We start from the raw sequence: 72,089 nt of genomic DNA, 5'->3' as shown, positions 1-72,089 counted from the left end.
TCTTGTACCTGCTACATAGGCCCTCGCGTTGAGTTGACGTGACTAGCAATGATGGGGTCAACATTTCTAGCAATAGGCTTCCGGAATACGCCTATAAACCTAATCGATGTTTTGGAGGGAGATATTTTATCTAGTTGACCTAATCGATGTTTTGGAGGGAGATATTTTATCTGGTTGACCTGCCTAAAACTAGATAGGGCCATCAATTGAGAGGTAGATTTGTGTATCTAGGCATGTTTTGGAAAGAATAGACATCAATGGTATTGGTGGTTGCACAAAGTCTCTCAACTTTTCTGAATAATGCATTGGAAACCATTGCATTAGAACTTGGATGTGAAACCAAGACAGATGGCACTCTTTTCTCATTGATCAAGGTGATATAGTGGAGGGAAGAAAGAGTGAGAACTTGTTTGAGAAGCCACCTCATTGGGTGTGAAACTAAGAGAGATGGCGCTCTCATTCATTAAGAGTGATTTAGTGGAGAGATGAAAGAGTGAGATCTTATTCAAGAAGCCACCTCATTTGAACCCTCTTGGAGACACTTCCACAAAGCTAAAATTTATAGTACATCATGAGAGGGAAGAGGTGTCAGTAACCCCCCCCATGTCTCTACTCCATGTGGTACCCCATCTCACAGGCATGCTCACAAGCATGCCTCTTCACTTTGAGGTATACATCATAGGGGATGGCCAGAAAGCGAGCACAATTGAGCGAGCAGATTCCCTTTTTTTAATGGTTTAGGTTTGTGAGCATAATTGAGCAAGCATATTTGAGTTTTGTGATTGATAACACTCTTTTATGAAGTGCCTAGAAGAGACAATGCCAATAGAAGTATTGAGCAACATTCCAAAGTTAATAGTGAATTCAACAAATTAATTCACAAACCATGTACCACTTTTTGCTCATCAATGTGAACAATGTATGTCATAACATAAAATTAAATGAAGTTATAATATAACATGTAATAATATTGACAATACCTTCACAAATAAGCAATGTTTAAGATCATAAATCTACTTAAATCATAGAAAATGTCCACAATAGAAAAACTAAGATAATTCCATAATGTTTGAAGCTGTAATAGTAAAAGGAGCTTCTTAGTCATAAATAAACAAAGGCAAGAAACCTAGATTGATCATAACAAATATCTACAATAGTGAAACTAAGATAATGTCCATAATGTTCAAAACTCTAAGTGTAAGAGGAGCTTTTGAGTCTAAATAAACAAACACAAGAATCAAAACATGGAATGATGTTCCAAACAAGAAGGCATCAATGGTATTCTAGGTTGTTTAGCTTTGTTCTAAACTTGCAATTAGCTTCAAAATTCTCTTAAGAGCCTTCATGAATATATATGTGTAGATACATAACCTATGCTAAACTCTTCTACAATGATGTAGCCATATTTGGTAGTGATGTATGTGAACACATAAGGACCAGCTGGGACACTTTTTTCTGTTTTTTCTCCCATGTTAGTATACACCTATCTTAGGGTATACTTATCATCTTTTGTACAACACACATTCATTATCTATATACTATCATCTCATTGTGTGCTCACTTGAGCTTCCACTACATTCCTGCAAACCTATTTCCAACATTTGGTATCAAAACAGATGCTCCTCGCCCTTGTGTTGCCACCCCGGAGTCACCTATCTTCTTGAATCTGATTAAGGAGCCCTTTTAGGAGAAGAAAGAGGACCCTGAATTGAATCTGATTAAGGAGCCCTTTTAGGAGAAGAAAGAGGACCCTGAATTGTGCAGTACTTTGTACTATAGTTTTTCAATCGAATTTTCATTTCGGGTGCATTTTGGGGATCATTCATGTGCAATCTTCCATTTTCTCCAGATAGCTTCAGGATTTGCACTGTCCTTCATCAGATTCTAGAGTATTTTTGTCAGATCTACAACAAACGGTTGTGTAGATACATAAGAAAGCATCAACAGACACTTTCCACACCGAATCTCGTTTCAAAGCGACATCAATCTCTACATCTTATTACTTCTGCTCACTTTACTCCACATTTATTTCATACACCTTGTAGGTATCCATTGTCCAGAAACCTTATTAGCCACCTTGGTTGCATCAAAAAAGAGTACTCAGCACTTTTCACTTTACGTGATTACTTGCTTGGGTATTATTAAAAATGGCAAACAGTGATGTATTTTGGATGTTATCCACCCCCGCCACCTGAGGATAAGCTTGATGGGACCAACTACCCATTATGGTCCTATATGATGCGGCATGTATTGGTATTCAAAGGGCTATGGAATGTTGTTGTTGATATTGAGAAACGTCATGGTTCCTCTGCATGAACATGATGCAGAAGGCACATCTACAGACATGGACTAAGTTTCACATGGTACATTACCACAACATAATGTACCTCCTATACAGGAACAAAGAAAGTGGGATGGAAGAGATGTGCAAGCACATGCATTGCTTGCTTTGTCAGGTAAGAGGAGTATCATTCCGCACATTCGGTCATGTAGGACTACTAAACATGCTTGGGATGCACTTACATCATTGTACCAGGTACATCATTGTACCAGGTACATAATAAAGTATGTGTTGCCTATATACGCAAGTAATTAGAGTAAAAGTATATGGGTGAGGGAAACTCCATGGCAGTTTACTTACAAAAATCAAGGATTTTAAGGAGCAGTTGACCACAGTTCATTAGTGCCTACTATCTTGAATGTGTTGCCGTACTCGTATCAAGGTTTTGCTTCTACCATCATACTCATAAAATGAAAGGCAATCCAAATGCCTTGAAGTTTGAGGAGTTCGTTTCTATGCTCTAGCAAGAAGAGCAATCCAGGCAAAACAAATCTATCATGAGTACAAGAGATCAGGCTTTTGCTACCACCAGTCAACAAAGAGGGAAAGGTAAATCCTTTCCTTAGGGTAGTTATAAGCCAAAATTAGAGTCATCGGGCAAGCCTATAGATAAGGAAGGCCACAAGCCAAAGAAAAAAAACAAATGCAACTATTGCAAAAAAACTTGGTCACTACATTAATGAGTGCAGGAAATGGCTAGAGAAGGAGAAAAAGAAACACTCGAGTATGGCTACAGTTGATGCATCAGCATCCAAGCATCCAATGTAGAAAACAAAGAATCTATAAATTATGCACATGATGATTGGGATTTCATATGCAATGCAGTTATGATCCTTCGCATAAGGATGTATGCATGGCTATTACGGATGTACATGTCCGGTATTTTGACAGTGGTGCTAATAAGAACATTACTTCTCATCTCACATTTTGTTCTCATCACTTGAATCTGCTCCACAAAGAGCACCATAACATGTGCAAACAACTCCTCATATCTTGTAAAACAAGTTGGTAAAATTGTTCTCACTACTACAAATGGTGGAATAATCATGCTTTCAAATGTATTATATGTACTAGGGATCAAGAAGAACTTGTTATTTGTCTCTGCCATTACGAAGGCTCACTTAGTGGTTCAGTTTGAGGATGACATATGAATTGTTCATGATCATAGTAATGGCAATTATCGCTTTTGGTACTTTGTCTCATGGCCTTTATAGGCTAGATACATATGAAAGACAAAGGCATGCTATATGTACATTTTCTATCAACAAAGACACTAGGTGATGCTAAGGTGTGGCATGTACGCTTTGGTCACTTAAACTTTGGTAGTTTGCTATGTTTACATAAACATGACATGGTGTCTGAGATGCCACATCTTAAAGTCCCTATCAAACATGTTTGTGAGGGCTATATTCTTGGAAAAATGCAATGGACATCACTTCCCAAAGATGATTCAGTTAGAGCTGTCCAAAAATTACAGCTTATACGCAGTGATGCATGTGGTCCTATGAAGACACCATCTATTGGGGACTACCTCTATTTTTCACATTTAATGATGATTATTCCACGCATACTTGGGTGTATCCATTGAAATACAAATTATAGCTTATACACAGTGATGTATGTGGTTCTATGAAGACACCATTTATTGAGGACTACCTCTATTTTTTCACATTCAATGATGATTATTCCAGACATACCTGGGTGTATCCATTGAAACACAAATAAGAGGTTTTTATGTGCTTTAGGCACTTTGCTGGTATGGTTCAAAATGCTTCTGCATGTAAGATTGGTACCCTGCGTACTGATCAAGGGGGGGAATATATGTCTAAGGAGTTACATGCATACATGGATAATCATGGGATAAACCACCAATGTAATGTGCCCTATACACCTCAGAAAAATTGTGTAGCTGAACATAAAAATAGATCTCTCATGGAAATGACATGTTGTATGGTCAAAATCTAGGAGGTACCTCATGGTTTCTAGCTAGAAGCAGTCATGGGTGCAACATATGTTTTGAACAAGTGTCCTACAAAGGCTTTGTGTACAATTATGCCTTTTGAAGCTTGGAATGGAAAAAAGCCCTTTGTGGCTCACTTACACATTTTTGGTTGTCTTGCTTATACACTTCTACCTGAGGAAGCTAGACAATAAGGTTGTTAAATGTATTTTTGTGGGATACATCTTGGAGAGGAAGGGTTATCATCTCTATCATCCTGATACCAAGCGGATTCTTGTGAGAGTAGAGATGTTATATTTGTGGAAGATGCAATTTAGCCCTTGCTTTCATGTCAAAAATAGTAAAATTTATATTCGCAGGACATATTCAACACTCTACTTACATTGTTCAATGTAGGACACATTGATGTAAAGCATTTGGGTAATCAAAGAAATGTTGAAAATCAACCCACACGTTTTACACATCAGCATATTTTTCAACCCATAGATAAGCCTATTAATGAGGCAAATGTGGATGATGTAGTTGATGAGCAAAGAAGGGAAATTGAGGAGTCTAAAAGTATGCCGAAATGGCTGGTGTGTGTAAACACTATGTGACAGTAAATTGGCCACATCAAAACATGTGCAAGCTCTCATCATGCATGTCTTGTTGATGCAGGTTATGCTCTTACCATTTTATGTGATGAAGAGGAACCTGTCTCCTTTGATGAAGCAAAGGAATCCGAAAATTGGATGAGTGCTATGCAATTTGAGTATGACTCGATACTCAAAAATGATACATGGGATTTGGTAAACTTGTCTCTTGGCAAGAAGGCCATTAGTACGAAATGGGTCTAGAAGCTCAAACATAGAGCGGATGGTAGTGTTAAATGATACAAAGCTAGGCTTGCAAAGGGTTATGCACAAGAGAAAGGCTTTGACTATGGTGAAACCTTTGCCCCCACATGTCGTATTATGGCCACCATGCAGATCTTAGACCGTTGCATTATTATTTGGGCATTGAGTTTTGGTAGCATAATGATGGCATTGTTATGCTTAAGAGGAAATACATAAATGCATTATTGAAGAGGTTCAATCTTCAAGACTGTAAACTTGTGGCTACACCTATGGAGTCAGGTTTATGATGACTAAGTCTTGAAGATGTAGGTGACTCTTTTTATGTTGGCTTGTATCAAGATGCTAATGGATGCCTTATCTTTTTATGTAACACCAAGCTTGACATTCAGTATGTGGTTTGAATATTGATGAGCAGATTTATGCATAGCCCAGGCATAAAGCATTCATAGTTTATTAATGTTCCGTTACTACCTAAAGGGCACCAAGAATTTTGGTTTGTTTTATCCAAAGGGGGTAAATCATAGCTGCATTCATTTATAGACTCAGATTGGGTTGGATGTTATGATACAAGAGTGTCCATGAGTGGTTTTTTCTTTTGCCTTGGTGATTCATGTATATCATGGCTTAGGAAGAAGCAAGCCACTATGGCTACTTGAAGCCGAGTAAAGGGCAATGTTTACATCCCTGCACCCATTCCATCTCAATTGTTTCCAAAAAGCAAGACTGGCTTGGCACTATCTGGGGGCTGACATTGGCACTGAGAGTTTTGGTTGTGGTGGCTACATCCCCAGTTGTAGGATTACGGTGGAGATGGCCTCCCACTTGCTACTCCAACCTCTAGGACAACACCGATTTGCATAGCTCGACCAGGTCCTCCTTCATTTACGGGCCGCTTGGCACTTCCATTCCTCCGCTGGCACTCTTCTTAGAAGTTTTTCCCTTCTTACTGCTGACCTTTTTATCCCCAAACTCAAACACCCTCTTCTTTCCTTGTCCTGAGGTGGCTTGCTCCTGAGACTTTCTAGAGGGCTTTGAGCTTTCCTGCTTCCTTATTGGAGCACTCTCCTTTGGGACCTCCTCCTTTCCCTATCTACTCCTGTGGTTAATCCTTTCCTTTGAATAGTACATCCAGATATGGCCCAATTTTTATCTTTGTGTTGGGCCTAGTGAGCTTTCCGATCTATACCGTAAGGTTGTGGTAGAGAACCTTTGCCCATGCCACTCTTGTGCCAACTTCAGCAGCCTTCACCATTTCGAATGTCTTTCTAGACATGCATTAAGGCTTGTGGGTGAGGTTTATCATCTCCACCAAAAACCTCATTTGCTTCTAACTGTCCTCATCTGTAGTTTTGGTTATCTTGTATTCCTTGGCCTTCCCCTCTAGTAGGCCAAATTCTACTTTGAGGCCCTCATTGGGAAGCCCTTGCACCATAGAAAGAGTGCAAGAACTAGCCAATGTTGTGGGGCTTTGCCTCGCTGCACTCGGGAGCATAAACAACTCAAACCAAGAGGTTAATCAAATGCATTTTAATTATTTAATTATGAGAATTAATATCAATTTTATTTTAATTATTTTATTGTTTATTCAATTTTATTTTAATTATTTTATTTTCTATTCAATTACTTACACATACATTAAATTTTACATTTTTTGCATTTTAAAGGTGCCAAAAATCTTTAATGTAATTTAATTAGCTCAATTTTGGTTGAGTTTTCATGAGATGGGTACTTAATTTAAAGCCTAACCAAGTCTTTTTTATTTAAAATACAAGTTCAAAACAAATGCCTATTAAAAGGCCTTAGAAAGGACTCACTTAAAGCTTAAAAAAGCCTTAGTCAAAGTCTTTTAAAGCCGTGTGATAAAGACTTATGAGGCTAAGACTCCAACCATGCCACATGAAAGCACCAACTAAAACTCCTACACATCGATCTCACATGTAAGCATGTCAATTAGCCCTCTTGCGTTTTGCAAAAGCACCCACCAATTTGCCCCACTAGGCAGCAATAGCTCAACAAAGAGCTTAAGACATAAATAACATAGTGTAAAGATTATCACTTTAATGCTTTTGTTGTTGTTAAGCCCCACATAGAGTTAGTGAATGTCCCCACAAACCACCCATTCAAAACTTTCAGCATTGTTGACATTCTCTTCATTCAGGAGAACCACTTTTCAAAGAGACGTACCTGCTGCTCTACGGGAATTGTAGGGCAGGAGTCACACCTTTTAGTCCCATTCTTTTGGCCCCTCCTAGGACATAAGTTGGAGTATGAATTTCCTTCAGTGAGCTATGGTAGTGGTTGACTCAAGTATCATCATCACAAGATGAGACCAGTGGGTGACCTTCAAGATTGGAGAGGACTTTGTGGGCTTCTTGAATGTATATGCATCAAACGCGACAACAAGTAGGGCCACCTTCTCGAGCTCAGTTCGTCGATCCCGACCGTAGGCAGATTTCTAGTGGATGGGGATTTTAACATGCTAGAGTCAGTAGAGGAAAAACTTGGAGGTGGCAAGATTATAGTACATAGTACAAAGTACTCAGCTTGGGAGGAGTTGATTTTGACTCTCAGGGGATAGGGGAAAAACTCAGGGGTGGCAAGGTTATAGTACCTAGTACAGAGTACTCAGCTTGGGAGGAGTTGATTTTGACTCTCAGGGGATAGGGCCCTTGGCACCTTCCAAAGTTTGGATGTAGCCCTAGGAGTCTGTGCTTCTCTAGATCCAACAGGAGGTGTACTAGCCCTAACCTCTCCAAAGTTTAGATGTATCCCCAAGAGTCTGTGCTTCTTTAGATCCAACAGGATGTGTACTAGCCCTAACCTCTCCAAATTAGATCAGTTCTATGTAGATAAGTGGGCTTGTGGTCATGTGGCATGATTAGTATTTTGACAGACACTACTTTCTTCGATCACGCGCACCAGTTATTCTCTCTGTAAAAGGACCCTTGGCCTCAAAACACAAGATGGATTTTCATAGAGATACAAGCATGTGGCTTTAGCCTAGCATTTGAGGACTAATTTGTAGCTAGTCTCTAGTACGTGCTTGGAATCATCTCAGGCTGGCCCTTCAGTAGTAGTTAGCTCTAGTAGCCTCTAAGAAGCATCTCTGACAACCTCTAATATAAAACTCCATGGTCTACCAACCTGGAGGTCACATGCTCAGGTCTCGCTTGCATGTATCATGGGAAGCTTTGAGTAGGGGCCCTGCTAGGTCACTTGGAGATTGGATTGCATTCAGACTACCCCATGAGGCCCAAGAGAGGGGCCTTACTATGATCAGAGGTAGGGATAGACTTAGGTGAGGGTGATTGGTTTTGATAGCCACAGATTTTTACAGGGATCTGCTCTCTGCTAAGCTAGCAGATGACAGGGTGAGAGAGGCTCGGGAGGCAGTCTAGTGGCACATCGACCCTGCTAGGTCACTTGGAGATTGGATTGCATTCAGACTACCCCATGAGGCCCAAGAGAGGGGCCTTACTATGATCAGAGGTAGGGATAGACTTAGCCGAGGGTGATTGGTTTTCATGCACATGAGTGGCACATCGACCCTTCACTAGCCAAGGTGGCCAAAGAGAGACTCTAGTGATTATGGAATTGGAAGGGCTGGCCTCTCACAAGTTTCTAGTGGGACCTCGGAGAGTGGACCTACTACTGGCTTGATCCAAATGAAAATGAGGAGTGGCCTAACACCCCCTTTTTGCATATATTGCACGGTTGGGCGCTATAGGATTCAGATGCCAGTAGAGGTTAAGGGCAGAGCAGGACATTGGCAATCCCAAGGCTTCCTACCGCACTCTCTCTCAAATTTCTAGAAGTGGCTATGGGATAGTTTTCAACCAAAGAGCGAAAGATCTCTTTCTTCATGTGTTAGCTAACACATAGGAGCTTGGCAATTGGCACTTGGTTGGTGGTGGCCATTGGAGGTAGACTAGCATTATGTCCAAGGTGTGGCCCTTCCCAAGAGTCTGAGTGTCATTGTCTTTGGGATTGCCTGAAGGGTTAGTAGGTTTGCCAGTCAGATCGTATGCATTTTTACTGGCCCCGCCCGCATTGTTACATGGGGCACAGTCACTTCGGCCACACTGAGGCTGAGGTATTCAAACCATATGAGGAGGAGGGTGGCGAATAGCCCTTTAGGTCTCTTAGCTTTGTATTTCCCCAGTTCCAGATCCACCTATAGGTCACTAGACTACAAGTTCTAGCCAAAGATAGGAGATTTATAATAGTATTATTATGTGGCACATCTAGAGATCTCGATGCAGTGAAGCCATCAAAGGCACCCTCACCTCACCATCAACAATGGAGTCCATCTAGAGCATCTAGCTCGACATCATTCATACCCTCCATGGTCAATGGAGGAAGCTTTAGGGTGGCGCAGAGACCACATGTGAAAGCACCAAGAGACCTTATTGAGGATATGGCATCATGGCCCCTTTCTTACTGATAGTGGTGTTGGGGTGAGTCCACCTATCACTATAGGCATGGTGTGTGGTTGTTTCCCCCTCCACCCATTGTATTGAGATAGCTTTCTCCTCCCAAAGTGGTCAACTAGAGGAGAAGAGCATCCTCCCCATTTATGCACCTTGATGTCTGCTTCTTCCCATTTGGGGACAAGTTTATATTTAGCCATTATGGTTGTTTTATCTCGATAACTAATAGAAGGATATTTTTCTCCAAAAAAAGAACCTTCTATTTATGTGAATATATAAGTGATACACAATTCATGTTTTCTAACATGGTATCAACATAGCACAAGCTCTAGATATGTCTTATTTATAAGTGGCTATGTGGTAGAAGATTTCAAGAAATGGCTCAACCTAAACTCAAAAAATTATGTGATAAATCTAGCTCTTACTTTGGCATAGAGCAGAGGGGATACACATAAACTATGTGCCATTGGTAATTAGCATCAATGATTTTGTTATGACTTTGATTCAACATATACACTTAAACTATGTGCCATTGAAGCCCACCAAGAAGGATTTAAGCAACAATGCTAAAATAAAATTGGAGCTCTTTATAGCAATCAAAGAGATTTATGTAAAGGGAATCCATTCTTCAATCCCTAATGGTTCGTGGTTTGCATGGCACATGACCAATCAGAATGATTGGTATTCATCTCTATAACCAATTGGAGTTCCATCTTGGATGATCAAAGAAATATTGATATTAATATCCTCTATATACTAGATCTTAAAAGATGAATTTTATTTCCATCATTGGCCATTGCGATCACTATAGGCTCTTACATAAGGGTTCACTTTGATCAGACTGGTGTAGTCATCTCTTGGATGCTAGCAGTAATGTCATTTGAAGAGGAACTAGGTGGAATAACTTGTGTAATTGTCACCCTTTACTACTTGAGCTAGTATGTGCTTTAGTAGGCTCTGGCATGAGAAATTCAGACACCTAATCTATGTGATCTTGAAAGATGAGATTTCTATCCTAGGTGCTCGACACCTGAATGATGTGCAATCATGCAAGTGCACTGCTAAAATAGTTAAAGCGTGCCTGTTCCACGGGAACACTCACGGGAACACGGATTATGGAAGGAGGCCGGAAGTAATTAACGCGAGAGAGCGGGATTGTAGCCATGGGAACATAAAGATGCACATAATTTTTCATATTTTTGTGCCGAAGTGCAATGTAAATCGTTTTAGGCCAATGTGGGTTCTAAATGAGAGTTCTAAGTGTATTAAGCAAGGCTCACTTATGGGGTTGTCCGCCCATGTGTGAAAGAGGCCTAGGGTTAGGGTTAGTGACATCTCTACAAAAGAGATTTTAGCTAAAGAAAGTGGACGTTTTTTGCCATTCTCATAAGCTATTGAGTGAAGCTCTTGAGCTCTCAAGCTATGGCAGCTCTCTCTCTATTGTACTCTAATGAGCATCAAGCTCCAATGAGTATAGCTCCACTTCTTTCTCTTAATCTATTTTAGCATCATTGAAGTAGATTAATCTATGATTAGTTGAATGCTTCTTTCTTTCTCTTGTGTATGCTACATGCTTGTAGTGTGTGTGTGTAGTCTCCATTGATGCAAGCTCTTGCCCACTTCATTGGCAATGAGTTATTCATGGATAGACTCTCTCTATGAGCTTGTGGGTTTGTGAATGTTACATTCTCTGCTTGCTTAAGCTTGTGGGTTAGTAGATGCACGCTTATGGGTTTGCAGGCATTAGGGAAAGCTAAGATTTAATCAATGTTTGAATGGGATTAAGAGATTGCTATGCATTGCTTGTTCTCTTGATTAGTGTAGTGGATTTAAGGGATTGAGAGATTGATTGAGGTGTTGAATGGTTGAATCGTTAAGTGGTGGTTTGTGTATGTGAACGCTCCCTCATGGGATAAGCCTTCATGCACTAATCGGGTCGAGCCCTCGGATTGACATTGTGTTTCTTAACACATTTGTTGATCGGTAGTACTCTATGAGCACTATATTGCACGGTAGAGAGAACCGCTCTACAATGGCGCCGCTGCCGGGGAGCGAGTGCCTACATTAGAGTTGAGCACCATACACACACTACCACTCTTTGTTAAGCTCCAATCGGTTGCAAAACTGTTGGATAGGAGAGCAGGCTTTGGGACTAATTTTGGTACTTATTTAAGACTAATCTGTTGTTAAATTCTCTTTATTTGTCTTGCAATTTGAGGGCGATTGGCTGGCTACACTTCTCCTTTGAGGTCAGGACAAGGATTCAACACACGGGAAGGATTGGAGGTAGGTGCTAAACTTGCAAAAGAGAGAGGCCTGTTTTTGCATTTCTGTCATTCTGTTTGAGGAAAATTTTCACAGTTTCAATTTTCTGCATGTTCGTTTTATTTTCTGTTCTTAGCTAAGTTTAGTTTTCTACATCTTTAATTTTGTGCATTTTAGTTCTCTGTTAAACCTGCATTTTAGTTCTCTATTAAACCTGCACCTGTAAAGAAACTGAAATCCGTACATACACATGAAGATTAAACATTTCGAATTTGCTGCAAATCTCATAGCTGCACATGCATCATTAGGAACTCAATGGAGTCTTTTTGGGTCCTTTAATTTGCCATGAGGTTATGGAAACATTTAACTTTTTGACAAATAGGAGCCCGCCATGTAAGTAAAAACCATTGGTGATTAAGAGAGGTGTAAGAGTGGTCAAAGGGTGCACTTTTCTCCCCAAAAAGGGGGAGGGGCAATTTTACAATTTTCAGACCTCCATAACTTCTACATACAAGCTCCGATTTGAGCGAAGATTACAGATCCGTGATCTACGCATCAAGAGCTTTCCATAGATATGTTACATGATATGGTTTTATCCGCTAGATTTTAAATTCCATTTTTCCCCCAAATTTCAAATTCGAATAAAGTAGCCGTTTTGAAGCTTCAAATTAGAAAACGTTTCTTATTAAGAGAAAAGGTTTGACTCCCTTAAACTGCCAAATAAAAGGGCCCAAGAAGACTCCATTGAGTTCCTAATGTGAGTTTCCTGCACATGTATTGAATTCGCTGTAAATCTCACAGCTGCACATGCATTGAGTAGAGACCCACACACCGCACCATAAAGACCGCCACCACCACCGCACTGGGGATAAGAGGGTGCAAAAAAAAAAAGAGTGAAAAATTTTTCATTTTCTGCCGCAAAAATTTGGGAGGTTATTTAACTTTTCAAGAGGAGTTAGAAAACACCCATCGTCGAAATTTCGGTCCCGGAACCATTTTCTCATATTGAGTCAGTATGGAAAATTGGTAAATTTTAGGCGATTTTTGATCCAAAAAAATACGCTATTTTTGGCCTTATGTGTTCGAGGGGGTTCAAAATGGGTTCTGGCAAAGTTTGAGCCAACTTGAAAATTTTTGGATTTTTTGAAAAAAAAATAAAAAACCTTAAAATTTGACCTTATGCACTTGCGGTCGGGATGTCATATAGACACTGCCATAGGGTCTAGGGCACCTTCTAGAGTACCTACACAGGAAAGTAGGACCCAATCGGTAGGTAATTTGGCAGATATTGTTGAAACCTCTTCCGAATCCCAATCTGATACCCTTTCCAGAACAACTAGCTCATTGTCTATGGACAATCTAGGGCCGTCAAATAGTCATCCCTTAGCCCCAAATAGGACACCCACAAGATCTTTTAATCCATTTGAAGCCAACACCATGGGGTTACCACTCAATGTGAGACTTCAATATGTCTACACGAATGCTCAAGGAGCTGAGATCTTTAGGGATCCACAACAACGATATCTCGTTAAGATCGCAGACTTTTTCTCAGAGCTTGATAGAGCACCTCTAGTCAATGACCAGGGTAACATGTACGTGGGTGGAGATGGTGTTCGCTACTACGAAGTCACCTATCATCCAGAGAATGTAGACAAATTAGGAGAGCTCTCTAAGAGTGAGTTCCTAGATTTATTAAAGCCTTCTGGAGCAAGGGAGTCTAGAAATGATTGGCTCATTGAGCCGGACATGCCTGGACCATCCAATGCCCAGTCCTCTCAAAGCCATCCATAGATGATTTACTTTGTGTAGATCTAAATTTGGAAAGGGACAAGAAAGGCAAGAGCAAAATGGATCAAGGGGCTGAGAACCAATGGACGACAAATTCCAGTGACAAAGGTCTTTCAGGATGACCCACTTCAAGAGGTCTATAAGGACTCTTTAGAAGGATATTATGCCACAACTAGATTGCCAGAGCTAGATCTTCCTTTAGCACTTGTGATGGTAGTCGAGAAGCTTGCAGGACACAAGAACCGAATCATTGATAAATGGGCCAATGAATACCGAACCTTAGATTGGAAGGAAATTCGTGAGCTCACGTGGAGAGGACAACCATTATTCATGGAAGTGTTCTCAACTAATACAGCTAAACCAGGAGAGGCAGCCTTTCTTGGAGAAACTGTTGCTCCTCCCCTAAGAGAGTTCACTAGAGAGGGACCCTCAACATCAAAGTGGACCACTGCAAGTAGCCCAACTCTAGCACCAAGATATTATCCTACACCAAAAGTGCGACCCCACAGATCACACCACAACGTTTCTCTCACTATGACAATCGGAGGGTAGGGGAGCCAACTCGGCCTCCCATAAATGCACCTCCTGAAATGCGGGTAACAAGATCTTTGGAGGGGGTTGGTGAGGTAGGTAATAGGGGACCCACACCAATTTGGGATGCATGTGGACCATCTTACCAAAGAGAGGAATAATTCCCACTGAGAGTGAGAGGCCGTAGGCCCTATGATGAGTATTCAAGACAAGTAAGGCCATCAACTCTTCAGAAATTGGTAAAGAAGTACGAAGGGTAAGGAGATCCATATGACCATGTAGCAGCATTTAGGCAAGCAGTTCGAGCTGAGCAAGTGACTGACAAGCATACGCAAATTGAAGGATTTGGGCTCACTCTTGAGGGAAAGGCCCTTGCTTGGTTTTAGGCACTAGAGGCTTCAGACAAATCTTCTTTACGAGTTTTGGAAGAGAGATTCATTGCTGCTTTTTCCTTGATGGGGATTCAGCATGACACAGTAGCAAACATCTACTCTTTCAAGCAAGGTGAGACTGAGAGTGTTAGAGACTGTGTAAATAGGATGAAGCAGTACATTAATCGTTGCCCAGAAGATGAGAAGCCCACCTAGAGTTCACCTAGAGTTCGATTAATTTCTCTCTTCTTAAAAGGACTTAAAAATTCAACACTGCACACACATCTCTATGCAAAGAAGCATACAAAATTCAATGAGTGTTGCCATGATGCTATGGATTTCACAGATAACTTCAAATTCCAAGATGGTTCTGGCCTTGAGGTGCAACCTAGGGATGAGTGGAGTGATGACCAAAGTTCAGGGTCTATCGCACTAGTAAATCTAGACCAGATAGCTAACCTAGTACTAAGAAGATTGGGACAAACCTATCGCCCACCCATGCAGAATTCCAACAGAATGACCACATGGGCTAAGGAAACATCAAAACCTTAAAACAAACCAAAAGAATCAACGACTGTGCCTCTCAACATGAGGAAAAAAGCGTTGGTCTCTATAATCCAACTGCAATCTTTTCCCTAATCTGACTATGGGATTTATGGGATCGGTCAGATCAGTTCAGTGAGTTAAGGCTTTTGACTACATTAGAGAAAAATTATCTTGGAGGAATCGCCCGTGCTTTTCAGGCAAGGGAAGTTTTTTCGGGTTCGAAACCAAATCTTACTTTTGTATTGATAATTTCTCCAAATACGATCATTTGTACAAGTACTTTTTATGAAATTAATGAAGTGACTTCTTCCTCTATGTCAGTATCTTGCTCCAAAATTCTTTCACCGTTTACTCTCTCGTCTGCTAAATTAAGCTCATCTAAGTCAATGTCTAAATTGTCTTCTATCTCAAGGGTGGTGCACAATGTGCGTCCAACATCTTACACCATGCCAATTGATATCTGTAGAACATGCAACACAAAAGCTCACACCATGCCAATTGATATCTGCAGAGCTTGCAACAAGATGTTGAAGATGAGGACCAAGAATAAGAGCCTCTCCCAAAGCCCTCTAGCTGCAAGGATTATATTCACATTTTGGCAACCATGGACACTCCCATAGAAGCTTGGGACAAGGTTTACATGATTGGATAGTACCTAAATCACATCCATGTCCATGCTTGGATGATTGGATAGTACCTAAATCACATCCATGTCCATGCTAGATGCATTTAGAACAAAATAAGTAGTGGAACCTTCTCACCTTGCGCTTGAGTTCTCCCAAAAAAGACCACCTGGTTGAATGGCTGGCCTTGGTAGATATCAAGGCTAGTCATAACGTTAGTCTTAGGAGATGTGGACCTCATTAGGTCACCTACCCCTCGCACCATCCACAACTACTATCACCGTGGTGAATAATTCCCAATCCATGACTATCATTTATTTTAAACCTATATTTTATATTAGAACCACCATTATTATGATGTGAATAACTCCTAATCCATGACCGTTGGGTTTTTTTGAAGCTGAACTTTATATTGGAACTAAACCTATATCTTGCAAGTTTTATGTGACCCCCATAGGTATAATGAAAAAGAGTATCATTCTCAGGAGGGGATGGATTGCAACCAACTAATTGTGTAGTTAATTGATGAAAATGAACCGCAGTACTTGAGCTTATCAAGATTTCCCATGGAATGGTTATCATATCTCTGGATGAGGGCACCTTGAACCTATCAACATGCCAAACCTTATCTCCTCCATTTATAGGCCATCACGCAACCTAAGTACTTCTTGAAGAAATAATTAAAAACTCACAAATACATCAAGATTAAAGCATAGACTTGCATCAAATTGATATGAAAGAGCATAACATAGCATAAACAAGAGAGATAAAACATCACCATCAAGACAAGATGGGTGCAATCTCCCCCCTCATGCGTGTAGCTCCACTTCCACGACATGAGTATTTTGAGAATTGTATTCAATAAATAGCCCAAGGAGCTATTAATAGTTGTGCATACAAAATTGGGCTTTGCTTTTACACTTTTTACAAAAATGGCTCAAGCACTAGAGCTTGTTTACACACTAATGTAAATAATCAAAACTCTTCTAGCATATGTGCTAGGAATATAGAACTGCCATGCACAAGCATGCATAAATAATTTGTACAAAAATTTGCACGTGGCCAACAAAAATAACTCATACTCTTAGACCCCCTAGTAATTGTACATATGTATCATAGCACCCCTAACAATTGTACAGCCATATGTACCTGAGAATGATTAAAAATCTAAAAACAAAAACAAATCTAAAAACAACAAAAAACTAAAACAAACTCACATACACAAAAGACAAAAACTAAAACAAACGTAAATACACAAAACACAAACACTAAAATAAATGCACATTCACAACACATCAAAACATAACCACTCGCACGTGCACACACTTTGAATTACATGCACATGCACATATTGTTACTTACACACACACACATGCCTTCATGTATGCATTCTCTCTACACAAATGTGTACACACAATGATCCGCACATGCACCCACACTTGCACGTAGTCACATGCACACAAAACACATGTGCACCATGAACATGCACATGTACATACATGCACCCATACGCACACACACATATGGGGTAACATATACGCACAATGTCCTAGGATTTTTTAATTCAACCCCCCAACCCCCCCAAAAAAATAAATTTTCTCCCTCGAAAAAAATCTCCCAAAAAAACTTTGGAAAAAAAATTAAACAAAAAAATCCGTTGTTTGCATCGTCACGTGACACCCTAGAAAAGTTATATAAAAAAAATTATTAGTTACGTGACCACGTAGCAACATAGGCCACATAGCACACAACACACACACACACACACACACACACACACACACACACACACACACACAACAACAACAACAACAACAACAACAACAACAACAACAACAACAACAAAATAATAAATATAATATGAAAAATAACTTTTTAAAAAATATATTTTTTATTTAAAAATTAGGGGGAGAGAGAGAGAGAGAGAGAGAGAGAGAGAGAGAGAGAGAGAGAGAGAGAGAGAGAGAGAGAGAGAGAGGAAAGTAAACACCCCCCGCTCGAGTACACACAAGGGAGAAACTAGGCTAGGTGAGACATCAAAAAACCACAAGTAAATGGCAAGGCAACATAAGGTAAAAGACTGGGGAGAAGAGCCGGTAACACAACCAAAGTTAACAAAAGCCCAAGAATCAACCAAGCTCTGCACCTCCCTCTAGAGTGCAAAGCATGCCTATAACCATGCTAAGCAAGGTAGAGATACTTAAGAGGTTCAATGCAAAGCAGCATGCCAAGGTTAGTATTCTAAAATTTCACCCCAAGTTTTATGAAATAGGTCTATGACAAGGTTGATTTGTCATTATTGGGAAATAATTATAATTTAATGCCCTAATAATTACAAAGGATAAGAATCTTCCTTGGAATTTATAACTAGTACAGATTGTATGTCAGGAAAATCCTTAAAGGACATAAGTAGATATGCCAAGTCTTCAAGGTTATTATAATTAGTTGGTATAATATTAGGTATACCTACCTCTAGACTGATGTGTTGTCTCATACCTCTGTTATGTAAGTAATTAAGATTTATTTTGTTTGTTTTTAATTATTTTTTATTGATTTTATATGTTACCAATTCCCACAATGCATGAATAAAAACACACTCTAATCCACACCTAATGGAGCTCAATGCTTATGTTTTCGAAGTGAATTCCACTCCTAATCACAATTGCTAAGCTTTTCCTTATGTGTTGTATTAGATTACACCAAAAATGAAAGAGTAGAGACAATGCTTATATTTTCAGAGTGAATTCCACTCCTAATAATCATAATTACTAAGCTATTCCTTAGCTTAATGCAACAAGATTAAAGCCTTATGTGTTGTATTAAATTGTACAAAAAATAAAAGAGTAGAGATAAGAACACAAGATTAGATCCAATTTAACTCCACACAAGATTGGATCCAATTTAACTCCACACAAGAGTGAGCCCACACGTCTTGTTGGTGTATTTTAATCGATTATAGCTTTTTGGAGCTCATAATATATCTTCAAGCAAAAATAGCTTGCTTTACTTTACGTACAAGCTCTTCTTCTAAAATTGGGCAATACCCTTATGACCAAGTATTATTTACAATCTTTGTACTAAAAATCAAATGTTTATAAAAGAGCTTTTACATGTCCAATGCAATTAATTATCCACTACCATAGATTGAATAAATGATGGGCATCCCACATGATGAAATAATAACCTACTGATGCCTAAAGTTAAGCATCTCAAATCTACATGACCCTGCCAGCTTGTCTCCATTCCATGAATTACTCCTCATAACATTATGGGCTTCAAAATTATGCAAATCACGAATAAACCATGGTTTTTAAGGTATGAACTTAGAATGTCCTAATGCAAATAAAGTTTAAAACAAATTAAAAAATAACAAGCACATCCAAAGCTCTAAGATTATATGCTTTTCAAAGTGTGACCTCCTAATTTACGTCCTACATGCTACATGAAAACTCAAGTTAGTTATGCTATTTAACATAGTTGAAACCCTTTGATCACATTTATTTCGTCCTTGCCTTAGAGCCACAATGTAACTCCCCATGTAGGTGTGTTGACTTGTCCATCGTGTCATCACTCCGTTGTCACACTGGAATGCTCCTCTACTAATGGAATGAAGGAAGAGGTCCCTATTCCTAGATGGAGACAAAAAGAGATAGCCTTCACGATGGGTCTGCCACAAAAGAGGCGGGGGAAGAAGAAGAAGCTAATGCAAGAGGGAAACCTACAAACAACCTATCTAGCATGCATCCATCAGGCAAGCAAGATTCCATAGCACACATGCAAGCAAGAATAGAGAAGAGAAGAGCTCACAAATATTCTTTTGCAAGGGAATACTTAAATGTCTTATATAGAAGTGACTAGTTTTCACACTAAGTTGGCCAAACTTAAAAATGGTATGACTTCTATTACTAGTCTTAAGCAAGTATGTACACAAAGTTCTTTGATTTTTCCTATTGACGTTAAGCTTAAGGTAAGGCCGCTTTATATGTTTTAGTGCCGTCTCTACAAAAGATAAGTGTTTGTTCGAGTGGGTAAGATGGCAAACCGCCTTATGGTAGGTCAGGCGAGTGAAGCCATTCTAACCTATGAAGTGGTTAACACGCACATTTTGTCAAGTAAAACAAAATCCCACTTCACTTAAACCATTAGCAACGACCTGTAAACAAGACACACTTTTTCAGTTGGCCTGAGGTACTTTTATTAATGATCCAAAAATGGTTGGGGAACATAATCTTCAAATTTGTGTGTATCATATGATATTAAAGTTTTTGAGGTGTGAGACCCATGTGGTTAGATCAATACTTAGGGTACGCAAAAGGGCAAAAGGTTTATGTTGGGTGCTATTCGAAAAGGGCTGAATTGCCATGTGGCACGTCCTTGTTTTTTCCAAAAAGCAAGAGAATACGCTTAATTCCAACTAAAGTTAAGTAACGATCATTAATTTTGGAGAGAGGTTCATCTTTATTAAACCGAAAACATTGAACTAAGGGTAATTTCTTTCAACGGTGCATTTGCGGATCCATGTGAGGGTAAACAGCCGACACCTAAAAACTATTTCTTAAAATGGCTGTTAAATCTAGATAACTAGCAGGCTTTTGGATTCGATTCTTAACGAATTTGTGCAGGTGTGATATGCCATCAAATTTTTGCAATAAAAAAGATTGATCTGGCTAAGGTACGAGACTACTATCTTAGTTTGATTGATTTTTGGGGGTCTAGGACAGAATCAAGATGGACAAGAAAAGCATCAAAAGATCTCCACTCAAATCATGGCATCCACAGTGGAAAGACAAGGTATATCTCATATATAATACACATGGCTTGGGATGGTCAATTTGTTTGTGTACACACACACACACACACACACACACACACACACACACACACACAAATAGATACATATACACAAGTGTTATATATGTTTCTATATGTGTAGATACATACATACATACTTGTATATGTGTATCTATATGTATGTGTGTGTGTGCATGTGCGCATATACGTATATGTATCTATACCCAAGTATAAAAGCGCGCGCGCACACACAAACACACACACATAGATAGATACATACATATTTGTGCGTGCTTATCTCTCTGTGCGCGCGCATTATGCATGCATGTGTGTGTGTGTGAGAGAGAGAGAGAAAGAAAGAAAGAAAGAAAGAAAGCTTTATTAACGTCTACTAGAGGCCAGAAAAGAGAGAGAGAGAGAGAGAGGTGATATGATATAGATGTGTGTGTTTCTGCATGCATGTGCACGTGTATGCATGCATGTATGTGTGTGTGTGGGGGCTTGTGCACACGTGTGTATGATATAGATGGCATGACTGATGTTGACGATGAACTTGGATTTTATTTCAGCTCAGAGAAAATTGCCTGCAAAGGGTGAAAAAGGATAGAAACCAATTATTGTGGAAAATCAGGTTGGCCAGAAAAATGGTGCCAGCATCTCAGGTGAGTGAATGACATTTGAATAATCATCACATAGTAAGTGCATTTATAAGCTGTGGAATAGGCAGCCACATTCAAGGTGGTTTGGACTTGAAGAGCCAATTTTTATGCTTGTCTATCTACGTTTGAAATATTATATTAGAGCTTCTATGGTTCACCATTTGCTGCATACTACAGCCCAAAGGAGAGTTCTTGATGTTTTTCATGAAGCAAGCCTAGCTTTAGCCTTTTACCAATCCTGTCACCATTCGACTTTCTCTTTTGGGGTCTGCTCTCTGGGAGTCCAAAAAGAGAATCCCTCCATAGCTCGCTTGAAGCAAGGAGCAAACCTAACAAAGTTTGGTACGAGTCTGACGAACTATTGTTTTTAGAAGAAGAGTCTAGGTAGATGGGATTGGTCATCGCCTCCAATGCAGCAGAATCCTTGATTGGGGGCCTCCAATACAGCAGAAGCCTTGATTGGGAGGATCTTTGGCTTCTATCCCTCTCGTCGTCGTGAGATCAGGGATTGGGTGCTGGTTAGTTTCTCTCTTGAAAGTTTGAAACTGCCCTGCACTTCAAAGATTGAGGTTTCTTTCAATATAATTTTGATTCTGTGGAGTGTATGACACAAGTGCTTTCTTGTAGCGCTCTGGCACACGGGGATGAAGATGGCTTTTGATATTGTCATGACTTCGATTCTCCATCCAAGATGAGCTTAGCTTTTTTCTTAACCTCTGTTTTCCAGACCTTCTGAGGCATTATTTTCGGTTTTTCCACCATTGAGAGGGGTGCAAAGAGCGGTAATAGAGACCTCATATGTTCAGGATGCACCTCAATGAGCTGTGGAGGCAGCGATGGCTGATGGTGATAGGATACTTTATGTTTCAGGACCTTTCTCAGCTCAGGGATCATATGAGCCATATTGCTACCACCAGAGCATGGAGGTAAGAGGTTTTCCAAGGCAATGCATGGTTTGCCATTGGAATGTGCAAGGCAGACCAGATGCACATGCAAACGGATGAAGGACTAGCCAGGGAGCATCTCACATTCCATCATCTCTTGGTACCGCTTTTGTCTTCTTTCAAATTGATGAGGTGGATGACGATCGAGACCTCTGCTTTGCCATTAAAAGCTATATAAATGTCCATTAAGCTTGTTTTATCAATCTAGGAACCCTATCCAAGTAACTGCCTGTAATCTCTAATCCTGGGGCCCCCATAACCCTGCTGGATTAGGTCCCTAATTCTTAGAGATGTGTCCAGGGACACTTACTCAAACTAGCTGCCGACTCCTAAAATGAGTCCTCTTGTGCCGTGCCCTATTGCCCTCTCGGGCTCATGTGGAATATAGGACAAGTCCTCAACCTCGACAAGTTCGTGAGGGATATCAAGGTTATCCTCAGTTCCCCGCATCTTTTTCAATCGACTGACATGAAAGATTGCGTGAACTTTCATATTCTGAGGCAACTCTAGTCAATAATCACTAATTTTTCTCAAGATCTTGGAAGGTCCACAGCACCTAGGGGATAACTTCCCAACCTTCCCTGTACGTAAAGTCTCAGAACTCTTGGGCACTCTCAAATAAATTAGCATTCCCTCGGTGAACGCTATCTATCAGCAGAAAATTGTGCACGATCTTGTGCACTCTTGATAGCCTCTCGTGCATCGACTAGCATTTCGTGCATATCTGCTAAGAAATCGCGAGTTGCATCAATTTGAATACCTTGAAGTCCAACTGTTACTAGAGATCTAGGTTGGTATCCATACATCAGCATAAACGGACTTTAATCAGTAGCTGCATGCTTAGCACTATTATAGGCAAACTTGACTATCGGGATGTACTTCTCCCAATCTGATGGTGTCTTAGAGACGTATGCACGAAGCATATTCTCCAAAACTTGATTCACCCTCTCTGTTTGTCCGTCAGACTGAGGATGATCACAAGAACTTAAACTCAGCGTAGCCTCCAGTCTCTGGAAAACTAGCTACCAGAAATGTCAAGAAAACGGTGAGTCCCTATCATTGACTATATCAAAAGGTAGTCCATACATATTACAACCTGAAAAGCGGCTCAACAAATTTCACGTGCAAGACATGCACTAGCTGATCTCAGAGCTAGTCCTGAAGAGGGCAACCAGATAAAGACAGATTAGAACCTGGCTTTGGAGCATAGGTTGCTGCCTTGGCAAAGGATTTAACTGAAGGTGGACATGGAGGGCTGTCGACCAGCGCTTGAAGGGAGGAAGACATGTCGGCTGTAGCATTATCTTGATTTATTGTCCAAGACTTGGCCGACCAGCAGTCGGCCAGTCCATGTGGTTATTCCCAAGCCTATAAAAGGCAATATTGCTCAACGATTTGGAGTATTCAGTCCTTGCTTGGCTGGATCATTAGGTTAGATTAGGTATTTTACTACCTTTTTAGGCATGCCTAGGGCTGCCATGACTTGTACCTTTTTGTACATTATGAATATATTGAATACTTAGCTATCTCTCTCTCTCTCTCTCTCTCTCTCTCTTCTCTCTCTTTTGTATTCGTTTTGCATCAAGCATGTTCAAGGATGGTGTTTAGGGCTGAAAGAAGACTCCTAGAGCTTCCGCATGTGACATTGGTATCAGAGCATTAGGCTCAGCAAGGCTAAAGACTGATTCAGTTCCAGATGAAGGTGCATCGGTCCAAGGCATAGGAAAGTGCACAAGTACGAGGCCCAAGGCAAGGAACACAAGACAAGGAAAGAATTCCGAGGAGGTTGGTTGGTGGTGTTCCACAAAACCCAAGGGGATGGCAGTCCTGTGAGTCGGGTGCCACTTGGGGCACACCAGGAAAGGCTTTCAGGCAATGGTTTGAGGGGAGGTTGATCCTCCAAGGGGTGGAGTGAGAGTGCCAGACTCATTTCGTAGGAAGACTAGAGACAATGTTCAGGGATAGGGCAGGAACGGGATGGGGACTGGATGGAATAGATGCATAGATCTTCATCAGAGTTAGAGTGGATTTGGAGACCGGGCCGGGTGTTCAGTGAAAAGGTTGCCAGAGTAGGAAGGATGACAGAGGGACTCCGGGAATAGAGAATGGGATGATGACAGTCATCCAAGAATAATGATTGGAATCCCGTCATCAAGTTTAGCAGAGGGGGATGTCACGTGCAAGACATGCACTGGCTGATCTCAGAGCTAGTCCTAAGAGGGCAACCAGATAAAGACAGATCAGAATCCGACTTTGGAGCATAGGTTTCTGCCTTGGCAAAGGATTTAACTGAAGGTGGGCATGGAGGGCTGTCGGCCAGCGCTTGAAGGGAGGAAGACATGTTGGCTGCAGCATTATCTTGATTTATTGTCCAGGACTTGGCTGACCAGCAGTTGGCCAGTCCATGTGGTTATTCCCAAGCCTATACAAGGCAATATTGCTCAACGATTTGGAGTATTCAGTCCTTGCTTGGCTGGATCATTAGTCTAGGCTTAGACTTAGGTTAGATTAGGTATTTTACTACCTTTTTAGGCATGCCTAGGGCTGCCATGACTTGTACCTTTTTGTACATTATGAATATACTGAATACTCAGCTATCTCTTTCTCGCTTCTCTCTCTTCTGTATTTGTTTTGCATCAAGCATGTTCAAGGATGGTATTTAGGGCTGAAAGAAGACTTCCAGAGCTTCCGCATGTGACAACAAACTGTTGTGCCAGTTCAGTTGCCTTCATTGTCACTTTTGTACGTAAAAATTGTGCCATCTTCGTCAATCTGTCTACCACCACTCAGATAGCATCATGCCCTCTGCTTGTGTAGGCAGTCTATGATTTGATGATCTCAAGAGTCTTGAGAGGGTGGAAGAGAATGGTCCCTTTCCTTAAGAATGACATTGCATAATGCCCTTTGCTTGTGCAGCCAGTCTACGATTTGATGATTCCAAGAGAATCCTGAGAGGGTGGAAGAGAATGGTCCCTTTCCTTAAGAATGACATTGCGCCTACTTCGTACAGATTTTGGAGGATCCTGGTATGCAAGTGGCCATAAAAGTATGTATGATATCCGCCCAAAAAGATTGACCACAAAAACACTTCTGATTAATCTCCTCAATTGACCAATGTAGGCATGTGGAGAACACCCACCGAAAGAAGCTGGGCTCCAGCGTACACAAGTAGAAGCATTCCATCCACATCCTAATGCTAGTTAACAATAGCATGAGGGTGATTAAGTAGCATACACAAGGATGGTGAAATATGCAACTATTCAGACAGTTATCAAGAATGATAGAGAGAAGTACACCAAACAGACTGCTTAATTGTGATTACATGGAGATGCCAACAATGGAACCACTTTCAGCAATACAAGGCGCATAAGCAACCTCCATGCCCCCTTTACCCCTTTCACGCTGTCTGTTTCCCCTCCCTGTCCTCCTGAACAGCTTCACCACACTCTACCCAATCCCCTGCGCCCTTCCGCTTCTAGCTCCTCTGCTACCCGCAGCCTGCTGGTTGCCCTGTGTGTTTTCTGGACAGGACAAGTTAGCAAACTAGAGTGCAACTTTCGATGTAGGGACTCATGTATAAGATGCGATAATCTTGTTCATTCATTTTCTTAGATTGACTCATACTTTGGTGTTAGTTTATACAAATAAATTTATGAAGGAACATGCAGAATGTTTGTAAATGATGTTGGTGGTTACTTTTGCTGATTTGATAATTTCCTTGTTTTTATTTACCAGGACAGTGCTGAGTTAGCTTTTGGTGACATCTTAACTGATGAGATTGATAGATTGAAGCAAAGAAAGGATGGTGAGAGTTCTCATGTCAGATTGGATCACGACACAATGCTCTGGGAATATGAACCTTCTGAAGCATTTTCTGAGTTGGACCATGAAGACTATGAAGAACTTATGATAGCTATGCAAAACATTCTGTATGAAGAGATGCATAATGAGAACCAAGAGAAAGGTATAGCATCAAGCAAACCCCCTCATCCCCCACCCCCCCAACCAAACCCACCCTTCTACCAAAAACAAAGAAAAAAATAAAAAGAAAAAGAAATCATTATTCTCCAATTTACTTAAGTCCACACTGGATAAACTCAGAGTTCATAGACGATAAATCATTCTACCTTGCCCGTACAGAGGGGACCTTCAGTGCTTTGCGGATGCGATTGAGATTTTTCCCTCATTTTGTGAAGGGAAGATCAATTGGCACAAATTGTGGGGTCTCTGGGTGGGCCCCTCCCCCTCCCCCTCCCCGACTTAGCATCTAGTGGAGGCATTTCATAGGATTCCAAGAGGCACCTCAGTGTGTCAAGTTGTCATTGATATCACCCTAGAGCAGAAAATTGCCCCCCTCCTCTTGAGCCTTTGCCGGAAGCTCTTGCATGAGAGCACAACTCAGCTATCCTTCTTGGCAAGATGGGTTGTGGTGGCCAAATAGGTCCTTCCCGCCATGTGGTGGATCACGTTTGCTGATCCTCCTTGCACTTGTGCACAAGACAGGTACATCGGCATTTCTTCTGCAACTTTCTATGGGCAGGAAAAGCAGCCAGCCACCACATTGCCCGAGCCAAGGTGGCATGGAATGCCATCATTCAGACCAAGAGTGGGCTAAGCATTATTGATTATCCTGGTGATTTAGAGCAAGGCACTCTTGGGCAAATTGATTGTCCGCAGCCTCCAGCCGCCTTTGGGGGTGGGTGGGGGTATGTTGCACAGCTTGGAAGGATTTTCTCCTCTCGTGCATCATTGATTGCACTCACCATTCATTGCAGCCCCAGGTTCCCTAGCCTCCAATGTACGTTCACCAAGGCTCCTTTTCCCACGCTCGATGAATAAAGTTGTAGGCAGATTTCTTTGAGCTTGGGCCACCTTGTAGACGACTCTTTTCCAATATCCCAACTATGGATGAAGAGCGCCTACAACCACCATTGATCTAGAATGCTCTAGTTCACCTCCCCACCCGACATGTACTTGGCTTGAGATTGGATTTGATGCAATCCCTTGGTTCTTCGCTCCAGTTCTTGTAAACGCCCCCTCCCGTATAGTCAGAGTGTCTTGCTGGTCTAAGGGGCAGGAAAAACCTCATTCTCATTATTGACTTGGACATCATCCCCTTCGAGTGGCGGACTGTGATTGACTTGTTTCCGAAACCGGCCTTCAGAAATCTGACGGGCGATGGAACAAACACTCGTACACAAAACACTTCATCACCGATGGGAACCTGAAAAAGGAAAACAAACAGGGGAGCTAGAATGCTCCCGCAAATAGTACAAGGACACCGATTGGCCCCAAAACGCAGTGGCGCCCCTTGCGGTATTTCTTTATTTGAACAAATATGAGTACAAAGTACAACTTGTCGAATCCTTTACCAATAGGATCCCTTTTAGCTTTTCACCCAGGACTTCCAAATAAGAACTCTTGCTACTACAGCAAAGCATTCCATAGAGAAGGCACACCTGTACGACACCTCCCTGCTTGTTGAAAAGGTCTTCTCCATCGCTATCATGGGTCCCACAACCCTTTCCCAAACAGCAGTAGGGCTGTACCAAACCACATGTCCTTCCTATAGTCACAGCTTACATGTATCCTCGAGAAAACTAGAACATGTTCACATGAATCCAAAGACATGCTTTCCGCACGAAACCAAAGACCTGTATTTGATAAACCATAGACCTGTATCCATAAACCATAGGCTTGTATCCTCGATACCAAAGACCTGTATTTGATAAACCATAGACCTGTATCCATAAACCATAGGCTTGTATCCTCGATACCAAAGTCCTGTTTTCTTCTCGAAAAACCAATGTCTTGTTTCCATGACAGATAAATCCACATATGCACCATCCAATCACGATGCCAAAAACCTAGAGAGAGAAAGATAGAGGATGTGTCAAGCAAACCTTGAATACACATAAGTCCAAGATGAAGAGCAACACACATCTCTTCCAAGAACATAATCCTGTGCTTCTTAACTTGATCCTCTGTATCCAAATCTCGTAAACAAAGCCTGTGTGGGAAGAAAGAGAGAGAGAGACCCCTTGGCTGTTAGCCCCTCGGTGCCTCCTTCAGCTCACCTTCTTCAAGAGAGATAGAGAGAGATCCACGCTGACTGCTTCCACACATGCAGCCACCTGGTGTAGAGGGCCTCCCATCTGACACTCGTCTGGCTGCCCAACTGTCTGCAGAGAAATTCCTGCTTGATGCCTGCCTGGCTGCCCATTGCTGGTTGCCCATCTGGTTGCGTGCTTGGCTGCCCTATACTGCCCGGCTGTAGTCCACAACTGGCGGCAACAGCACCTGGCGGTAGCATCAGCACACCTGGCGGCAGCATCAGCCCATGCAGTAGCGCTCTTGCACAACAGCGCCCAGCAGTAGTGGTTGCACCTGGCGACAGCAGCAGCAGTGGCGGCGGTAGCAGCATCAGTACCTGGCAGCAATCCATGCGCGCAAGTGCAGCAGCACCCGTCAGCAGCAACACCCGACAGCGGTGGCAGTAGTACCGGGCGGCGGCAGTAGTACCCGATGGAGGTGGCAGTAGTACCCAGCAGTGGCGGCAGTAACACCCGACGGAGGTGGCAGCAGTACCCGACAGCGGTGGCAGTAACAGCAACATCACCAACCAATGCGCAGCAGCTGCGCCCTAGGGGATACGCCTGCGTAATCCGTCCAGCCACCCGTGAAGATCCATACGGCGACCACCATACGGCCACCTTCATGCTCGCCACCCTTCACCTTTTAAAGAGGCGATGCGTTTTTTTTTTCTCAAAAACGCTAAAAGCAAAGTTTAAGAAAACGCATGCTTTTCAAAATAAATAATAATATTTTTAGCCATCAAAGGTTTAAAAATGAAGCATAGTAGATCACTACTGTTAAACATAGAAAGAAGCTGCCTTCCGAACCCATGAAGCCTCTGTGAAGATACCACCGGTAACAAAGTGTCGAAAAAGCCTTCAACCCATCTCTTGTACCATAACTCTTCGACTGCTTTGTTCCTGGTTGACTACTTCCTGTCCTTGGTGTCTTTTCTCCTGAGCTTCATCTTTAGCTTTTGCTCTTCACCTCATACAGGCAAAGACACACAATCCTGCACTGTCTCCTGCACTTCCTTTTCACTTTCCACATGTTGAAGCTTTTGATGTGACAACCACGGGCTCGCCTCCTTGAGAAAGTCGACGATATCCCAGCAATGGAACCATGTAACCGGCCTTCAAAAAAATCTGACGGGCGGGTGAACAAACACTCGCACACAAAACACTTCATCACCCATGGGAACCTGAAAAAGGAAAACAAACAGGGGAGCTAGAATGCTCCTGCAAATAGTACAAGGACACCGATTGGCCCCAAAACGCAGTAGTGGCGCCCCTTGCGGTATTTCTTTATTTGAACAAATATGAGTACAAAGTACTTCTTGTCGAATCCTTTACCAATAGGATCCCTTTTAGCTTTTCTCCCAGGACTTCCAAATAAGAACTCTCGTTACTACAGCAAAGCATTCTATAGAGAAGGCACACCTGTACGACACCTTCCTGCTTGTTGAAAAGGTCTTCTCCATCGCTATCATGGGTCCCACAGCTCTTTCCCAAACAGCAGTAGGGCTGTACCAAACCACATGTCCTTCCTATAGTCACAGCTTACATGTATCCTCGAGAAAACTAGAACCTGTTCACAGGAATCCAAAGACATGCTTTCCACATGAAACCAAAGACCTGTATCTGATAAACCATAGACCTGTATCCATAAACCATAGGCCTGTATCCTCGATACCAAAGTCATGTTTTCTTCTCGAAAAACCAATGTCCTGTTTCCATGACAGATAAATCCACATATGCACCATCCAATCACGATGCCAAAAACCTAGAGAGAGAAAGATAGAGGATGTGTCAAGCAAACCCTGAATACACATAAGTCCAAGATGAAGAGCAACACACATCTCTTCCAAGAACATCATCCTGTGCTTCTTAACTTGATCCTCTTTATCCAAATCTTGTTAACAAAGCCTGCTTGCGCCGAAGAGAGAGAGAGAGAGAGAGAGAGAGACCCCTTGGTTGTTAGCCCCTCGGTGCCTCCTTCAGCTCACCTGAGAGAGAGAGAGAGAGAGAGAGAGAGAGAGAGAGAGAGAGAGAGAGAGAGAGAGAGAGAGAGATCCACGCTGAACACATGCAGCCACCTGGCGTAGAGGGCCTCCCATCTGACACTCGTCTGGCTGCCCAACTGTCTGCAGAGAAATTCTCGCTTGATGCCTGCCTGGCTGCCCATTGCTGGTTGCCCATCTGGTTGCCTGCTTGGCTGCCCTATACTCCCTGGCTGTAGTCCACAACTGGCTGCAACAGCACTTTGCGGCAGTAGCAGCACACCTGGCGGAAGCAGCAGCACACCTGGCGGCAGCATCATCATCTGGCAGCGGTGGCGGCAGCATCAGCCCATGGAGCAGCGCTCTTGCACAACAGCGCCCAGCAGTAGTGGTTGCACCTGGCGACAGCAGCAGCAACAGTAGCGGTGGTAGCAGCAGCAATACCCGACAACAATCCATGCGCGCAAGTGCAGCAGCACCCGTTAGCAGCAACACCCGATGGTGGTGGCAGTAGTACCCGGCGGCGGCAGCAGTACCCGACGGAGGTGGCAGTAGTACTCGGCGGCGGCAACAGTACCCGACGGAGGTGGCAGCAGTACCCAGCAGCGGCGGTAGTAACACCCGACGGAGGTGGCAGCAGTACCCGACAGCAGCGGCAGTAACAGTAGCAACACCACCCCATGCGCAGTAGCAGCTGCGTCCTAGGGGATACGCTTGCGTAATCCATCCGGCCACCCCTGAAGATCCATACGGTGACCACCATACGGCCACCTTCATGGTCACCACCCTTCACCTTCTAAAGAGGGGATGCGTTTTTTTTTTCCTCAAAAACGCCAAAAGCAAAGTTTAAGAAAACGCATGCTTTTCAAAATAAATAATAATATTTTTAGCCATCAAAGGTTTAAAAACCTTATAACCTTATAAATCTCTTTTTGTCCCCTTTCACACTTGCGCTGGCCACATATTGGTTTCCTTTTTATACCCAAACTTGATGCCTGTTGGATAATTGTTTATTACAGAGTGCAAAGCAAAATTCATACATGATGGGCAAGAATATCGGAGCAGGTCCAAGTCTTGAAAAGCTCATTGAGAGGGCAAATGCGCATACTCCAAGCCCAGCACAAGTTGTAAGGACAGTAAAGAGTAACACTACATGCTGTACAAGGCTCCAACCCCTTTGGCAGGTGAGACGGGAGGAGGAAGCGTGAATTGGAATCGTATAAATGTGAACAAGATTCTGAGCACTTAACAATTGAGCATTACAACCACAAAGCTGAAAATGACAGTACACCACATAAAGGGGCCGATGATAGGCTGACCCCCCCCCTTTAGGTTATATTACCAAAAGAGTCTGCAAAGTACAAGATTATGGGTGCCTGGGGATTCACCACCAGCCTGCACCTGATTCTACCAAATACATCATGTATGAATACATCTCAAACAAGAGAATCTGTAGGTACATCCGCCCTACACACAGGTACATCCGCCTTGCACAAGCCTCTTCACAGGTACATCCGCCCTGCACAAGAGTATCACAATCCTCACAGGTACTCCGCCCTGCACAGGATGTAAATGGATCTTTAGGCCCTGTTTCCACGCGAGAAAACTGATCCAGAAACCTGTGTTCTCCGCGAGCAAGTGTTCCCAATGCTTGCCCTAAACACCTGTTACACCAGGAATCCTTGAGACACATCCATGCTCACATATTCCATTGCTGTCCGGCCTGTTTTATGCAATAACCAGTCCAAAACAGCAGCTTTCCATCGCGAGAAATCCACCTGTAAAGGGTCCTACAGCCCTGTGGAGGTCCCTAGAGCTGTCCTGTATTGTCCAAGTTGACTCTGGACACCTGTAACCAGCCCAAAACTCGCAATAACCAGAAAATACAGGTCTGAAATTTACCAACCAGCCCTTTAGAAGAGTGTGGGGATCATTATCCAAGCTTGTGTGAGTCCGGGAAGCAAGCAACCAGCCCTGTAGCAACTCCCAAAGCTTCAATCAGCTCTCCAATGTGTTGAATGATGAATAAAACAGCCCAAATGACCTCTTGAGGGAGGCGCCTTTCTCCAGTGCCACCTATGGGGCTTGGTGGGTTCACATACAGGCTGACAAGTGTCCCCATAAGGTGTCCAGGTAGGTGTCCAGCCCATAGTGCTCCATTTGTCCTGTTTGTATAAGTTTAGGTCCAACCAAATGGGAAATGGCCATAAGCTGTCCGGACTTCATTAATTTTGGTCCAACCAAATGCGAACGCATTATAAGTTGTCCGGCCACTTATTAATGAGTGTGGACCTGCAAACCAATAAACTTTAGTAGTAAATGAAATAAGTTGTAAATTGAGTGTGGACGCACTTACCACCTGCAAAACCCATAAGCCCACAGTTTTAGGCCCAAGCAGGAGTGCACACACGTGTCCACAAGGTGCCCGGGCGTCCCCGGTCCCTCGGGCTTCACAAGCCAAAATAACAAGCATTGTCCAGACAGCAAGACAATGTCACACAAAGTAAAATAAAGTTATGGCATGCATCATTTATGCATTGTGCACATGTAAACTTGGAGAACCACCTATCATCATTCTTGTACTTGAAAATATTCCGCCTGCCATCATAACACACCATGTGTGCATGGCCGGAATCCACACGGGCACCGCCCGAAAGTCCACAAATGTCCTGCCATGTCCTTGGACTCATATGCATCCACTCATATGATCCATACACATGCCCAGGTATAATACATACATGCATCCGTATGTTTCTAGGCCTGACACGCATCCGCATGTCCCTAGAATATAGGGATTTGTGACATCCCCCCGGCTTCTAATCAGTTGACCGCAACTGAAAAGCCTCCAGATAGGCCTTCAAAAGATCTGGGTAATCCTCGAAGTAGGCCTCATCCATCCATTTCGCATCCAAAGCTGAATAATTCTTGAACTTCACAAGGTACCTACGAACAAGTTTGCCTCCCGCAAGCTTTCGTTCCTTGTGAAAAACAATCTGTTCAGGTTGAAGAATCTCTTCCAGCTCATCCACCTCGGGTGGGTCTTCCAAAACCGGCTCAAACGGTGTCGGTCCCACATAAGGCCTCAATAGGCTCACATGAAAAGCATTATGCATGTTCCAATGATCTGGGAGTACAAGCCGAAATGCAACATTATTGATCTTCTCCAAGATCTGAAAAGGTCCATAATACCTGTTGGAAAGTTTAGGATACTTTCCCTCTTTTCCTGGCCTCTTCCGAAGGCGTGCCTTTTCAAATTTCAGCAAGACCCAATCACCTTGTTTGAATTGTACATCCCTTCTATGCTTATCAGCTGCCTTTTTATTCTTGGTTTGAGACCTCTCTATGGCTGTCCGTACCTGTGCAAATGCAGTATCCAAGTCTCTGACATACTCATCTGCTGCAAAAATCTCATCCTTTGTACGAAGGATGGGTGGTAGTACCACCTTGCCATAGATAATCTCAAAGGGCGCCTTGCCCGTAGAAGTATGTACCGTATTGTTGTAGGCAAACTCCACAAGTGGCAAATACTTCTCCCAATCCGATTTGCGGTCGGATACATAAGATTTCAGCAAGTCGAGGACGGCTGAATTTGCTATTTCACTTTGCCCATCTGTCTGTGGATGGTAAGCTGATGAGAAGTTCAGCTTTGTACCCATATTGTCAAACAATGCGCGCCAAAATAAACTTGTGGTTCTAGGATCTCTATCCCCCACAATAGATTTAGGCATGCCATGGTGTTTGAATATCTGTGCCAAAAACATCCTAGCCATATGATCTGGCTTTATTGTCTTGCGCACGGGAATGAAATGTGCCTGCTTGCTAAACCTGTCAATAATGGTCCAAATAGCATCATTTCCCTGTGGCGTCCTTGGCAAATCCATAATGAAATCCATAGCAATGCTTTCCCATGGTTCATTTGGTATAGGCAAAGGTTGAAGCAATCCAGGTGCTTTATGTCTGTCAAATTTGACCTTTTGACATACCATACATTCACGTACATATGCTTCAATATCCTTGCGAATATGTGGCCAAAAGAAATACCTCTCCAAAGCTTGTGCTGTGGCCAAAATGCCTCTATGACCTGCATATGGAGGAGCATGGCACTCATCCATAACCTTATGGCGAAGGTTCTTTACCACACACATACGATTTTGCATCATGAGATATCCATCTCTTATGACATAAGATGGGACAGCAATACCCTCTTGCAAATCAGCCCATACATGTGCAAAATCCTCATCCAGATGATAAGTATTACGCATATCCGATAAGTCCTCATGGTATGCAACTGTAATAGCATGAACCTGTGGTCATCTAGATAAGGCATCCGCCACCACATTCTTTTTCCCTGGAGTGTGTAAAATTTGAAAATGAAACATTGAGAGGAAATTTGCCCATCTCATATGCTTCTCTGAGAGCTTACTTTGAGTCAAAAAGTATCTCAAACTTTGATGATCAGTTTTGACCATAAAATCAGCCCCTAAAAGATAGTGTTTCCAAATAGTAAGGGCATGAATTACAGCCAACAACTCCTTCTCATAAACCTGTAAGTGAAGCTCTGCATGTTGCAAGCGTCTGCTCTCATAGGCAATGGCATGTCCTTCTTGGTTCAAAACAGCCCCTATGCAGTCCCCACTTGCATCACATTCCACAAGGTTTGTGCAAATCCGGAATAATGAGTACCGGTCCCGAGATGATTGCACTCTTCAACTTTTGAAAGGCATCTCTCTCTTCTTGTGTCCATTTAAAGATTGCTTTCTTCTTCGTTAAGTCATGTAACGGAGCGGCAATAAAAGCAAAATGCTTGACGAACCTCCTGTAGTAAGCACATAAACCAAGGAAGCTCCTCACTTCATGGACCGATTTCAGCTCTGGCCATTCTTGCATGGTTTGTATCTTTGCGGGATCCATGCGCACACCATCCTTTGATACAATGTGACCAAGATAGTGAATTTCTGGGAGGAAGAATTCACTCTTTTTTGCATTTATGTAGAGCTGATTTTCCTTAAGCTCTTTAAACACAATAGCTAGGTGCTCACGATGTTGGGCTTCATTCTTTGAGAATACAATAATGTCATCAAAGAATATACCTGTGAACTTTCTATGCTTTCTGAACACCCTGTCCATCATCCTGTTGAAGGTAGCGGGTGCATTTGTAAGGCCAAAAGGCACCACCAAAAACTCATAAAGACCAAAGGCTGTCCTGAATGCAGTCTTGTGTACATCTTGAGGTGCCACTCTCACTTGATGATACCCACTCTTGAGGTCTATTCGGCTGAAACATGCCGAACCTTCAAGCTTGTCCAAGATGTCATCAATGCGCGGAATGGGAAACCGATTCTTGATGGTTATCTTATTGAGGGCACGGTAATCAACACACATCCTGTAAGTACCATCCTTCTTTTGAACAAGAAGTACCGGCGAGCAATATGGCGAGGAACTAGGCCGAATCAAACCCTTTTCCAAAAGTTCATTCACCTGTGCCATAATCTCTTCTTGTTGACTAGCACTCACCCTGTATGGTGGCCTATTAGGTGGAGAGCTACCGGGAATTAGATCTATACAATGATCTTCCGGCCTCTCTGGTGGCAACCTTGCTGGCAAAGCATTTGCAAAACAATCTTTGAACTCATTCAAAAAGTTAAGCTTGTCTTGATCTAATGCACTAACATCAACACTAGAATGTTCAATGGTATCACGTACAAAAACCAAGTAAGAACAAGCTGATTTCTTTATTGCCTTATTAATTTGTACATGGCTTACAAGAGGTATGGTACTTCCAGTAGTACCAGCATCTATAGAGTGCTCACGGCCTCTATGTACAAAGCTGATTTTCTTCTCTTTGTAAGCCTTAACAGGCTCTAAACGGTGATGCCAGGGCATCCCCAACAAAACATCACAACCTGTAAGAGGAGCCACTAGAAAGCTCTCATAGTCGAGGTAGTCCTGTATATGTACACGGAGCTTACCAATGACCGGAGTTACATCAACCTGTTTGCCCTCAAAGGCGGCATCTGCATTCATTTGCATTCCCATGTCTTCCACATTAAGACCTATGGCGGCAGCCATCTGTACGGATATAAAGTTATCTGTGGAAGCATCATCAAAAAGAAACAAAGCGGGCTGATCCTTCAATTTGCCCCAAGCCTTGCATATGACTCTACTCTTGGGCTCATGCCCTGTATTACCCTGCACATCGGGTACAACATTCACAAGAGGCTTTTGCACATTAGGCTCAGCATTCTTAGGATTCTGTGGGCATTTAGGATATATATGATCTTTACTGCCACACTTAAAGCATTTTCCAGCCTTCCTGTACTCTTCCAATTGCTGTTTTGAGAGCCCAAAATTGTGGCGTTTACCCCCCGGCTTCTTTTCGGAGTCATCCTTTGCATCTCGGCCATCTTTGGGAGCATTCTTAGGTGGTTGTCCACCCTTTTTCTGGTCATAACCAGCCCTGAATTTGCTCTTGTTTTGACCTGCAAATGGCTTATTTGTGGGTGCTTTTATGTGCAAGTTCTCCGCAATCATGGCTGAGTGTATAAGCTCTTGTATGGTCTTATTTGGGTACACTCCCAAGCTTTGTTGGATGATGTGATGGAGCCCCGATTCAAACTTTCTCTTCTTCTCGTCCTCTCCAATCTTCATGAAGGGAGTAACCTTGAGAAGGACTTTCCAAAACTTTGCTATGTATGAAGCAACGGACTCTCCCTCATCTTGGGACAGCCAATCCCACTCCTTGCGTACATCCTTTGCAAAGTTTGGTGGTAAGAATTGATCATAAAACTGAATTTTGAAAGAAGACCAAGTTGGGGCAGCACTTCCATCAAGTATTTTTGCAAGCCACCAATCACTTGCCGTATCCTTGAGATGCATTCCCACATGCCTGAGCATAGACTTTTCCGAAAAGTCTTCATTGCAAAAAGCTATCTCAAACTGTCTAATGAAAGCAAGTGCTTTGGTAGAGTCCATCCGTCCTTGAAAGTTTTCAAACTTTACATCCTTGTCACCGGACTTGAACTCTCGAGGCTTCTTCCTTCTATAAGCATCCCTATGTACATCCTGTTCATCTGCATGATGATGATGCCGCGATGAAGATTCACGATCCCTCTTCGTTCTCTCTTGAGTCACACTCTCCAAATGAGTGGAAAGCTCAACACGAGAACGGACATGTCTTCTTGGAGCATAGCGGGAATGAGTAGAGGATCCCTCATCCTTACTCTTCTCTTGACCTGCATCAAGCCTAGCACCAGGGACTCTTGTCCTTTCAGCATTTGGCACTTGCTGTGCTCTTTCTGCTTGTTGTGCATCATGTGCATCACCATGGGCAGCCATGAGGGGTGGCTTCTTGAAAGCCAAACTACCATCTGCTTCAGTGTATACATCACCCTTAACCATTAGGTATGCAAGTGCAAGCTCTCGGGGCTTCTCAACATCCATTTCCTTTGCAATTGCTTCAAAAGTGACTTCATGGACCGAAGCCTTTGCCTTCGCAGCCAACACCCTTTGTACATCCGGGTCATTTTTCAATGACCTAAGCTCTTCGGTTTCAGCCCTATAGCGTCGCCTGTCCCCTTTCTTGAATTTATTCAAGAACAATCCACGGGCACGTTGGCCAGGATCAATACAATCAATGAATACAAAACAAACAGATATGCCGATGTAGGATATACAAGTCAATGTCGATGTCGAGGCACAAGATCTCTGTTGCCGAGCACACCACGAGGATGACCCACAAGATTCTCTTACCGGGCTAGTACTAGATTCAATATCCAGATCCAAATCCAAGTCATCCAAGTCCAAGTCCAAGTCCAAATCCAAATCCAAATCCAAGACCAAATCTAAATCCAAGTCCAAATCTAAATCCAGATCCAAATCCACAATCCAAGCTCCATGTCTATTCTCTATGTTCCATGTCCAAGCTCTGTGTCCAAGTTCCATGTTCAAGCTCTATGTCCAAGTTCCATGTTCAAGTCCAAGCTCCATGTCCAAGTTCCATGTTCAAGCTCTATGTCCAAGTTCCACGTTCTGGTCCAAGCTCCATGTTCAAGTTCCATGTCCAAGCTCCATGTCCAAGTTCCATGTTCAAGTTCCATTTTCATGTCCAAGCTATATGTCCAAGTCCATACATGAAGTATACAAGAGATGTGTGTGGATGACGAGGTGTATGGTGATTTAGTTGTGAGCTTGTTGCCCAAACCTGAGGTAGCAGCAGCCCATAAGATTCCAAACAGGAGAGTATGAGCTGAGTCCAATGCTCGTGGTCTGACAGTAATATTCGGTTTGCAACCGTAAGGTCTGGCTTAGAACGACTCGTACAGTTGACTTCAATAGATGCAGATCAGGTGGTGGCTAGGGTCAGATTCAGCCAGCAGCCAGGTGGCGGCGGCCAACAGGTGGCAGCAAACTGGCGCAAGAGGCAGCTGGTGGTGGTTGCGATGCTAAACAACAGATGCTGCAGCAAGCGACGGCGTTAAGTTTGGTGTCGGTGCTTACAGTAGGAAGCAGGCAGCAATGCACAGCCAGGCAGGCACAACTAGGCGACGCATCCGAGCAGCAGGCGCTGGTTCAGGTTGCGGCGATGGCATCCAATGTGCATCAGCAAGGCGGCGCTGGTATAAGGCAGCGCTGTCAGGTCAGTAGGTGGTTCAGGTGGTGCGGGTGGTGACCGGCGTCAGCTGGTGCAGCCAGGCGGTTCAGGTGGTGGTGGGGCTGGACAGCAGCGTAGGCAAGTGGTACAGTGCAGAACGTACAGCAGCCAAGCAACATCACTTGTTAGGCACTTGTATGGATGGTGGCAGCTGCAAGAAACTCCATGCTCAAGGCTGATGATGAAGAGCTCCACCCTTCCATGGTGAGGTTGATGTTGGGCTCTACGATGATAACTTCAAGTACTAAAAGAGAAGTTCCCATCTTCTATGATGAGAAGGGAGAGATTCAAGCCTTTTTATACTTGTAAGAGACCCTGCTTTTTGCCAAAAAGCCTTCATGCTTTTGCTTTGGTTTTTTATGCTTTGCTTTCCCTTGCTACATGAATGCAACTAACATGCCTCTGATGTATTCTACTCCTAAGGCTGACATCTACATGCACCTGCATGAGGACTACTTGCTGAATTCTCCAAAGTGGGCTAAGAGGATTGACCTGACAGACCTCTATGGTTGGGAGACTGATCTACGTAGCTCATGCCTGACATGTCCCGGACTGGGGCTCACAAAGGCGTCACGGCATACAACAAAATATCCTCTCAAGGTACTACTTCTCTACATGTTTCTTGCACTGTTGATGAGCCAATGTGTGACCGTGTACCACAATGCATGGGGCACGTGACATTTCCTCTTGCTTAGCTTGGCGACAGGTTCATGGCTTCAAGGTAGTCCGTCAATAACTGTGGATAGTCGAGGAAGGATTCTTTATCTAGCCAAATGGCTTCATGGGTCCCTCAGTTTTTGAACTTGGTATACAATTGGCGAAGTCGTCATCACGAACTGTGCTTCCAGTGATGTAGAAGGATCTGCTCGGGCTCTATTACTTTTGCTTCCTCAACCATTTCTGGCTGTTGCTCTTCAGGGACATTTTGCAATGAAGGTACGATATAAGGCTTTAACCAAGAGATGTGAAAGACGGCGTGCATCGTCCAACTGTCTGGCGATCTGAGTTTTATGGCGACATCACGTAACTTCTTGATGATGGGAAAAGGACCAAAACTCCTGAATGATAACTTTGGACAACGCTTGCTCACTTGCTTGAGTCTTTGTTTCATGATTCTTAAGTATACCCAATCGCCCTCTTTGAAGTTGACATCTCTCCTTGACTTATTTGCCTATCTGGTGTAAGCCTCTTGAGCTTTGGTAAGATGCTCTTTGACTTGCTTGAAAATGTTTCTGATGTCTTGTAAGTTGTTGGCTTCCAAGGACGGATATATCATTCGAGTGAGAAGGGATGAAAACCTTCGACCAAAGGCTGCCTCATGAGGAGTTTTGTCAACACTTGATGAGTGTGTGTCATTGAGAATCGCCCGCACCTATGGGAGATGAAGTTCCCACTTTGACTGCTGATCATGGCAGTACGCTTTAAGCACGTTGAAAGCCATTTGGTTGTAAATCTCCGTTTGGCCATTGGTCTACCGTCTGAGGATGGAATGCACTGGACAATTGCAATTTGTTACCAAAGTTGTTAAACAGAGCTCGCTAGAAGTGAGATGTAAACTTCGGATCCCGATTCAATGTAATGGTGTGTGGCAAACCACATATTGGATACCAATGTTGGAGAAATAGCCGGGCTATATCTTTTGCTGTAGCTGTCTGTTTGCATGGTATAAGCATACAAAACTTACTAAATCTCTCAACTATTGTCATACACTGAGTATTCCGAGATCGAGTAGATGTGGTAAGTGGTCCAAAAAAAATCCATCGAAATGTCATGAAAAGGACCCTCAAGAACAGGCAATGGCTGAAGCAACCCTGCATGTTTGGTATGAGGCACTTTCACTTTTTGACATATAGGACATGCGGAAACATAGTTGTATACATCCCTGCGCATCTTTGGCCAGTAAAATGATCTTTCTAACTTCTCCAAGGTACTGTTGATCCCGCCGATGACCACCAAGAAGTGAATCATGGGCATCATGGAGGAGTGCCGGTCTCTTCTCCTTGAGAACACATAGTTGACCCTTGTAAAAGAGCCAACCATCCTGAATGGTATAATGACCCGGTTTTGAGTAAAGGGCCATACTATAAGGAGTTCAAAATTTTGGGCAATCTGCATATTGTGTCTTCATACTATCTAAGTCCTTTCCTTGTATCTCCAACACAATAGACTCTTGTACTGTCTGAATACTACCTTTTCGACTAAGAGTGTCTGCCACGGGGTTGTGCTTACCCGGTACATATTCCATCATTCCACTAAACTGTTTTGGAACAACTGACTCCACCGGTGCTGTCTATCGCTCCACTGGGCACTTGGTATAGTTTGTAACCACTTGAAGGCATGGTGGTCTATCTTCACAGTAAATTCCCTTCCATACAGAAAAGGTTTCCACTGTTTTAAGGCTGTGATAACCCCCAGTAACTGTTTGTCATAGAGAGCATAGTTCTTTTCTGCATCATTCAACTTCCTGCTGTAATATACCGCGAGTCTTCCTTCTTGTTGCAATACTGCCCCAATGGCGAGATTACTAGCATTGGTGATTACCTCGAAGGGATCATCCCATGATGTGAGTTTGAGGACTGGTGCTTCGAAAGCTGCCTTTTGCAGAGCAAAGAACGCCTCTAAAGCCTTACCTGTCTCACTGAAACCTCTTGTCTTCACTTCCTTGAGAAAATCTGTCAATGGTGCTGCAAGGTTAGAAAACCGATGCATATGCGAGCTATACGGTTGGCAAAGGCCTACGAAGGATCGTATCTCTTGGGCTGTCTTCGAAACGTCCCAATCGAGGTTGCCTTTATCTTCTCATGGTCAAGGTGAATTCTATCGAAACCTACCACGTAGCCCAGATACTGGACTTCTTGAACTCCAAATATGCTCTTCTTCACATTGATGTAGAGTTCGTTATCTCACAAAATTTGCAAGATCTTCTACACATCCTTCTCGTGCTGTTCTGCAGTGGCACAAAAGATAAGAACGGCATCCAAAAAAATGAATAGACATTTACCGATGAGTACGGCGAAGACTCGAGACATCATCTTGTTGAAGGTAGCCGGTGCATTGGTTAAGCCAAAAGGTATGACCACGAACTTGTAATGACCTCATTCTGCTCGAAAGCTTGTCTTTGGGATATCGGCTTCGAAGATTCTGACTTGATGATAGCCACCTTTGAGGTAGATCTTTGTGAAGTACTTAGCACTGTTGAGTCTTTCGAGGATGTACTCTATCCTTGGCATGGGGAACTTGTTCTTGATTGTCAACTTGTTCAAGGCCCGGTAATCCACACAGAGATGTGTGGGCTTATCTTTCTTTTGCACAAAAAGAATGGGTGCTGTAAATGGAGAGGATGAAGGCCTGATGAAACCAGACCTAAGCAACTGCGTGAGTTGCATCTCCAACTCAGCTTCCAACGCCTTGGAAAGACGGTACGGAAACTTATTGGGTGGCTCAACTCCAGGGACCAAATTGATATGATGGTCTTTAGGACGAGAGGGAGGAGTCCAGTCATCTATGACTCTAATGGAGTAGCGGTGGATGTCGATATTTGCTGTGGGCGGACATAGATCATTGCACACTCTGCTTCCTTTCTGATAGCTCTACTAGCTTGGAGGTGAGAAATGAGCGGAATACCTTGAATGCTTCATTCCCCGCGTGGATGATAGTAGGCTCAGGCAAACCTTCGACGATCATGAAGGTGTCTTGCCTCCAATCAGGATTGGGTGCATACTGGCGGAACCACTAAATCCCTAGGATCATGTTGCACCGGAGGATGGGCGAGATAATGAAATCCTTCTGAAATGGGGCCTTCTGGACTGTGAAGGTGAACGGTTCAGCTTTCTAGGAGTGAACCTGTCCACGTCCAAATGATAAGGCACTAGGACACATCTCATCTTGGTCGCCAATTGCGGAGAGATGACATCTTTAGAACTGCCCATGTTGAAGAGAACAACAAATTGTTGCCCGTTCGTTGTGCTATAAGCTTTGATAAGACCTTTTTGACGCTCCTCAATTTCGCCCTCTTGCTTATCATCGAATATCACCGCGGCGGGCAAGAGCTGAACAACATTGGTGGTTGAGGGTGGGGGTGGAGGGGGTGGTATAGCTGTGGTGGTAGCCACTGTAGAGGTTTGTTGCTTGCATTTTTCCGCTTGCCATTTGGAACAATCCTTCTTTGCATGTCCCGTCGTGTGGTGGCAGAAAAAAACAACAGTTCTCTTTGAAGCACTGCTCCTTCACATCTAACTCAGTAAAGAGCTATTTTGGCCCTTCTTCTTTTGGTCTTTGTTGTTGGATGCTCCCTTACCCGACTGTTGGGTAGATGCCTGGCTCTGTTGGGTGGTCTGCGTCTGTTGTTGTTGGGTTTTGGGGGCGATTGGAGCTGTTTTGGGCGTGCCTCCATTGAGCATCATCTTGTGGTTCTGTGCAAGAGTCAAAGCCCTATCGTAACTCTGGGGTTTGAAGTTTTGAACGAGGAACTTACGCCAGCCCGAGACTTAGGGTTGGTGTGCTGAGAACTCCGGAAGAGACTGAGCTTCGGATGTCTTGGGCTTGAAAGCACAAAGGAATGCTGAAAGTATTCAAAGGTTGGTTACCTAAGCACACATGCTTGACTGCTGTTGATAACTTGGATTTTTATCTGATGATTTATGGTCTATGGATGGCTCACCTTTTTATATGACCAATAGGTGCTAGTCGGCTGGGACAAGAGCTGCTGGTCTGCATAATATCTGCCACGACTGGTTAAAATAGCATTAAATGCTGGTTAAATTCGTGGACTTTCCTGGCTGCTGGCCGGCTGCATGCCCAGGCCACACAAAAGGCTGTAGACTGCTGCCGACTGTTGCCAACTGCTGCTCACTGCACAGAGATGGCTGCCGACTGGGTCTAGATGATGGCTAAAGGTATTTTACACCCCTTGCAAGGCTGTCCCCTTCCCTGGGTTGGCCTTGGGGCTGGCCTTAGGGCTGGCCCCTGCTACATTGATGCAACTAACATGCCTCTGATGCATTCTACATCATGAGGAGTACGTGCTGAATTCTCCAAAGTGGGTTAAGAGGACTGACTTGGTATTGATCTGACAGACCTGTATGGCTGGGAGACTGATCTATGTAGCTCGTGCTTGACATGTTCCGGACTGGGGCTCACAAAGGGGTCACGGCATACGACAAAATATCCTATCAAGGTACTACTTCTGTACATGTTTCTTGCACTGTTGATGAGCCAGTGTGTCACCGTGTACCACAGTGCATGGGTGCATGTGACAGGGTTACCCATGGCCATAGTGTCGGACTAGGATGGACGATTCATGAGCACAATGTGGAGAGAATTATTCAAGTTGCTAGACACTCAGCTTTGTTTCTGCTATGTCAGGGTATATCAAAAGGACTTGGTAGAATATCTTGAAATATTGGAGTTTCATTACAATAGCTCCATACACAATGCAACTGGGTGTCATCACATCCTTGGCCATTGGCACAGGAAATGTACATGCCAAAGATCATGATGCAGATGGATTTTTGAAACAGTGGCAGACACGAATGCAAATACCAAAGCAAAACCTAGTGCAGAGTAAACAGAAATATGTCAATATCATCACTCCCTTGGCCATTGCCACATTAAATGTACATGCCAAAGATCATGATGCAGATGGATTTTTGAAACAGTGGCAGACACGAATGCAAATACCAAAGCAAAACCTAGTGCAGAGTAAACAGAAATATGCCAAATATGCAAATTAGCACTCGTTATTATGGTACATACCGAATCTTGTAAGCTTCAATGGCATCACCTATAAACTGGAGTTATCTGAGGATGTTAAGATACACAATGCATTCCATATCAGTCTTCTGAAGTGGAAAGGCAGACCTATGACAGATTGCTTCTGGGTGCCGATGCTCCATGTGAACAAGAATTGGTCATGCAGTTATATCAGCTTCCATCCGTTGTGCCTGATGCCTTGACAGATGATATCAATATGTGATGACTTTGCCCAATGTCATGCTAATGGTGCGTTGGAGCACGGTCTTGTGTTCCAGTGAAGTTCTCTTCTCCTTGTGCTTGAAAGGGTCAAACACAAAGGGGGGGTTATTAAGGGAATTGTATGCAGTATACATGGAAGAGAGGATTAAACAAAGAGTTGTTTAATGTAATTAATCTCATTTTGGGCATTAAACATCTCCACTCCGGGCTCCCTAGAGTGTCTTAGAAGCTGTTCAGCCTTCTTCCAGTCTGCATTTGCATTTCTTCAGAGTTTAATTGCTGCAATTGTGGAACGAAACTTTTCTTGGTGCATCAGAACAAATTTGTCCATTGGTTGGGTTACCACCACCAACATATCAGAGTCGGGCTGCTTGTTCTTGACATTGACTTTTCTTATTTGTCTTATTCATGCTGGGTTTGGTTTTTAAACATGGCAAGTTTGCTAGCACAAGATTGTTTGGCTGCCACTTGCTTTGCTCAGAGTTTCTGATTCCCCAAGAAGCTTCTGTATCAGCTGCATGTAGGCCAACTGCGGATTCACCAGAACTTGTTGCTGGGCTTGCTGCTGTTGCAACTGAGTGTGTTCCTTGGCTTGCTGATGTTGCAAGTGAGCTTTTAGTGGGCTTGCTGCTGTTGTTGCAACTGCATGCTGAGCGGTTCCTGCATTTTCTGCTTCTGTTGTTGTTGGCGGTGTGTCTACATGGGCATCTTTGTAAAGTTGAGCTCTGGCATTTTTCTCCGACATATAATGTGTTAATTTTTTTATGATGGCAGTTTTTAAGTTTTATGTGGGGCACATTCCAATGTACCAATGGTTGCATTGGCCTAATGAGTCCTCTAAATTGAAAAGAAGTGATTACATACACATACATTCTTGAGCTTTGTGATGATCCCAACTCTTATGTTTTGTTGTGATCTTGTCTTGTGTCAGAGACATTGCTACTTGAGGATTTTGAGAAATCCTGTGAGCAAGAGGACCTTGTCCTTTCCACTATGCTGGAACAACTGCAAACTGTTGAGGTATGTTTTTTTTGGGGGGGTTATAGGTGTGTGGGTTCAAACTCATGCTGGTATTGCAGGGTGTGATTCATGATATGTAGAATGAGTTATTTCAAGGAAGCAGCATCTTTAATGATATCTTATCTTTTTGGGAGGTGGTCTAGACTTTGAGAAGGCATATGATAGAGTTGATTGGGATTTCCTTGAAGGAACCCTTACATGTATGGGATTCTCTCGGTATTAGATTAGAGTTGTTTCATGCTTGTATCAGGATGCTCATAGTAGTGTGCTCACATATGGTGGTAGAGGTCATGGCTTCCAGATCCCTCGTTCTGTACTATATGGATGTCCTTAAGCCCCCCTGTTATATCTCATTGTTGCCAAGGCTATAAGCATCTTTCTTCACTCCACTGCTAGAGTTTTTGGTTTAAGTCTGCCCTTATGCAGTGAGGATCTAAGCTTGCTGATGATACTGCTATGTTCTTTAAGGCCTGAACATATGTTTATGTTCCTTTTGGATTGCATTGGAGGAATTTTGCCTAGCTGCAGCAGGGGATCTCATTAATTGGCATAAGTCTATTGGTTTTTGGATTAGTGACTCGCAAAGAGTCAATTGGGGTGCAGAGCTCAGGTTTACTTGGATTGACAGAGGCTGTACTATCAGATATTTGGGGTGTCAAGTTGGGGTTGATATATTGCCTGCACAACAGTTTGCACTAGTACCTATGAGCATTAGGAAGAAGCTTCTTGTTTGGTATAGGAGATTGGCGGGCGGATCCGGTCCACACCTCAGTTGAGGCGGTGCTGCTGATTCTCCTCCACGCCGCCCCGAGGATGCAGCCTACCTTTAGATACATATATGCAGAGGATTGGTCTCACGCCTATGCCCTGGACAGGGCGAAGGTGGAGTGGGGCTGGACACAGAGACAGGTCACCCTCTTTTTGGAGAGACTCCGCACCCGGACAGACAGTGACTATTCTCCCTCCAAGCCGGCGCCCAAGACTCACAGAGTGGAGGGCAGCTCATCCGGGCCGGCTGAGAGGGGTGAGCCAGTGGCGGCTGCTTCACTTGCCATAGCTCATCCATGAGGATCCTCTCATGGAACATCCAGGGTCTTGGTGGACCTCGCTGCTACATTGGTCGGGGCAGACTTCGCCAGGAGATCCAAAGGGCTCTCGTTGGAGGGCCCGTAGATATCCTTTTCATCCAGGAGCACCACCTTTCTGCCGGGCGCACCCGCACTTGCGGGAAGATCTTGCCAGGCAGGAGTCACACTTTTTGGTCACCGGCATATGGCTCCCAGGGGAACCAGGGTGGAGTATGCATCTCAGTCAGCGAGCAGCTTCTATGCGAGGTTGTGGATTCTGGCACTCTGGTTCAGGGTCGAGCGCAGTGGATCATCCTTCGGGTTGGGGAAGACCGCATTGGCTTCCTCAACTTCTACGCCCCTAATGGGGTGACCGGGAGAGCTGAGTTGTGGAGCACCATTAGGCAGTCCCTCCCCATGGCAGACCATTGGTGCCTAGGGGGGGATTGCAACATGCTGGAGGATGCAGAGGACAAGATGGGGGTCATCCAGGAGACCATTCATGGGCCGGAGCTCGCTGCCTGGGAGGAGCTAGTGCTGCAGGTGAGAGGCCAGGATCCGTGGACTCTCTCGGAGTTTGGCAGGATGCAGGGGAGTTTATCTTTCTCGCGCTTGGATATACGGGCCACAGGAGTTAACGTTTCCCGCATCGACAGGTTTTACATTGATGAGTGGGCTTGCGATAGAGGTGGCACTGTGGGTATACTTGCAGGCTCTTCTTTTTCAGACCACTTTCCAGTGCTTCTCCAGATCGAGGACCCTACGAGAGGAGAGCGAGGCCAGAGCGTCCGGATTCCAGATTGTCTCATAGAGGAGCCCGAGATTGCGACCAGAGTTGAGCAGGTCTGGCGGGAGCTTCAGTTCAGGAGAGGATCGGCAGCCAGCGATCTTGACAGGGGTTTGCAGGAGATCAGTAGGATGCTCAGACAGGCTGCCCTGGACCATCTGGAGGCTTTCAGAGAGCAGGAGAGGAGCCTGCGGAGGAGTCTAGCTTCCCTTCAGAGACTTCAGGAGAGGGATCCTACGAGCCCTTGGATTTCAGAGCAGATGGAGTCAGCTCGCACAGAGATCAGATCCATCGAGGAGAGGAGGGTGGAGTTCCGATTCCATGCTCGGGCATCCTTTTGGACACAGGCTGGAGACAGAGTGACTCGGGATTTCTTTGAGGTGACAGGGCCTCGCTTCAGACGAGAGGGTCTCAGGCGTCTTCGGCAGGCTGATGGCCAGGTAGTGGTGGATCCCCCCAGGGTTCGGGCGATCGCCACAGATTTATACAGGGATCTGCTCTCTGCTGAGCCAGCAGATGACAGGGTGAGAGAGGCTCGGGAGGCAGTCTGGAGCTTCACGAGACCGGTTGTGCCGGCCCATTTGCAGCACTCCCTTCTCTCCCCCTTCTCGGATGCGGAACTGGAGGCGGCTCTTCAGGCACTTCCTCGGGGCAAATGCCCAGGAGAGGACGGTCTCTCAGTGGCTTTCTTCCAGAGGTACTGGGGTCTCTTGCATAGGGGTCTCAGATTGGCATTCCAGGAGATCATGGAGTCGGGAGACATGCCGGACAGCATGGCAGAGGGGTTGATTCACTTGATCCCCAAAGAGGGAGGAGAGAGACTGGAGATTAGACAGTGGAGACCGATCACCTTGCTAGGCACGGCCTACAAGGTCCTAGCTAAGGCGATCAGCAGGCGGCTTCAGCCTCACCTTCCGGACATCATCCACTCCACGCAGACAGGCTTCATCCAGGATAGGAGCATCCTGGATAACATCTTCTCTTTCTGGGAGGCTACGGCTTTGGCTAGATTTCGGCAGGAGGATCTGGTAGTGCTCCTTCTCGACTTCGAGAAGGCATATGATCGGGTGGACTGGGCCTTCTTGGAAGGCACTATGGAGAGGATGGGCTTCCCCCCTCAGTGGATCCGTGGGGTCTCTGCACTCTACACATCGGCTCATAGCCAGGTGCTGATACAGGGCGTGCGCGGAGAGAGGTTCCAGCTCTCGCGCTCGGTGCGGCAGGGGTGCCCCTTGGCGGCCTTTCTTTTTCTTTTTGTGGCGGAGGCCATGAGCACTTTCTTGACGGCACAGGATACAGGTTTGCGGGGCCTCCAGCTCCCCATCCGCACCTCGGAGGAGCTCCTAGACTCGGAGTTTGCCGATGACACTGCTGTCTATCTTCAGGGAGGGGAGGAGAACCTCCGCCGCTTCGCCTCAGCCATGGACAGGTTTTGCAGAGCTTCGGGCGCTTTGATCAACTGGCACAAGTCGTGTGGGTTGTGGGTCAGTTCTGTGCCCCCCCTTCGATGTCACCAGCCTGGACATTTCCGAGTCTGAAAGGGGTCTGGTGGACTCCAGGATGTTTAAATATTTGGAAAGTACAAGCTTTGGGAATGGGGGATTATCCTAGAATACAAAGGACCACACTCCTAAAATTTAGGAGAGTTGCTATTTTTGGCCCGACTCCGATGGAAATTCTGTTCGCATCATTACATCTGGAATTGAGCAGATACCAAGAGTTGGCAAAGTGCCTATGACAGAATGTCTACCAGTTGGGATATTTTTAGAGATAAAGTTTATGGAAGGACCCATCTCTTAGATTGGGACATGTGGCAAGGAGGTGGATCAAAGTGAGACAAGTGGCCTGAAACTTGTTAGAAAATGGATCAAAGTGAGACAAGTGGCCTCACACTTGTCACTTCAGCTATTGTGTGGCTCTCCACTTGTCATTGTAGCCTTCTCTTGCCATTTTAGCTCATGGGAGGCCCAAATCTATAAATTGGAGCCCTCTCTCTTCATTAATAGAGGCTCTCTTGCTGCACACTAGCCTCTACCACCATTGAAGGCTTCCCTAATGATGGCTACTCTCTTTCTCTCTCTCTTGAAGGCTGCCCATGAAGAATACCGGCTGTTGGGGACTGTTTTGGAGGCTTCCATCGCGAAGAAATACTGAAGGCAAGGGTATTTAATCATTTATTATGATTTCTAGCCATTGTACTTGTTGCACCAGCATTTGTACTTGTTGTACCTGCTGTACCAACCATCGTACCGGCTGTACCAGCCACTATACTTGCTGTACCAGCTATCGTACCGGCTGTACATAGTTTTCTTGTGAGCTCTCTTCCTTCTTGTAATAGTTTTCTTGTGAGCTCTCTTCTTGCTTGTATGCTTTTGAATTCATACTTCCTAGCTAGATGCATGCTTGAATAGATTTGATTGTAGGCTTCCCTCTTTGATTAGCTTCTTCTCCCCTTGCTTTTTGCTATGGACTGAGCCTTTCCCTAAGTGTGTCAAACATATCTTTGATGTTCAATGTTTGACATAGAGCCTATGAACTAAGTGTGCTAAACATAGATCCTACAGACTAAGTGTGTCAAACATAAAGCCTACGAACTAAGTGTGTCAAACATAAAGCCTACAGACTATGCCTTTCCGCAAGTGTGCCAAACATAGAGCCTATAGATCACACCTTTCCTAAGTGTGTCAAACATATCATTAATGTTTAACATAGAGCCTATAGACTATGCCTTTCCCTAAATGTGTCAAACATATCGTTGATGTTTGATGTTTGAAATAGAGCCTATGGACTAAGTGTGTTAAACATAGAGCCTATAAATTAAGCATTTCCCAAACATCTCTTTGATGTTTGATGTTTGACATAAAGCCTATAGGCTAAGTGTGTCAAACATTGAGCCTACAAGCTAAGTATTGTACTTGCTATACTAGTCATTGTACCTGTTGTACTAGCATTTGTACTTGTTGTACTTGCCACCGTACCGGATGTACCAGCCACTATACTTGCTGTACCAGCCATTGTATCTGTTGTACCGGCTGAATGGAGAGTTGTACTTGCTGTACCAGCTCTATTGCATGAAGACCCGTGGTTTTTGGGGAAGAATCAGTACCCACACGGAGGTATATGGATCATATTGTTGGCTGGGCATTTCTACAGCCTATGTTCCGGCTTGGTAGCCTTGTGTTGGGCTGTGTTATGACATTTGTATAGGGATAATCCGGCATCTCCCGTGGGGAGAGTAAGGCCCTCAAAGCTTGTACATGATATTATTCTCCTTGGGTAATAAAATACTCCAAGGGGAGGGTCGGCCCATTCCGGCCTCTATGCGGTGTCACACGTGCAAGCTCCATTTTCAGCATTTGTGGATGTTTTGTCCAGCTTTATGTTTTATGCAAAGTGATGATGGATATGTGTTAAGGCTGTGGCCATGTTTAAATGTTTTAAATGCATTGATGGTATCAACAAGTGTGTCAAAGGCCCTAGTCCCGCGGGCACCCGCCGCGAGTTTCATTGGTATCAGAGCATAGGCTTTCTTGGAAGCGGAGGCTTCCCTCTATCAATAAGGAAGAGAAAAGATCTCAAGTGGGGACCACACTTACTATCATTGCTATTAAGCATGGCCAGCCACTTCAGAGCCTATGAAGCAAGAGCATGAGCAATAGACAGCTTGGTATAAGGATTTATGAATTCACAAAATTTATCTTGGAAGTATGGAGTTGGCTTTATGCCCACACGTTCAGCACTCTTTCCATATGGATATTGTGGATTATATTATCAAGCTTACAAGCAAGCTATATAGAGATATATCTCAGGATATCTTAAGGATACGGTGACGAGATATTTCTTTTGGCTTCATGACCAACCTGGCAAAGAAAAGCTAAGTATACTTTGAGTTTGCAAAGTTAGTGCTTTTGCTATGAAGTGTTTTTGATGTTCACTAACCCTTGTATAGCCATGCAAGGAGAAAGGTGGTGTTGTTTGCCTTGAGATGGAGATGGTTTCAGGGAAACATTGTTTATGGCTCCCTTTATTGGGATGGATTATATCTATGGAGATTTCTTTCTTGGACGGGATTTATATAGATATTGGGCTTCACAAGCAATTTCTATGGACGAATCTGTCCGAGTTTATAGAGAAGAAATCTTTGGATACCTCATGGATATGATGCTTTTATGGATAAAGTCCACCTCTACTCCAAGGTGTGTGGTTAGCATGGAGTATGTGGTAAGAGGTATGGTATACAGGTCTATGGATTCCTGGACTTCTTTTCTAGGGATTTGAATTCATCCTCAGGTTTATGGATTATGTTTATGACTCTCTTTTACTGGGATGGATTATTCTTTTTGGCTCCCTTTATTCGGGATGCATTGGACTTATGGAACTCATGATTCACATGCCCTGTGTAGTGTTCTCTTGTCCTACGTGCTCTCTTGAAGATTGTTTCTACCATGTGAGGGTGGAACAATAGAGAGCAGATGGAAGGGAACATGGGCACTTCAAAGGGTAGTGACAAGCACAGATGGAAGGGAACATGGGCACTTGAGAGGGTAGTGTGAGTTGGTGGCCGAAATGCCTACAAACTATTGGTGGCCGAAATGCCTATAAACTATGTGTAGCAGAAATGCTTATAGAACACGAGGTTATCTATGCCTGCGAGTGATTGTTTTATCTTGTTACTTGAGCCCACCTCTCATCCAAGGTGTGTGGTCAGAGTACCAACACGGAGTGCAAGTGGTAAAGTGGACATGATGGGACTGATTTGTCTCGCCCATTTACTTGGGACATGGATTATGATATCTGGACTTATGGGACTGTTTTGTTTCGCCCATTTACTTGGGACATGGATTATGATATCTGGCTTATGGGACTGATTCGTCTCGCCCATTTATCTTGGGACATGGATTATGATATCTGGCTTATGTGACTAATTTATCTCGCCCATTTATCTTGGGACATGATTATGATATCTAGACTTATGGGACTGTTTTTGTCTCGCCCATTTATCTTGGGACATGATTTTGATATTGATATTATGGAGACTTATTTAGTCTCGCCCATTTCTTTGGGACATGGATTCTTCAGTTATATTGGATTTTTGAGACTGTCTCGTCTCGCCCAATCGATGGGACATGATTATATCTTGAATATATGGCTTGAAGCTTAAAGTTGCGGACAACTTTTAAGAAGTTGGGGAGGATATCACCAGCCAGGACATTTCCCAGTCTGAAAGGGGTCTGGTGGACTCCAGGATGTTTAAATATTTGGAAAGTACAAGCTTTGGGAATGGGGGATTATCCTAGAATACAAAGGACCACACTCCTAAAATTTAGGAGAGTTGCTATTTTTGGCCCGACTCCGATGGAAATTCTGTTCGCATCATTACATCTGGAATTGAGCAGATACCAAGAGTTGGCAAAGTGCCTATGACAGAATGTCTACGAGTTGGGATATTTTTAGAGAGAGAGTTTATGGAAGGACCCATCTCTTAGATTGGGACATGTGGCAAGGAGGTGGATCAAAGTGAGACAAGTGGCCTGACACTTGTTAGAAAATGGATCAAAGTGAGACAAGTGGCCTCACACTTGTCACTTCAGCTATTGTGTGGCTCTCCACTTGTCATTGTAGCCTTCTCTTGCCATTTTAGCTCATGGGAGGCCCAAATCTATAAATTGGAGCCCTCTCTCTTCATTAATAGAGGCTCTCTTGTTGCACACTAGCCTCTACCACCGTTGAAGGCTTCCCTAATGATGGCTACTCTCTTTCTCTCTCTCTTGAAGGCTGCCCATGAAGAATACCGGCTGTTGGGGACTGTTTTGGAGGCTTCCATCGCGAAGAAATACTGAAGGCAAGGGTATTTAATCATTTATTATGATTTCTAGCCATTGTACTTGTTGCACCAGCATTTGTACTTGCTGTACCTACTGTACCAACCATCGTACCGGCTGTACCAGCCATTGTACTTGCTGTACCAGCCATCGTACCGGCTGTACAAGCCACTGTACTTGCTATACTAGTCATTGTACCTACTGTACCAGCATTTGTACTTGTTGTACTTGTTGTACCAGCCACCGTACCAGCTGTACCAGCCACTGTACTTACTGTACCAGCTATTGTATCTGCTGTACCGGCTGAATGGAGAGTTGTACTTACTGTACCAGCTCTATTGCATGAAGACCCGTGGTTTTTGGGGAAGAATCAGTACCCACACGGAGGTATATGGATCATATTGTTGGCTCGGCATTTCTACAGCCTATGTTCCGGCTTGGTAGCCTTGTGTTGGGCTGTGTTATGACATTTGTATAGGGATAATCCGGCATCTCCCGTGGGGAGAGTAAGGCCCGCAAAGCTTGTACATGATATTATTCTCCTTGGGTAATAAAATACTCCAAGGGGGGGGTCGGCCCATTCCGGCCTCTATGCGGTGTCACACGTGCAAGCTCCATTTTCAGCATTTGTGGATGTTTTGTCCAGCTTTATGTTTTATGCAAAGTGATGATGGATATGTGTTAAGGATGTGGCCATGTTTAAATGTTTTAATATGCATTGATGGTATCAACAAGTGTGTCAAAGGCCCTAGTCCCCCGGGCGATGTCACCAGCCTGGACATTTCCCAGTCTGAAAGGGGTCTGGTGGACTCCAGGATGTTTAAATTTTTGGAAAGTACAAGCTTTGGGAATGGGGGATTATCCTAGAATACAAAGGACCACACTCCTAAAATTTAGGAGAGTTGCTATTTTTGGCCCGACTCCGATGGAAATTCTGTTCGCATCATTACATCTGGAATTGAGCAGATACCAAGAGTTGGCAAAGTGCCTATGACAGAATGTCTACCAGTTGGGATATTTTTAGAGATAAAGTTTATGGAAGGACCCATCTCTTAGATTGGGACATGTGGCAAGGAGGTGGATCAAAGTGAGACAAGTGGCTTGACACTTGTTAGAAAATGGATCAAAGTGAGACAAGTGGCCTCACACTTGTCACTTCAGCTATTGTGTGGCTCTCCACTTGTCATTGTAGCCTTCCCTTACCATTTTAGCTCATGGGAGGCCCAAATCTATAAATTGGAGCCCTCTCTCTCTTCATTAATAGAGGCTCTCTTGCTGCACACTAGTGGCTACTCTCTTTCTCTCTCTCTTGAAGGCTGCCCATGAAGAATACCGGCTGTTGGGGAATGTTTTGGAGGCTTCCATCGCGAAGAAATACTGAAGGCAAGGGTATTTAATCATTTATTATGATTTCTAGCCATTGTACTTGTTGCACCAGCATTTGTACTTGCTGTACCTACTGTACCAACCATCGCATCGGCTGTACCAGCCACTGTACCTATTGTACCAGCCATCGTACCGGCTGTACAAGCCACTGTACTTGCTATACTAGTCATTGTACCTGCTGTACCAGCATAACATGACGGCTTGGCACATATGGAGAGCCCGATGCAGGGAGGCCATAGACCGCCAGGCGATTCCACCGGCGGAGGTCATACAGGCTCTCTGGGTGGACATCATTCACACCTTGAGAGGACACTGGGGGAAACTTCAGGGCGACTCGGATCGCATGAGAGATCGCCGCAAGGCGTTCCTCCGCACTTGGCAGCCTGGCCCTTTCCTCACCGCGAGGGGCGAGGACGTCACCTGGCACTACAGGCCTCCAGTTTGGCTCTTCTCACCTCCCGCATGTACTACTAGGTAGCCCCCCCCCAGAGAGGGGCCAGCCACGGGGGTGGAGCTCCGGTGTTCACTGTATATATTATCCCTCCTTGTGAGGTGAGGTTTGTAGCCTTATGGCGTCTTCTCATTAACTAATAGAAGGATCGTTTTTCCAAAAAAGAAAAAAAAAAGAAAAAAAAAAGGAAGAAGCTTCTCCATTGGAGTTCTAGGAGATTGGATCTAGCCTCCAGAGCCTTGGTGGTTAACCAAGTATTGCTTACCTCAGCCTGTTCATTGCCTCATGTTAGTGCTTTTCTCGTGGTTAACCACCAAGTATTGCTTGCCTTAGCCTGTTCATTGCCTCATGTTAGTACTTCTTTTGTGGATGCATTGACCAGTTGCGGACATTCGTCGATAACTTTCTCTGGTCAGGTTTGGATGGTACACTAGACACCCGTGACCCAGGCTAGAGTTGCTTGGGAGACTGTTATACGCCCTAGATAGGAAAGGGGGTCAATATTGTAGATCTTGATATACAGCGTAGAGCATTGCTTTGCAAGTTAGCGGTCAGAGGATTCCTTCTAGGTACTCAACCTTGGAAGAATTTCACACTTTCGGTTGTACACACCTTGTGGTGGTGGGATCGTTACCACTCGCCTGCGTGCACCAACTGGAGTGCCGCCTGTGTGCGCATACTTGCCCACCTGCGTGTGTATACCAGGCCACGTCTCCTCCACTACTAGGACCATACCATATCACCCAAAGCTCTATCTACTTCTGCTGCCAAGACCTTGTACTAGGATATAAAACCACATCAAGAAGCTCCTCAAGAAACTGTCTTGAGCTCAAACACACATACCACTCATGCAAGCAAACAATGCTATAAAGATACAAAATGTAATGATGCAAAACCAAGACACATACCGAAAACATGCCATATCTAAGACCTACTCTAGATACAAGCCGACTGTCATTGCTTAGAACAAAAACACCAGAACACTACACATATATACATGTTTTTTGGGTTTGATTTATCAGCCTCACATACTTTGCCCTCTGCCCAAACTACTAGAGCGCTCGTGCTCAGCGGAGCAGGAGAGAATAAAACACATAAACCAAAGTCCTCTTCTTCTACTTGTTGTGTAAGGTCTTCTTCTGCGACTTGTGCCGAATACATTTCATCCTTTATTATGGTCATAAGACAGGCTATGTACTTCTTCAATTGAAAACCATTCACTCTATTCTATTCTAATCATTACGTGTCTTTTTCTCTCTATATCTCTCTCTCTCTCTCATCTCACTCACACACACTCTTTCTCTCTATATTGCTGCAACTGCCATAGCCCACTACGCACAGTGGTTTTCTGATCCAACAGTGGAGCCTTGGATGTCACTACTGTAGTGCTTTTCACCTGAGTTGTTCCTGGGGTCCCTTTCCCGTGTGTGAGGGAGCTGGTGCTTTTTGTTTTTTGCCCCCAGAGAGGTGCCTCTTTCCTGGTGTAGCCTCTCTTTGAGAGCGGCCAGCCAGGGAGGGAGCATATTCCTTTTTGCATTGTAATCTTGACCTCGTTAAAGGGATATCTGCTGACCTCTTTTGAGGGTTGTAGTCTGCTTTGTGTAGGCTCGTTTTCTCGAGTAATAGAAGGATCTATTCTTGGGGGAACAAATGCTTTTAAGCTTCTTATGAAACAAAATGGGCTTGATTATGCATTTAGTATGTTAAATTCTTTGCATATGTATGTATGTGTACAATTGTCTGTTTGGAGAAATGTTTGGCACATACACACATTTGTCTGCCTGCCTGCTATGTATAATATAGTTGTGCATGTGCGACATGCAGGTACGCATGGCACATGTGCACATGTATGTATGCATGGTACATGTGTGACATGCAGGTACACATGGCACATGTGCATGTTTACGAGTGCACATGTTTGTCCGTGTGCCTGCTACACATACAGTTACTGTCGATTGTCTGTCTACCCACTACACAATGTTAAATTGTGTGTGACATGCAGTCTCTTATGGCATGCTTGTCCATGGCCTGCCTATTACAATTCAGGTGCTTATAGCAGATTTGTCTGCCTGCCTACATGCACTTTCTGCAGGAAAATGTACTTTGAAACCAGCCTTCAGAAATCTGACGGGCGGTGGAACAAACACTCGCACACGAACACTTCATCACCCATGAGAACCTGGAAAAAGAAAACAAACAGGGGAGCTAGATTGTTCCAGCAAATAGTACAAGGACACCGATTGGCCCCAAAACGTAGTGGCGCTCCTTGCGGTATTTCTTTACTTGATAAAAAATTGAGTACAAAGTACAACTTGTCGAATCCTTTACCAATAGGATCCCTTTTAGCTTTTCACCCAGGACTTTCCAAATAAGAACTCTCGTTATCACAGCAAAGCTTTCCATAGAGAAGGCACACTTGTACGGCACCTCCCTGCCAGAAAAGGTCTTCCCCATCTCTACAATGGATCCCACAACCCTTTCCCAATCAACATTAGTGTTGAACCAAACCACATGTCCTTCCTATAGTCACAGCTTGCATGTAACCTCGAGAAAACTAGAACCTGTTCACATGAATCCAGAGACATGCTTTCCACGCGAAACCAAAGACTTGTATCTGATAAACCATAGACCTGTATCCATAAACCATAGGCCTGTATCCTCGTTACCAAAGTCCTGTTTCTTCTCGAAAGACCAATGTCCTGTTTTCATGATAGATAAATCCACATATGCACCATCCAATCACGATGCCAAAAACCCATAGACCCGCTTCCATCATGTTGGTCTAAGCCTATCCAGTCCGGCTATGGAAATGCCTCAGTGTTGCGGTCTGCTCCATGCTGCAGAAAACCCGCCCGCTTGGCTGTCACATACAAGTAACTTGCTTCATGACCACCAGTACCTGGACAAATTCGTTGTTGCGTGCCCATCCTCAGCACCGCCTTCCCACACCTGGCGTCCACCTGGCTGCCCGACTGGCTGTCTGCCTAACTGACGCTCACCTGTCTGGACGTTGGTTGCTGGCAGCCCGCGCACTCAACACGTTTGGTGGCCTTTCGCTAGCAGCAACCCTCCTGGTTGTAGCCATGCGCTCAGCCCGCCTGGCTATAGCCATGTGCACAGCTCCCCTGTCAGTGCCCAGCAGCAGCAACACCCGGCGGCAGCGGCGGCAATAGCGGCCAACAGCAGCGGCAGCAACATTTGGTGGCAGTAGCGCCCAACAGCGGTGGTAGTTGCCCCTTGCGCAGCAGCAGAGCAGCCGCCTATGCGCAGCGGCGCTCTAGGAGATGCGCCCGCGTAGACCATCCGGCCACCTTTCCTGCTTGCTCGCCACCCTTTCTCTTATAAAGAAACAATTCGCTTTTTCTCAAAAACGCCAAAAGCAAAGGTTAAAAACGCATGCTGAAAGGTAATAATAATATTTTAAGCATCAATTCATACCCAAACTTGATGCATGTTCACACTTGTCTGTGCCCGTGCCCGTGCCCGTGCCCACTTGCTTGTTGTCTAGAGGGAAAAACACAGGGTCGTAACATACCCCCCTCTTGAAAAATAGCAAGCGTCCTCGATTGCACTCAATAACACTATAAGCATCCAATGAAGAAGGAATCCCCATATGACCAAAGCAATGCCCCTCCAGTGCATTTGGGTGATGAAACAATCATCCTGAACAATAAGGCCAAACCGTCACGTCAAAGTGAGAAAGAACTCTGGCTTGTTCCTTCAAAGTTTGCAGCAAAAGTCTAAAACCAAGTGGAAACACGTAACCTGTGCTAGCTAAAAACAAAACCATGCATCATTCTACATATGACAAACATATGCATGACACATATGCATTCGCAATTAATCTGCTCCTCAACATGCTCTACCAACTCCAAAATAACAGTTTCAGGGTTGCTTGCAAGCCTTACACCCATGTATATCCCGCAAGACCCACGACTCATGGTACAACATGAGCATATAAAAGCACGCAATGCATCTAAACAGTACATCCACTATGTACTTCCCACATATGTCCCTCTTGATGCTTTACCCACTCTACTTATGGCCATCCCGTAGGAGCCACACTGAGTGATGCATCCATGAACATATCATACCAACATACATGCATCTCATCTTGACATATCCAGAGTATTACCCAATGTGTTCTCAAGGGTATCAGGATCCAATAGCACCAGAATAAAATAATACCTCGGAAAGTGTATCAAAACATGCACAAATAGAGTTCGATCCATGAACCAAATCAACTCTAGAACTGCTCGCAAGACTTATGCCCTTCATAGAGTCTCGAATGTGTTAGCTCAGGTTGCTGCAGACTTTGAGCTAAACCAAACCCAACTTTACCATCTCATGTGACGAGTACACAATATCATAGAAGTCCCATAAGCAGATATACTGTCAGCCTCCAGTACCTCGAGTGAATACAAAGATTCCACCAAGCGACTCCTAGATGAAAAACTAAGCCTGTCTGTAACAAGGGAGCGGAGGTGCTACCCCCCTCTTGAGCATCAGGCAATGCTCCAGACCCATGCTCTGCTGAACCTGAATGAGCCGTAGCAAGAGTCGGCTCCAACTCAAAGGCATGAAGATAAAGCTGCAATACCTGAGGTGAATTTGCAAAGTCACCCTCCTCCATCCATCGGTGAATAGTCCTTTAAACTTCACAAGATAGCGACGGGAAACTTTACCTCGTACCTTTCTTATGTGCCAGTATTTGCTCGGGAATAAGAACCTCATCAAGTTCCTGAACTTCCAACTGAGCCTCACCTGATACATCCACAGGCACGCAAAACCTGCTTGCACTCCACCCAAGTGGTAAGCACAAGTCCCTAATGAAGCATAGTAGATCACCATTGCTAAACATAGAAAGAAGCTGCCTTCCGAACCCATGAAGCCTCCATGAAGATACCACTGGTGCTAAAATGTCAAAAGCCATAGTCTTCAACCCATCTCTTGCACCATAACACTTCAACTGCTCTCTTGTTCTTGGCTGACTACTTCCTGTCCCTAGTATCTTTTCTCTTTAGCTTCATCTTTAGCTTTGCTCTTCACCTCATATAGGCAAAGACACAATCTGCACTGTCTCCTGTACTTCCTTTTCACTTTCCACATGTTGAAGCTTTTGATGTGACAACCACGGGATGGCCTCCTTGATAAAGTCGACGATATCCCGGCAATGGAACCATGAAACCGGCCTTCAGAAAATCTGACAGGCGGTGGAACAAACACTCGCACACAAAACACTTCATCACCCATGAGAACCTGGAAAAAGAAAACAAAGAGGGGAGCTAGATTGCTCCTGCAAATAGTACAAGGACACTGATTGCCCCAAAACGCAGTGGCGCCCCTTGCGGTTTTTTTTTACTTGATCAAAAATGAGTACAAAGTACAACTTGTCGAATCCTTTACCAATAGGATCCCTTTTAGCTTTTCACCGAGGACTTTCCAAATAAGAACTCTAGTTATCACATCAAAGCTTTCCATAGAGAAGGCACACCTGTACGACACCTCCCTGCTAGAAAAGGTCTTCCCCATCTCTACCATGGATCCGACAACCCTTTCCCAATCAGCAGTAGTGTTGAACCAAACCACATGTCCTTCCTATAGTCACAGCTTGCATGTAACCTCAAGAAAACTAGAACCTGTTCACATGAATCCAGAGACATGCTTTCCACACGAAACCAAGGACTTGTATCTGATAAACCATAGACCTGTATCCATAAACCATAGAAGTGTATCCTGGTTACCAAAGTCCTGTTTCTTCTCGAAAGACCAATGTCTTGTTTTCATGACAGATAAATCCACATATGCACCATCCAATCACGATGCCAAGAACCCATAGACCTGCTTCCATCATGCTGGTGTAAGCCTATCTAATCTGGCCGTGGAGAGGCCTCAGTGATGCGGTCTGCTCCATGATGCAGAAAACCTGCCCGCCTGGCCGTCATATACATGTAACCAGCTTCACGACCACCAGTACGTGGACAAATTCCTTGCTGCGTGCCCATCCTCAGCACCGCCTTCCCACACCTGGCGTCCACCTGGCTGCCCGACTGGCTGTCTGCGTAACTGATGCTTGCCTGACTGCCCACCTGTCTGGTCGCTGGTTGCTGACAGCCCGTGCACTCAACACGTTTGGTGGCCTTTCGCTAGCAGCAACCCTCCAGGCTGTAGCCATGTGCTCAACCCGCCTGGCTATAGCCATGCGCATAACCCCCCTGCCAGCGCCCAGCAGCAGCAAGCGGTAGCAGCAGCAGCGCCCAACAGCAGCGGTAGCAGCCCCTTGCGCAGCAGCATCGATCCAAGAGATGCGCCCGTGTAGACCATCCCGCCACCTTTCCTGGTTGCTTGCCACCCTTCCTCTTATAAAGAAACAATTCGCTTTTTCTCAAAAACGCCAAAAGCAAAGGTTAAAAACGCATGCTGAAAAGTAATAATAATATTTTAAGCATCAAAGGTTATTAAACCTTATAAACAATAAAATTCCCTTTTGTCTCCTTTCACACTTGGGTTGGCCACCATTTATGAGTTTCCTTTTCATACCCAAACTTGATGCATGTTCACACTTGTCCATCCTGTGCCCGTGCCCGTGCCTGTGCCACCTTCTTGTTGTCTAGAGGGAAAAACACAGGGTCGTAACAACATACCCCCCTCTTGAAAAATAGCAAGCGTCCGCGATTGCACTCAATAACACTGTAAGCATCGAATGAAGGAGTCCCCATATGACCAAAGCAATGCCTCTCTAGTGCATCTGGGTGATAAAACAATCATCCTGAACAATAAGGCCAAACCGTCACGTCAAAGTGACAAAGAACTCTTGCTTGTTCCTTCAAAACCTGCAGTAAAAGTCTAAAACCACGTGGAAACACGTAACTTGTGTTAGCCAAAAACAAAACCATGCATCATTCTACATATGACAAACATAGGCATGACACATATATGCATTCGCAAACAATATGCTCCTCAAGATGCTCTACCCACTCCAAAATAACAGTCTCAGGGTTGCTCGCAAGCCTTACACCCATGTATATCCCGCAGGACCCACGATTGATGGTACAACATGAGCATATGAAAGCACTCAATGCATCTAAACAGTACATCCACTATGTACTTCCCACATATGCCCCTCTTGATGCTTTACCCACTCTACTTATGGCCATCCCGTAGGAGCCACACTGAGTGATGCATCCATGAACATATCATACCAACATACATGCATCTCATCCTGACACATCCAGAGTATTACCCAATGTATTCTCAAGGGTACCAGGATCCAATAGCACCAGAATAAAATAATACCTCGGAAAGTGTATCAATACATGCACAAATAGTGTTCGATCCATATATCCATGAACCAAACCAACTCTAGGACTGCTCGCAAGACTTATGCCCTTCATAGACTCTCGAATGTGTTAACTCAGGTTGCTGCAGACTTTGAGCTAAACCAAACCCAACTTTACCATTTTATGTGACTAGTACACAATATCATAGAAGTCCCTTAAGCAGATGTACTGTCAGCCTACAGTACCTCGAGTGAATACAAAGATGTCACCAAGCGACTCCTAGATGAAAAACTAAGCCTGTCTGTAACAAGGGAGCGGAGGTGCTACCCCCCTCTTGAGCATCAGGCAATGCTCCAGACCCATGCTCTACTAAACCTAAATGAGCCGTAGCAAGAGTCGGCTCCAACTCAAAAGGCATGAAGATAAAGCTGCAATACCTGAGGTGAATTTGCAAAGTCACCCTCCTCCATCCATCGGTGAATAGTCCTTTAAACTTCACAAGATAGCGACGGGAAACTTTACCTCGTACCTTTCTTATGTGCCAGTATTTGCTCGGGAATAAGAACCTCATCAAGTTCCTGAACTTCCAACTGAGCCTCACCTGATACATCCACAGGCACGCAAAACTTGCTTGCTTTCCACCCAAGTGGTAAGCACAAGTCCCTAATGAAGCATAGTAGATCACCATTGCTAAACATAGAAAGAAGCTGCCTTCCGAACCCATGAAGCCTCCATGAAGATACCACTGGTGCTAAAATGTCAAAAGCCATATCCTTCAACCCATCTCTTGCACCATAACACTTCAACTGCTCTCTTGTTCTTGGCTGACTACTTCCTGTCCCTAGTGTCTTTTCTCCTTAGCTTCATCTTTAGCTTTGCTCTTCACCTCATATAGGCAAAGACACAATTTGCACTGTCTCCTGTACTTCCTTTTTACTTTCCACATGTTGAAGCTTTTGATGCGACAACCACGGGCTGGCCTCCTTGATAAAGTCGACGATATCCCGGCAATGGAACCATGAAACTGGCCTTCAGAAAATCTGACAGGCGGTGGAACAAACACTCGCACACAAAACACTTCATCGCCCATGAGAACCTGGAAAAAGAAAACAAAGAGGGGAGCTAGATTGCTCCTGCAAATAGTACAAGGACACTGATTGGCCCCAAAACGCAGTGGCGCCCCTTGCGGTTTTTTTTTACTTGATCAAAAATGAGTACAAAGTACAACTTGTCGAATCCTTTACCAATAGGATCCCTTTTAGCTTTTCACCGAGGACTTTCCAAATAAGAACTCTAGTTATCACAGCAAAGCTTTCCATAGAGAAGGCACACCTGTACGACACCTCCTTGCTAGAAAAGGTCTTCCCCATCTCTACCATGGATCCCACAACCCTTTCCCAATCAGCAGTAGTGTTGAACCAAACCACATGTCCTTCCTATAGTCACAGCTTGCATGTAACCTCGAGAAAACTAGAACCTGTTCACATGAATCCAGAGACATGCTTTCCACACGAAACCAAAGACTTGTATCTGATAAACCATAGACCTGTATCCATAAACCATAGGCGTGTATCCTCGTTACCAAAGTCCTGTTTCTTCTCGAAAGACCAATGTCTTGTTTTCATGATAGATAAATCCACATATGCACCATCCAATCACGATGCCAAAAACCCATAGACCTGCTTCCATCATGCTGGTGTAAGCCTATCCAATCTGGCCGTGGAGAGGCCTCAGTGATGCGGTCTGCTCCATGATGCAGAAAACCCGCCCGCTTGGCCGTCATATACATGTAACCAGCTTCACGACCACCAGTACCTGGACAAATTCGTTGCTGCGTGCCCATCCTCAGCACCGCCTTCCCACACCTGGCGTTCACTTGGCTGCCCGACTGGCTGTCTGCGTAACTGACGCTTGCCTGACTGCCCACCTATCTGGTCGCTGGTTGCTGACAGCCCGTGCACTCAACACGTTTGGTGGCCTTTCGCTAGCAGCAACCCTCCTGGTTGTAGCCATGTGCTCAGCCCGCCTGGCTATAGCCATGCGCACAGCCCCCCAGCGCCCAGCAGCAGCAGCGCCCAACAGCAGCGCAGCCCCTTGCGCAGCAGCATCGCTCCAGGAGATGCGCCCGTGTAGACCATCCCGCCACCTTTCCTGGTTGCTTGGCACCCTTCCTCTTATAAAGAAACAATTCGCTTTTTCTCAAAAACGCCAAAAGCAAAGGTTAAAAACGCATGCTGAAAAGTAATAATAATATTTTAAGCATCAAGGGTTATTAAACCTTATAAACAATAAAATTCCCTTTTGTCCCCTTTCACACCTGGGTTGGCCACCATTTATGAGTTTCCTTTTCATACCCAAACTTGATGCATGTTCACACTTGTCCATCCTGTGCCCGTGCCCGTGCCCGTGCTCATGCCCACCTTCTTGTTGTCCAGAGGGAAAAACACAAGGTCGTGACAACATAACCCCCTCTTGAAAAATAGCAAGCGTCCGCGATTGCACTCAATAACACTGTAAGCATCGAATGAAGGAGTCCCCATATGACCAAAGCAATGCCTCTCTAGTGCATCTGGGTGATAAAACAATCATCCTGAACAATAAGGCCAAACCGTCACGTCAAAGTGACAAAGAACTCTTGCTTGTTCCTTCAAAACCTGCAGCAAAAGTCTAAAACCACGTGGAAACACGTAACCTGTGTTAGCCAAAAACAAAACCATGCATCATTCTACATATGACAAACACAGGCATGACACATATATGCATTCGCAAACAATATGCTCCTCAAGATGCTCTACCCACTCCAAAATAATAGTCTCAGGGTTGCTCGCAAGCCTTACACCCATGTATATCCCGCAGGACCCACGATTGATGGTACAACATGAGCATATGAAAGCACTCAATGCATCTAAACAGTACATCCACTATGTACGCCCCTCTTGATGCTTTACCCACTCTACTTATGGCCATCCCGTAGGAGCCACACTGAGTGATGCATCCATGAACATATCATACCAACATACATGCATCTCATCCTGACACATCCAGAGTATTACCCAATGTATTCTCAAGGGTACCAGGATCCAATAGCACCAGAATAAAATAATACCTCGGAAAGTGTATCAATACATGCACAAATAGTGTTCGATCCATATATCCATGAACCAAACCAACTCTAGGACTGCTCGCAAGACTTATGCCCTTCATAGAGTCTCGAATGTGTTAACTCAGGTTGCTGCAGACTTTGAGCTAAACCAAACCCAACTTTACCATTTTATGTGACTAGTACACAATATCATAGAAGTCCCTTAAGCAGATGTACTGTCAGCCTCCAGTACCTCGAGTGAATACAAAGATGTAACCAAGCGACTCCTAGAGGAAAAACTGGAAGCTGCCTTCTGAACCCATGAAGCCTCCATGAAGATACCACTGGTGATAAAATGTCAAAAGCCATAGCCTTCAACCCATCTCTTGCACCATAACACTTCAACTGCTCTCTTGTTCTTGGCTGACTACTTCCTGTCCCTAGTGTCTTTTCTCCTTAGCTTCATCTTTAGCTTCGCTCTTCACCTCATATAGGCAAAGACACAATCTGCACTGTCTCCTGTACTTCCTTTTCACTTTCCACATGTTGAAGCTTTTGATGTGACAACCACGGGCTTGCCTCTGAAGAATGTCGACGATATCTCGGCAATGGAACCATGAAACTGGCCTTCAGAAATCTAACGGGCGGTGGAACAAACACTCGCGCACAAAACACTTCATCACCCATGAGAACCTGGAAAAAGAAAACAAACAGGGGAGCTAGATGGCTCTTGCAAATAGTACAAGGACACCGATTGGCCCCAAAACGCAGTGGCGCCGCTTGTGGTATTTCCTTACTTGATTAAAAATGAGTACAAAGTACAACTTGTCGAATCCTTTACCAATAGGATCCCTTTTAGCTTTTCACCAAGGACTTTCCAAATAAGAACTCTCGTTATCACAGCAAAGCTTTCCATAGGAAGGCACACTTGTACGGCACCTCCCTGCCAGAAAAGGTCTTCCCCATCTCTACCATGGATCCCACAACCGTTTCCCAATCAGCAGTAGTGTTGAACCAAACCACATGTCCTTCCTATAGTCACAGCTTGCATGTAACCTCGAGAAAACTAGAACCTGTTCACATGAATCCAAAGACATGCTTTCCACATGAAACCAAAGACTTGTATCTGATAAACCATAGACCTGTATCCATAAACCATAGGCCTGTATCCTCGTTACCAAAGTCTTGTTTCTTCTCGAAAGACCAATGTCCTGTTTTCATGACAGATAAATCCACATATGCACCATCCAATCACGATGCCAAAAACCCATAGACCCGCTTCCATGATGCTGGTGTAAGCCTATCCAGTCCGGCTATGGAATTGCTCAGTGATGCGGTCTGCTCCATGCTGCAAAAAACCCGCCCGCCTGGCTGTCACATAGAAGTAACCTGCTTCACGACCACCAGTACCTGGACAAATTCGTTGCTGCGTGGCCATCCTCAGCACTGCCTTCCCACACCTGGCGTCCACCTGGCTGCTCGACTGGCTGTCTGCCTAATTGACGGTTGCCTGACTGCCCACCTGTCTGGTCGCTGGCTGTTGACAGCCTGTGCACTCAACACGTCTGTTGGCCTTTCGCTAGCAGCAACCCTCCTGGCTGTAGCCATGCCCTCAGCCCGCCTGGCTATAGCCATGTGCACAGCCCCTCTGTCAGTGCCCAGCAGAAGCAGGCCCAGCAGCAGGCTGCAGCAACAACCGGCAGCAGGCAGCAGCAGCAGCGCCCAACAGCAGCGGCAGCAACATCTGGTGGCAGCAGCGTCCAACAGCAGCAGTGGTAGTTGCCCCTTGCGCAGCAGCAGCAGCCGCCTATGCGTAGCGGCGCTCCATGAGATGCGCCCGCGTATACCATTTGGCCACCTTTCCTACTTGCTCGCCACCCTTCCTCTTATAGAGAAACAATTCGCTTTTTCTCAAAACCGCCAAAAGCAAAGGTTCAAAACGCATGCAGAAAGGTAAAAATAATGTTTTAAGCATCAATTCATACCGAAACTTGATGCATGTTCACACTTGTCCATCCCGTGCCCGTGCCCACCTTCTTGTTGTCTAGAGGGAAAAACAAAGGTTCTTAACATACCCCCCTCTTGAAAAATAGCAAGCGTCCTCGATTGCACTCAATAACACAGTAAGCATAGGAGGAATCCCCATATGACCAAAGCAATGCCCCTCCAGTGCATCTGGGTGATGAAATAATCATCTTGAACAATAAGGCCAAACCGTTAGGTCAAAGTGACAAAGAACTCTTGCTTGTTCCTTCAAAACCTGCAGCAAAAGTCTAAAACCAAGTGGAAACACGTAACCTGTGTTAGCCAAAAACAAAACCATGCATCATTCTACATATGACAAACATATGCATGACACATATATGCATTCGCAATTAATCTGCTCCTCAACATGCTCTACCAACTCCAAAATAACAGTTTCAGGGTTGCTTGCAAGCCTTACACCCATGTATATCCCGCAGGACCCACGATTGATGGTACAACATGAGCATATGAAAGTACTCAATGCATCTAAACAGTACATCCACTATGTACTTCCCACATATGTCCCTCTTGATGCTTTACCCACTCTACTTATGGCCATCCCGCAGGAGCCACACTGAGTGATGCATCCATGAACATATCATACCAACATACATGCATCTCATTCTGACACGTCGAGAGTATTACCCAATGTATTCTCAAGGGTATCAGGATCCAATGGCACCAAAATAAAATAATACCTTGGAAAGTGTATCAATACATGCACCAATAGAGTTCGATCCATATATCCATGAACCAAACCAACTCTAGGACTGCTCGCAAGACTTATGCCCTTCATAGAGTCTCGAATGTGTTAACTCAGGTTGCTGCAGACTTTGAGCTAAACCAAACCCAACTTGACCATCTCATGTGGCTAGTACACAATATCATAGAAGTCCCATAAGCAGATGTACTGTCAGCCTCCAGTACCTCGAGTGAATACAAAGATGTCACCAAGCGACTCCTAGATGAAAAACTGAGCCTGTCTGTAACAAGGGAGCGGAGGTGCTCCCCCCCTCTTGAGCATCAGGCAATGCTCCAGACCCATGCTGTGCTGAACCTGAATGAGCCGTAGCAAGAGTCGGCTCCAACTCAAAGGCATGAAGATAAAGCTGCAATACCTGAGGTGAATTTGCTAAGTCACCCTCCTCCACCCACTTCGCATCCATCGGTGATAGTTCTTTAAACTTCACAAGATAGCGACGGGAAACTTTACCTCGTACCTTTCTTATGTGCCAGTATCTGCTCGGGAATAAGAACCTCCTCAACTCTTGCAGCCCGTGCACTCAACATGTTTGGTGGCCTTTCGCTGGTAGCAACCCTCCTGGCTGTAGCCATGTGCTCAGCCCGCTTGGCTATAGCCATGCGCACAGCCCCCCTGTCAGCGCCCAGCAGCAGCAACACCCGGCGGCGACAGCAGCAGTAGCGCCCAACAGCAACGGCAGCAACATCTGGTGGCAGCAGGGCCCAACAGCAGCGGTAGCAGCCCCTTGCGCAGCAGCAGCAGCAGCAGCAGCAGCCGCCTATGCGCAGCAGCGCTCCAGGAGATGCGCCCGCGTAGACCATCCGGCCACCTTTCCTGCGTGCTCGCCTCTTATAAAGAAACAATTCGCTTTTTTCTCAAAAACGCCAAAAGCAAAGGTTAAAAACGCACTCTCAAAAGTAATAATAATATTTTAAGCATAAAAGGTTATTAAACCTTATAAACAATAAAATTCCCTTTTGTCCCCTTTCACACTTGGGTTGGCCACCATTTATGAGTTTCCTTTTCATACCCAAACTTGATGCATGTTCACACTTGTCCATCCCGTGCCTGTGCCCACCTGCTTGTTGTCCAGAGGGAAAAACACAGGGTTGTAACAGTACTCAGCAAATTGTCTTATGTTGCTATAGCAGATTACATGGCTTCATACCAAGCTTTGCTTGCTTGTTAATTTTTTTGACACATTTTTTTCTTCTTTGGCAAAAGGATGGGGTTCTTTGTCCCATATGCAAGACTGGAAAACTCCAGCAGACTCGGCATCTGATTTATTGCAGCTGTGGGCATCTTCGGCTTGATGTTCAGCATGAGAAGGTAGTCCAAGATTTGTTATCAGAGTGCCAATCAAACAATTGTTCATTCATGTCTTCACGCTGATGCACATGCATGCATGCATGCCCACAGAGCCCATTTACGCACTCGCACATATGATTGCTTGCTATCACTATAATACAGAGTGGATAGTCCAAACAAAAACCTTACCAGTTTAATTTCTGAAAAGGCTACTGATGGTCGTGAAAGCATGAACCTATCCTTTTTCTTCGGTTTTGTTTGATCTTATTTTATTATGTGAAGCAAAGTTCTTAGGCTTATTGCTGATTTTGACGTTGTTCAAATGCTTACATCAATTCGGGTACTGTTTCTTTTGAACAGGTGAATCTAGAGTTCCTGCGAAGACGACTCGAAGAACTGTCACTGCAGCATCAGAATTTGGGTTGCAAATGCCAACCTGTGTTTTGTATAGACAACAGATTCTCCATTGCGGCTCTCTATCTGCAGTGCAGCTCTTGTGAGACCTTTGAGTTGGTTTTGTGACCCATTCCATGACACTTTTGACTATCACAGGGTGTTCTTCAAAAAGTTTTGTTGATGTTACCCCGACCCCCTCCTGTTATGTGACTGATTGTGCCATGTGAGGTGACCTCCTTCCATTGGGTGAGGTGTCGATGGGCTGTTGTGTTCTGCTTCCAAAGTTGGGGTTCTGTGTTGCTTTCGAGCATAACTGGCCTGCTTTCAAATTTCTCATTGAAATAGGTGCAAATCTATATGCAGCTGGATATATGGGTTTTTTTAGCAGTTAACACCAATTCATCTGGGTTAAGTCATCGGCCTTTTTTGGGTTTTGCAGAGGATGCAACTTTATTTGTATGAGTGTCGACCTTCATATGTAATGATGCCTTTTGATGAGGAGCTTGCCCGAGTTAAAGAGTTTTGAACCTTTATGCAATCACGACTCCTGATAGAGGTGTACACAGCTTGATTACAAGGTTTTTGGCTTGTTTTTCCTTTGCATTGTCTACAACTGAGGGTGCATTGTCTACAACTGAGGGAAGTAATGTATCAAGTTGATGACTTTTTTTGGAAAGTATGAGGTGACGGTGCTTTCTATATCCAAATGGGCTGATTGTACAGCAAGGCCTTAGCACACATCATTCATTTGGTGTAGCTTTTTAGATTCTGTTACCTTTTTAGAGTACACCACTCACACACACAAGATGCCATAGCTTGCACAGTGGGATATTTGAACCCATCACCTAGGGACTCTCGAATTCCTTCCTTACCACTGCACCATAGTGCGATTGGCAATTCTGTTACTTTTCTTCTTGTCATTCGTATGGTTTTTACTTGGCTAATGAGCAAAAACTGCTTCCAAGCGGATAGAATGTAAGAAAAAAGCAAGAAAAAGCAAAAGCGGATAGAATGTATATCAATAGTAATGTGTCAAATCGTGCTATTAAAGTCATAATTGAAGCGCCTCCCTCTTCTTATTATATTTAGAGATTATTTGAATATATACTAAGGTTGCTATTGAAGAAAATAGCTATTCAAGTTGATGTAAAAAAGAAAAAGGAGTGGGTCGACAAAATAATTGCAAAAGAAAAAACTTAAGTATGTATCAGAAAAAAGAGAACTTATTACAAAAAAAGTTTTTTATATGACGAAGCTTAACTTCAGCAACTATATAGAAAAACACTCTAAAGGCTGGCTGGGATCTCAAGAAGGTCCATAATGTAATGCATCAATTCCCTGAGAGAGGCAGTTATTACTTCCCTTTTCTTGTATTCTAGGTGATTTTTGCATCTTTGACTGATCAATGAGATTACCATATCTGCATCCATTCTCGCCATTAGACCATCTTTGAGTTCTTCGATCTTTGCATCTAGTAGATCCTTGGTATCCCTTAGGGTGCTTCAAATCTACTGAACCAAAGAGTTTCTCAGACCTTGCACGGTGTCAAATTGTTTGTTTTGAAAAACGTGCAAATTCCTACCAATGCGTACATTCCATGAAAATGTAGATATGATAATGTTTCATATTCCGGTTGAGCAACCATAGGCTTCACTAAGCAAAATCTCTTAAGATCATGGGGGTGAGTGAGGGAGACACTGATGTAGGAGGTTGAGACTTGTGACTCTTGAGCAAGACATGAAGAGATGGGGGATAGCCTCCACGGCAACGTTACTTCTTGAGCAGAGACCATTGCCTAATCCAAGTTTGCTTGCACGAGTATTTGTCCACAAGGCTTGATGTAGAATGAGCCACATTAAGCAAGGGATTTTTGGCGGTATGAATTTGGACCATAGGTTGGTAAATCTATGCTCCCACTGGCTCTTGTTGTTCCAACTGCAA

General features: G+C 44.2%; 1 protein-coding gene across 8 annotated transcripts; it reads left to right on the top strand.

Moving 5' to 3' along the window:
- Positions 1 to 20,022: 20,022 nt before the first annotated feature.
- LOC147641086 (RPA-interacting protein A) lies at positions 20,023 to 70,849 on the top strand. Of its 8 annotated transcripts, XM_086817940.1 has the most exons (9): positions 20,030 to 20,217; positions 20,314 to 20,482; positions 21,052 to 21,144; positions 25,821 to 26,049; positions 45,714 to 45,802; positions 69,669 to 69,773; positions 70,113 to 70,248; positions 70,588 to 70,605; positions 70,643 to 70,849. In XM_086817940.1, coding segments are annotated over exons 2-8 (717 nt in total). In that variant the 5' UTR covers positions 20,030 to 20,217; positions 20,314 to 20,419; the 3' UTR covers positions 70,590 to 70,605; positions 70,643 to 70,849. The 8 variants fall into 8 exon arrangements, 3 of the variants coding, with proteins under 3 accessions (XP_086674068.1, XP_086674066.1, XP_086674064.1); XM_086817942.1 differs by lacking the exons at positions 70,588 to 70,605; positions 70,643 to 70,849 and adding an exon at positions 43,885 to 43,985 and having other exon boundaries at positions 20,023 to 20,217; XM_086817938.1 differs by having other exon boundaries at positions 20,031 to 20,217; positions 70,588 to 70,849.
- Positions 70,850 to 72,089: the final 1,240 nt, after the last annotated feature.

Source organism: Cibotium barometz, chromosome 2 (assembly GCF_041138505.1).
Source record: "Cibotium barometz isolate CiBa-2024 chromosome 2, ASM4113850v1, whole genome shotgun sequence".
Taxonomy (NCBI): Eukaryota; Viridiplantae; Streptophyta; class Polypodiopsida; order Cyatheales; family Cibotiaceae; genus Cibotium; species Cibotium barometz.
Note: the sequence above shows the minus strand (reverse complement) of the source record. Positions and strands in the feature narration are given on the sequence as shown.

Bases quoted from the DNA above. Each gene is read 5' to 3' on its own strand.
- LOC147641086 (XM_086817940.1), top strand. From the start codon at position 20,420: ATGGACAAGAAAAGCATCAAAAGATCTCCACTCAAATCATGGCATCCA. The intron at 26,050-45,713 runs GTATAGCATCAA...GTCTTGTGTCAG, and splicing joins TAATGAGAACCAAGAGAAAG to AGACATTGCTACTTGAGGAT. The intron at 45,803-69,668 runs GTATGTTTTTTT...CTTTGGCAAAAG, and splicing joins AACAACTGCAAACTGTTGAG to GATGGGGTTCTTTGTCCCAT.